Raw genomic sequence first — 58,866 nt, forward strand, 5'->3', positions numbered from 1 at the left:
GTCACTCCACCGTCGGCATTGCTATGGGTATGAACTGTGTTCTTCTTCCCGCCAACTGTTTCTATTTTCTTTTTTATATAAAGCATACTTAAAACAAGGGATTCAAATTTTGGTGATCACATCTATGTACCCAGTTATAGTACGTTTTACAAACAACACCTTCATGGTTAGATTTGCCGTTATGGGATATCTGTGGCACAGCTGATAAAAATACATGTAGTATGGAGTTCCTGTTTCACTAGACGCGCCTGTTGTGATTGTCATATCATGAAATTAGCCGGTGGAAAGTCATAATTACGTCATTAACGAGGAAATGAGGACAGGATAATTGTAATGAAAAATTGCACAATACCACGATCATCTGTGAGTGACCTAAGGATGATGGCTTTAATATGTCAAAGAGGTGATTTGATATGAATTGTTAGCAATCCTGTTGATATTTGAAATATCCGTAGACATTTCATTTTATCAAAACTCGGCATTTCATTTACGGATAACATATGATTATACAATATGCATATACACACTTGTTGACGAAGATAAAATATCGTATTGAACATTTTATTTTTGCCAAAATCGTTGCTCTTTATATTAACAAATGTCGTATCGACATGCTTAGTGACATTGCAACTGACAATTATACCTAAATTCAGCGTAATAATTATATTTAAGCCTATATCAAGTTAAAAACATTCGCTTTTTCAGCGTCAGAAACCCATACGTTTCTATCGTAAGACAAGGGAAATTAAGTATAACAATATGGTAAAAAGTTTTATAACTACGTGAACCTTGATTTAGAACATGACTTATATTTACATTATGTATCAAAATTGGTCATCGTACCTTTCACAACCTATATCAATCTTGATTATTTATTTCATATAGATTCTTGTCATTTTTTGTATCTGAATATTAAGTAGTTAATCATACAGTACTTAAACTATTTGAAAACAAAGACCCCTTCAAATAAGAACGGCGTTACTTCAGACTTTTTCATCCAGTTTCGCTCCTTTTAGACGTTGAAGCGATTCCCTTTGTGTTTTAAAACTGAAAACCCATCTTATTTTCGCAGATACTTTTACTGACCCATTTTGCGGCGATTCAATTTCGCGATTGTAAATTTTACTTGATGAAGATAAATAAGGAAAATTTCAAGTTTTACATATTCTGGACGATTTATATTCGCATTTGTTTTCTTCTCGCCAAAGTTGCGAAAAGAAGTTGGTATAGAGTATAATGAATGGGGTTATGAGTGTTAACAAAGTAAAACTACTGTTGTTTGTATGTATCCGTAACGTATTATATCCAGTGCTATTTGACTATATTTGATTCTGCTTTTGTCGTTTGATTGTTACCATCATGATTGATTATTATATCACTGTTGGTCAAAGATACAGAGACGATGCTGTATATCAATGAAATTAAATATCCACACCCGCGCTTTTTTTTATACTTCAGATCAACAGAAACAGGTCAAACAAAACCCTGTGAAAGCTAGAGATGTAAAAATACGTTAAAACATTAGAATCTATATAATATAAAGAGACCTAAATACAATAGTCAATTTATCCAATGCTTGCGGAAGATGGAACATTAGTTATTTCATAATTTATTGACGAAGCATGTAAGATAACTAAGTAAAAACACCGATTTCATATTAAATCTAGCATAAACAGAAGTTTGAAGTTTCTTAAAGTTGATTATACCTTGATTTCAATTTATTTTATATATACAATAAAATCATCATAGATACCAGGATTGAAAATTTGTATTTGCGCTAAATGCGCGTTTACTTTATATTTTTTAAATTAAATAAATTTCAATACACCCATTTATTTTAGAAGAGAGAATGTGTTAAGAAGCACTTCATGTGTGAATGTAATTTTGGAGTTATTAGTGGAATTATGGACCTTAAAATTGTGGGTGGTAGTTTATTCAAATCTTCAACCGTTTTTTGCATTGAAGATGATTGTACTTTTGTTAATGGGCAGATATTGTTCTAAACTAACTTTTAATGATTTCATTAGAATGGATTATTAATTTATCGTTTTGTAAGGTTGCCTGTTTAGATCATGTAGCATTTTAGGAACACTTTTAGTGGTGTGATATCTGTTGCAGGCATATAATGCAGATTTTCTTTGCATATGTTCACATCTGAATATATCATTTGTGTTGTCGTTTGTTTTTGTTGAATTTTAATGTTTCTGTTGTTTCGTTGATTTTCTCTTATAATAGTTGATGCGTTTCCCTCAGTTTTGGTTAGTGACCCGGATTAGTTTTCTCTCGATCGATTTATGACTTTGGAACTGCGGTATACTACTGTTGCTTCTTTATATAATCTGAAGGGTTTAATTCAAAACATGTCAAGCAACATGAAAATGTTTGGTACCAAAATTGTTTTGTTATCTCTTTCTTATATTAATTTTAATAAAATGAGCTTTCGTCTAAATGAGGGGGATCGATTTGCTTTTGGAGCTAGTTGTTTTATATGCGCGTTCTAATGTAGATATTCATATAGTGTAAAGCCGATTAGATCTGTTCTGAATGCGACCACGAATCTTGTAGTAGAAATCTAAGTGTTTTTCTAAGTTGAGAAACTGAATATTGTGGGTCTATCTCTTCTCGAAGCTTACTGCAATACGGTGCCGTAAGCAAAATTTCTTATTTGCTGTGTTTTAGATAGTAATGAAAGTAATTTATGTAAATGAAAAGGAGTTTCGATTCTAGTACTGTGTCCTGAGGATCCGAATATTGGTGTTAATAGAATTTGTGCAGAGTGTATTGCCTAGATAACAGCTCATTGGAATTGAATTTGATTACCAATGTTGTAGTAGAACTCTTAAGTGTTTTCTTAGTTGGAGTCTCGTGAGTCTGAGTCGAACTCTCCTCGAAACTTTATGTAATCATTTTTTGCAGGTTTAAGCCCGGTGTATCAAAATTCTTATTTGGTGGTGTTACAGATGGTCATGCAAGTGATTCATGTAAAACAAAAGAGTGTCGATTTTAGTACTGTGTTCTGCGGATCTAGACGCCTGATGTTACAAAAGCTTTGTTCTGATATTGTGTTTTATGGATTCTCTTGAAGTTTTATAGCTTAAATTTTTTCCAAAACCCAACCATTTTACATAAGTCTTATAAGGAAAATTTCATTTTTATTCCTGATGTATGTATAGCACTCTCAACTAATAATTATAAGTAATTTTAATTTTTGACCATTTTAATTCTTATTTGTAAATATATGCAGTTGTTTCTTAACATTTTCCTACACCCCAGCACATATGAATTATTATAATTTTTTTTAAAACTTTATGATGACAATCCTATGAATTAATTATGATATATATTATTTAGTGATCATTATAACTAAATTCAGTCATCTGTATATAATTAATTGTTTCCCTATGTTTTAAGGTGTACATAGTTGCTCAAACTATACCCTTTGGGTAGTGCTCCACAATTAATGGAGGAATATATTATATACAAGGAACTGAACTGAACTTGAAGAGAAATGATTCAATCATCAATCAAAACATAACTTCAAATATTTGTTATGACTACAATGTGTATGGATCAGATTTAGAAACTAAACAAAAAAATAAGACCTGTTTGATAACATGCAATCTACATCTCTTTCCTAATGCAATAAACATACCAACCCCAATGAAAGTTATAACGGAAAGTCAGTCAACAAACGAAAAAACAAACGCATAAACACATCAAACGAATAGATGACAACTGTTAAAGTCCAGACTTGTTACAGGACCTCCGTATTTAAAAAATTGTGTTTTACCTGGTCGTTCAGCCAGCTAAACCTATAGTGCAATAACCAATGTTTGATTTTATAATTGACATATTTTGACATTCAGTTGTCTCGTCTTTCATCGGTTGTAATTCCTATGGGTACCAACAATGTTCTGTTTGCTGGTTTTTTTTCTCAACTACATGTAGGATACACTTCTCGAGAAGAGTGATAGCATTGTATTTCAATAAAGATCATATACTCCCATAAAATCATTCAAATGTTTTAACTATGCTGATTGAATCAGCGTCTGTTCTCTTTTGGACTCACTGGGGCTATTTTTACATTTAAGCTGGAAAATTGAACTGATAAAGCATATTAAGCTATCTAAAAAGTGTTCTTATATATCCTTCCTGAAAATTTTGTCAGTTTGTCTAATCAAAAGGATTTTTTTTCTAATAGACACAGATATATGAAATGTAAAACATAAACACTATGGCTAAAGACAAGAACTCTTCCAACACATTCAATTTTAATAAAAAGAATTTGTAGTACAAGAGAAAAAAAGCTTGAAGGCAATATTCATATCAATAATGAAAAAAAAACAATATTTTATCACTCTTGTGCTAAAATAGTTTAATGATATTATACACAGACAATAAATTATAAATATCCAAAACCATTCTAAACAGCACTTATTTAGCAAAACTTTCATTAACACAGATTTTAACTCCTTCCTGAATTGTGATAAAAAAAAAGAAACCAGTAAATCGGCTAATAAATTTCTCTACATTAATGAATTAGACTAATTGAAAAGGAAAATATGAAATCCTAATGGACCAATAAGGAAATATATCATTCTATATAACTAATTTGATTCCCTGTTTTAATGCTTTATGTTTGGTTTGTTTTTATTCCTCCTATGTATTTTACAAAAAATCATGTTATTTTAGCAATAAAATGTTATTTGTATTTTTATGTTATTTTTTTTTTTTAAATAAAAAAAGTTTATAAAACAGATTTATTAATTATAGGCAACAGCATTTGTTCAAATGATGTTCAATTTAAATCTCATTAGTCATATAAGATACAAATCAGGGTTAGAAAAACAGAGGTAATCACAAGAACTACAAAAGAAGGGAGAATTGGTGAAATGACAGAATAGGTAGCTCTCTTTATGCATGAATCACAAACTGTGCAAAGGATTTGGTTCAATAACTCATAAGTTTAGCCATTAAAATATAGAAAAAAAATTACTGCAATAATTTTAAGGAATATTGAAGGTAAAATGCCCAAATCTCTCAGACAAATAAGAGATAAACCATTTTCAATAGTGATGTATTTGTGCTGTGTAGATTAATGAGTAAAAAACCCTGATTTTTTTGATAATTTGGCAAAATCTAAAACAGAATTCCCCAAAAATAAACAGTTGTGCAACCCTTTGACATCAAACCTCTATGCTTGAATATTCTTTGTGTCACATTTTCAAAATTTCAATGGATGAGGGATAGTATCATATATAAAATAATGATAAAAGGTTGAAAAGTTGCCTTTAAAGTAAATTCAGTACCTATTTCAGGCAAATAAATTCATAAATAGGTAGAAGATGTACAATTATTCTTATCAACCTTTTAACATAACACATTTAGCACTACATTTTTAAACAGTCTAATCAAACAATTATTTTTGAAAAATACACCTTTACAGCGCCATTTATTGCGGTTACGGGTTCCTTTTCGCTCCGTCAAAGTGTCATAATTATTAAGTCATAAATAAACATTAATAAATATTTGGTCACCAATAAATATTTTTTTTTCTTTTTCCTCAAAGACATTTCATCCATAAATTTCTTTTTTCTTTTTTCTCAGAGACAGTCACGATGAAAATATTCTGCAAATAAGGATATAAAACAAAGGTGGTTTAAAGGTCACATAGCTACCAAGATCAATCAATAAGCTTTTCTATATGTTTGTCATGGATAATCAAAGTACATGAGGAAGATGGATTAATTATATAATGCATTAAATGTTTAAAAATAAATAACAATGGTAGAAATAAACTTATGATTTACATTTTAGAATCTATTAGGCTATATATAGGGCTAATGCCATTTATAGTTGTTTCATCGACATTTTTCTTGTATGATTTTACCTCTTGTTGACATTCATGTCTGATCTCCTTTTGTTCAGCAGTGTTTCATTAGCCAAAGATATCTGGAGATGCCATTTGATAAACTCAGCATTGATACCAGGATTAAAATTTTGTACAAAAAATGTGTGTTACGTCTACATACAACTCATGAATCAAAAAGGTATAACTAAAAATTCAAGTATCAAACAAATAAGTTTTCTAAATGTCATAAGAATTACAAAATAATGTTAACTCTTTCACATTCATATCATAGAGATATAAGAAGATGTGGTAGGCGTACCAATGAGACAACTCTCTATCAAAGTCACAAAGTGTAAAAATGAAACATGGGTTGTACAATAATAAATTAAACAAAATTACAAAATCTTAAACACTTTTTAAATTGTCCAAAATCACTGGCAATTACAGGAAAATACAATACTAGGGTCATTTTTCATTCTCATTTACAAAATGTAAAAAAAACGTTATTATGAACAATTTGCCATCAGTATCAATACATGTATATATTAACAACAATCATCATATGTACACCTTTCCCTACCATAATGCTGTAAGAAATATTTGATATTAAAATTACCTTCTAATAAATCTATACAACAATCAGACTATATCAGCTGCTACACCCTTAATAGTTTAGGAACATCTCTGCCGAGTGGCACACACCTAAAGAAAGATTACAGTCCCTTCTACTACAGCAATAAGTTAATTTGTTTTGCATAGCATGTTTTGAATTTCTAAGGAGGACTGAATTCACACAGTCTTTTTTAAATGCAATAGCTTCTCATTATTAATACACATCAATGTTCTCCTCTTTTGAATACTATAAACTTGTTAAGTACTTTGTTCTTATATTATCTCCTTTGTGATATATATTTAATATATGTACTACTTGTCTCTTTGCTTACAATAAATTAGTATAATGTAACCCAAATTATTTTTCGAGGAAAACTTCATTTTGCATTTAGACTATTCCAGCTCAATTTGTGGCGATTTAATTTTGCAATTTTCAAATTTACTGTCAAAGAAGGGAAGATCCACGTTTTTTAAATTTCACAACGATTTATAATAGTGTTATTTATCTCTTGCGAAAGTTGCAATATAAATCACTCATTAAATTTAATTGGTTTACAGTATAAATTTCATAAGGCATTATACTAAGTTACCTTCCATTCTCAATATTCAGTTTCAGCAAGATCAATAAAATCAGCATACTTTTTCAAAATCCTGTTCAGGCTTGCAGAAACAAATACTGGAATTTTCTGTACAATATATTCTCTTTGTTTCCCATGTACTCAAAACAAAAACAAAAAAGCCCATAACTGGATATATATTTGTTTTACTTGATAGATATCTCACAATTTACAACCATCTATTTGAATGACAACTATCATGATTATTACAATTAGGAATACTATTAATCTAGTGTGTAAAAAGCATAACATCTATTTGAATTACAACTTTTATGATTGTTAAAATAAGGAATAACATTTATCTACAGTGTATATAATTATAGATTATAGCAGTATTTTTTCACATATTTGATTGTAGTAAAAAAAGAAGCATGTATATTGACACTCAGGTTTAACCCTAGACATCTGTCACACTTGATATAAACCAACATTTTCTTTTTGAAATCTAGAAATAATGAAACCTCACCTTGTCAAATATAATAGGTTTCTACTTAAACCAGAATTTGAACAAGAAAAAGGTAGAGTCAACAAAAACTAACTTCTCTATATTCTAATATGTATGGCACTTTAAGGTACACAAGTTTGAAAAACATTATACAAATTACTTAACATAAATTATCTATAATTATAATATTATAATAATTATCAATTATAGGTATTATTAATTGTCAAAGCAAGAAAAAGCCATTACTGATAGCATTATAAAGCACTATTTTGTGTATTGCACTGTGAGCCACAAAAAAATCATTTTCATTTCATATGAGCATGACATAATTTCCAGCAATTTCAAGTTTTAATTAAAATCTTACTCAATTATGAATGCTAACCAAAAATTCATTTATTGTCAAAAACCCTGTTTTGATTTCTATATTCTTTGTTCTAATCTTCCCACCTCCTCATATTTTAAACATTAACTTATCCATAAAATGTATATGAGCTGAGACAGTGGGTTGAGACCAAGGGTCTGGAAATGGTTATATTTGTCAGTCTTGTCCTAAGCTGAAAGCATAAAGTCCTAAACATGTAATTGGGATTTAGGTCAAATTTTATTTTTCAACAGAAATAATTTCGGTATTTCATTGAGATCCAGTTTCAAAATCGCCGTTTCGAACATATTTTTGCTTTGTTATTGATTTTATAGTTATTAATATACTGAAATGAAGTGAAAAATTTCCAGATCATTGGTTGAGACAGATGATTGAGCATTAAATTATTTGAGTTTTTTTTTGTCTGTAAATTTTTTGGAAGGTAACCTCCTTCACTTTAATAATCATAGGGCTTCACTGTCATGCATTAATTCTAAATTGTAATCGTAAAACCAAGTTTCTGCTTGGGAAAAAATAATTACCATCAAATCATGTTTTTGATTTTTCATAAACACTATTCATTGTCCTTGTTTTCCTTTGGTATTGGCAAGTTTTGCCTCAACAACAACTTATATATTTTCTAATCCTAAGAATGCTGCAATTTTATAACAGAAGAATATATTTATACAAATAAAGCATTTTCCGTCTGCAGGTGAAAATTTCAACAACAAAAAATACTGGTCACAAATTAAAACAGGGAAAATTATGTTTAATAATGTACTTGTCTTATTAAGAAAATCTTTTTAATTATGTACTTGTCACATTAAAAAAAATCTTTTAATGTATAATTGTTTACATCAATATAAAAAAAATCAAATATCTATAATATTTTTTCTGAAATGTATTGTATTTCTCCAAACATCATAGATACACTTTGATATCATGTAAATGGACCACTTTCCATCTCTTCACCTGATAAGCCAATTATGTGCACCTTTTTGACATCATTTACTAGATAGAGGGGAGTGCCTATAGCTATATCCCTGTACTATCAAAATTCATCAAGCAACTTTGTGATGGTCATTATGCAGGATAAACAAGAAATATAGTATTTTTCTGTAGGTACTTAATCACAATTCCCTAATGACTATCAGGGCTGATTATCAATTATAAAAAAAGTATTTGCCCAAAAATTTGTGCAGTATACCACCTTATTTTTTCATCCACTTGCTCTACATAATCTGCATTGGTGAATCCTTCTCAATTATATAATTTACTTCTGATTTTTTATAATATTTTTGCTTGTCTTATAACTAAGGAGTATCCAACTGAATTGACTTTAGATTTCAAGGTGTAAAATGAAATGGAATGTTTAAATGATCATGAAATAAAAAAAAGAGCTAAAAATCTATTACACTTCAAAAGGTGAAAATTAAACTACTTGAGTACTCTGGTGAATGGCCACACATCTGAAAAACACTCTAATGACTACAAGAGGTAAATAAAAAAAAAGTTTTAATGAACACAGCAGCTGTAAAATAAAAAAACCAACACAGTATTTAGTACGAAAGTAGCAAATTATTATGTAAAAAAAAATAAAAATACACCAATAACAGCCATTAAATAACTACAAATATATAAGAATGATACTAAATTACCTCTTATTTCATTAACTGGTAATTTCTCGTACTAACAGTTTTAACTATATCAGTAACAGTTAAGATGTCACCTAATTTTCACATACTAAACATTACAAAGCCATATTCTTTTTTTATCTTATAGTCAAGTTTATTATGCATAACAGTAGATATTATGTTAACCGGGTATTTGGTATTATGCATACTTATAGTTCATTATAAATAAAATGTGTGTCTAGTTTTCAGGAATTTTGTCTATTTCTATTGTCATTTTAATTTCAACGTAACTAGACATTTTACATTCTTAGTTTTACACCATAACTATTTCATTTTGATGAGGTTGTGCATCATATCAAAGCTGTTCCCATCATCATGTACTATGATCGTCTTTTTATTTTCATCAATCGTCTTGAGATATCCAAATTCGTCTAAACCAACAATTGTCACCTCTTTCCCTTTTTCCATCTGTAGTCTCACTTTAACATTGCTAAAAAAATAAAAAGCTAAATTTATATTCAATCACCACTAATCTAACAATTCATAAGCAACCCTTTAAGTGGGTGAAAATGAGAAAGGAGATGAAGCAAGACACACGAAACTACAAGCACAATTACTTTAAAGATAAGCTGAATATGGGATTGACCTTTTTTTTCACAGCCTTACCATCAAAAATTTATTTTTACCTTTTTGGCCAAATTCTACCATGGTAAATAAAGAGAGAGAAATTAAAATCCATATCCATATCCAGGATTGTGATCTTAAAAGCTCTAACAATCCTCCTCGTATCTGATGTAGAAAAACAAACACAAATGAAAAAAGTTTATGTATATTCACAACAAATAACATATACTGCAGTAAACGGGTATTGAGAATAGTGTAGGTTTCCCTACTGCAACAGAAACCAAGGGGCGGTACTCAAGGAGCTGTGGTACTTACACAGTCCTCCTCGTGTCTGAAGCAGACAAGAAGGCCACATAATTAACAATTTTTCGAAATAAATTTACATGCAGCAGTGAGAATAGACTTATCTTCTGTGTTCATAAGCCATATCAGTTTATCTCTTGCGTTAAGAGTTAAAAAGTTGGGGCAACTTTTAGTTATCTCTTGAAATAGATGATTGCGGTCATCATTAAATTTAACACATTGGAATAAAAAATGATATTCATCCTCCACATCGCAGGAGCTACAACGAGTACAAGTTCTGTCATTTAGGAGAGTACCCTGATACCTTCCAGACTCAATTCTTAAGTGGTGTGATGAAATTCTGAGCTTTGTTAAGCTTCGTCTCTGTTCAAAATTCCCAATAATGGAAAGATATTTTTCTCTTCCAAAAACTGATTTAAATGTAACATAAGTTCTAAGTTTACCACCTGAATGCTTTACCAATTCAGTGTTCCACAAGTCTATAAAATATGATTTTAATATTTTTTTCATATTAGCTTTGAAGCTATTAATTTTTGGTAATGGTGAAGATAGATGATTGATGTCTGGGATCATTTCAAGAATTGACTTCATAGAGCCATACCAAGATGTTTTTTTTGAGTGAGAAAGATTCTGATATGTTACATAAGCATCTTTAAGAAGAGAAAATTGGGAATCAAAATTTTCCAAGCGATACCAGTAATTTAACATGGATTTAATCACATCATAATATAGTGGGAATCGTCCTAGCTCGGATAAAATTCCAAAATTCATGGATTTTTTATGAACACCTAAAACCAGTTTACAAAATTTTATATGTAGTCGCTCACATTTTAAACTGGAATAGATTTTTTCAAATGGTAAAGTTCCATTTCTGAATCTTGCTGAGAATGGATTAAAAATTCCCCATATTTCAGACCCATATAGGAGTATTGGTTTTATGGTATGATCAAATACATGTAAGCTGGTACTTATGCTTGGATTAAGTGATAATAAATTCTTGTACAATTTATAATAAGCCTTCCAGGACTTTTTATACAGTTCATTTTGAGCATATGAAAATAAACCCTGATGCACTAAAGTGCAAACCAAGATATTTATAATTATTTACACTCTCAATCAACATATTTTCATAAGTAAATTTTTCACAAATGTGTCTGCCTGCTTTGTTGAATATCAGAACCTTTGTTTTGGTGTGATTTACACTTAAACACCAATCTTTACAATATTTTTCTAGGTTGTAAATATAAATCTAGTTTGAAGCACCTCCTAATTGATAATCTAGTACTATGAACAAGTTCAACTGCTCAAAACAAAAATGGAAACCACTGTTATTATTTTGAAAAGTTTCTCGATCAAATCTTTCCTGAAACACATGTTAAGGTCAAGTTACAGTAAATGGGCTATGTCTTAGATTTCAGTAAAATTTGGCATACAACTCTGGCTCGATGAACTTTAACTGAAAATCAAAATAATAATGTATTTATCTCAATCATCATTTGAAATATTACTGATTGAATTCTTACAAAATGGGTGAACATTTGTATAGAAAGCACATAAATCGGCGAAAACCCTTCTAAAATTTGTCTTAAAATCGCCAAATCTCTATTTCTACTCCATAAATTTTTCTTAAAAAACTATATGTTGTTGATACATAAATTTCTGTTATAATGATGCAAAATAAAGATAGGGTCACAGACTTCGTTTTTACGGTATTCATCATTCAAAGTTGCGATCTTTGTGAAAAAATCCAACAAAACCTTGAAATAATCGTAACGTTATCGCGTTGCAGGCCGTAAAGCGTTGATTTTTGCATTTTTCAATACTAAAAAGGTAACAAATTGATTATTAGACAAAAAACAAAGTCGGTGACCCTATGATTATTTTATATCATTAAAACAGAAATTTATGTGTCAACAATATATAGTTTTTTAAGAAAAATATATGGAGTAGAATTAGAGATTTGGCGATTTTTAGACAAATTTTAGAAGGGTTTTCGCCAATTTTATGTGCTTTCTATACAAATATTCACCCATATTAAAAGAAATCAATCTGCAACTTTTCTTCAAATAAAAGAGATAAATGTATTATTTTTTCGAATTTCAGTTGTAGTTCAACGAGCCAAGGTTGTATGCATTTTTTAAGCAAAATCTGCGATATAGCTCATTTACTGTTCCTTGACCTTAATCAAGAGGCTGTCACAAAGACAGCAAACGGGATTTATTAACATTTATTTGTGTCCTGGCAATATCACAAGAACCATTACTGATGAATGGTAAAAGTGAAAATCGTCAATATCAAATTTGACCTCCATTTTGTAGTCAGTATCAACATATTAAAATTTGAAAAGCTTAGATTGAATGGTTCATGAGTAAACGCAACAACATGAATGGAAACGCCATTTTTCAATCTTTCAAGAACCATAACTCCTGAATGGTAAAAGTCAAAATCGTCATTATTGAACTTGATCTTCATTTTGCATCAGTAACAATATATTAAAATTTAGGAAGCTTTGGTAGAACAGTTTATGCGAAAAAGCACGGACACAACTGGAAACTCAATTTTTCAATCTTTCAAGAACCATAACTCCTGAATGGTAAAAGTCAAAATCGTCATTATTGAACTTGACCTTCATTTAGTTGTCAGTAACAACATATTTAAGTTTTAAAAGCTTTGGTTGTACGGTTCATGAGTTAATGCACAGACACAACTGGAAACTCAATTTTTCAATCTTTCAAGAACCATAACACCTGAACGATAAAAGTCAAAATCGTCATTATTGAACTTGACCTTCATTTAGTTGTCAGTAACAACATATTAAAATTTTAAAAGCTTTGGTTGAACGGTTCATGAGTTAATGCACAGACACAACTGGAAACTCCATTTTTCAATCTTTCAAGAACCATAACTCCTGAACGGTAATAGTCAAATTCGCCACTATTGAACTTGACCTTCATTTAATTGTCAGTAACAACATATTAAAATTTTAAAATCTTTAATTGAACGGTTCATGAGTTAATGCACAGACATTTGATTGCCGCCCGCCCTGCCCTTGTACATCCCCAAATCAATAACCGACATTTTTGTCACAAAAATCCGGTTAAAAACACTCTTAAAAAATAATTACCATGATCTTAAAATTCTAGGTAAAGATTTAAACCCTCAGCAACACACCTTAACGGATAGCTCAAATGGATGCCAAACAGATCACTTTTTTTCAATCTGTTCATGTCTGCTAGACATCCGTTCTTATTTGTAAAACATCCATCCATATCTGCTTCATGTCGGTTTAACATCCATTTTATCTGTCAACGTCCGTTCTGTCCGGTGGAAAACTTTGAACAGTCATCCAACAGATGAATTGTCCATTGAACGTCCAGTAGAAGTCCATTTTGTGCGGTATTCATCTGTTTTGTTTTCGTTTTGTATCCGTTACTTTTCCCTTATACATCCATTACAGGTCTAGTAGACAAATTTACCAACGGACTTCTACTGGATTTATTACAGATAAAATGTATGACGAGCGGGTGGGAAAAGGCCATGAACAGAAGGATAATCAATACCTACTGAAAGTAAAACAGATAAATGCTAATTGAAAATTTCATGTCACTGAGAAATGACAATTGATTGATATGTCAGATTTCTTGAATGTCCTGAATGTCAAATACTCATGATGGATCTTGGAGTAAGACTTCACTATCAATCAGCTCTTATTCAGATCTTACTAAACTTCAATGTTGCAAATATAAAACTACTTGTTCCTCTAAAGGAGAAGAAGGAAAGAACAAAGCAGATGGTGGGCAAGATTATTGCTTAGTTGTGAAATATATGCATTATTATTATCACTCTTAATTTTCTGGTTAATTTTACATTGTTCGCTTGTTATATCCTGTATGCTTCCATTAGATGTCTGTTTTATGGTTTGTTGGATGTACGTTCAACGTCTGTTCTGTCCCGTACGCTTCCATTTCTCGTATGTTGCATATCCTGTGAGTGTCTGTTAGACATTTGTTACCTGACCCTTTTATTTGGTCAGTATAGGACATCCAGCGGATACAAATTTTGTCAACGGAACAAAAAAAAAATCATCCGTTCAGCGTCTGTTCGAGCTATATGGTAAGGTGTAACCACAGCTTTTGATGAACAATAAAAAAAAATCTGATGCTTTTTCAAAAGACATTTGTGGTTTTTACAACAAGTAAAACTTGGTTCTTTGTGTTAATTCCAGCCTCCACACAAAAAAATGAATTATCAGACATTGATTTAGATGAAGAGCAACCAAATTAGTCATATGTAAATAAAAGAAAATTCAATGAAACTGCATTATGTAAAGCACTGCACAATTTTTATTTAGTTATTTTAGAACAATTTTATTTTTACAAAATCAATTACTTAAAAATATTACTGTCTCTTCAAAATTCTGCAATGCTTAGTTCAAATAGGTAAATACATTTTAGCTATGTGTTTGAAATGTTATTGTGTGTTTTGAAATCATTTTAAATTTTTAGAACAAAATAAAATTCATTGGAATAATCTTTTTAATTTTAACTTAAAAAGTACATAACAGCGATTCTCAACATTCCAGAAAAAAATCTGCAATACGAGGGACATACCCAGTAGATAGTTCCCTTTGAAATATCATCCCCTTAACATATACATGAAATGAAGAATGAAATAATCTAACAAATGGCTTTAAAACTATCAATAAAAGATAAGTGCATCAATACCCATTATAGATTCTACAGTTAAAGACCTTAGAATGACCTTTCGATGATGGTGGGTGCAAGATACATATAGCTGGGGTAAATTTTCAACACCATTTATGTTAACACGGATGAAATGACAAAAATTACTAGACTAATAAGTGCATTGTTTCATGTGCGTAACTAAAATAAAATTACTGATCTTTGACATTTGAACCTATATATTGAAACCCCAAAAAATAGATAAAATGGTTGGCGTTCTCATCGCCATTACCCACTGCATATATGGATATGTGGGTAGTATAATTCCATAATCTCTACTTTTCCTATTGAATTTCTCTAGCCAAATGTCAAAATTAGTTAATGGAGCTCATGATCAGAAGTGTAAATTTTAAGATATCAGTTTACTTCAATTCTGAGTGAGATTAGAAGTAAAGTGTGGCAACATGAGAACCTGAGAACCAATCAACCCATTTATTTTTATATTATAATATTAAAACAATCAATTGGGGCCCTTTATAGCTTGTTGTTCGGTGTGAGCCAAGGCTCCGTGTTGAAGGCCGTACTTTAACCTATAATGGTTTAATTTTTAAATTGTTATTTGGATGGAGAGTTGTCTCATTGGCACTCACACCACATCTTCCTATATCTATGAAAAAATGTAGCTTAAGTGCAATAAAGACAATTTTGACCTATGCAGTTCAGAAGTTATAGTTCTCGATTGATCTAAAAGTTATGCTTCATATTGTTTCCCTGTTGTAAATTGAGGACTGTTCAACCAATCTTTTTTCAAAATTGATTATGTTGTTTTACATGGCATAATAGTAATAGAGGACCGTCAATTTTATTTGTTATTTTCATTTTTGCAATTCAGGATGTTTCATGTTGTTTCACAATGACTTGATAACTGTTGAACCAATGCATTCCAGCATTTAACACAATAATAGAAGAAGTGGTATTACCTAAAAGGCTCTCTTGTATCAAATCATCAGAAAACAGATTTTTTCTAGTTTACTCCATGGCCCTAGAGAAGCTGTATTGATATTTCCCTGAATCAATTAAACATAAGAACAGATTTAGTAAACATATTTCCTTCAGACTGAACAGACCTTTATAGCTTGCTGTTTGGTGTCAGACAAGGCTCTGTGTTGAAGACTGTACTTTGACCTAAAATGGTAAACTTTTACAAATTATTGCTTGGATGGAGAGTTGTCTCATTGGCACCCATACCACATTTCTTATATCTATATAATGAATGTTTTCCTCACCTATGCAACCATCTTTTGTAATAAGATTTACAGAAACTGTTATAACCTTCCCGTTGGAATTGGTCAATGAGTTCCTCCATGACTGTAACTGTCCTTGCTATAGACTGTTCTACTGATAGTTCTGGTAATTTTGTTTTCTTGTCATTGTTGTAACTATTTATCACATCATTCACACAGATTGTGGGATTTTTGTTGCTAACATTATATCCACAACCTAAAAAAAAATTTAAAAAAGATAATGATATAAATTTAATTATAGGGTCTATAATTTTTTTGATGGCGTTATACCTACTTTCAAACTAAACTCATTGGTTTGTAGCATGATAGAAGAAAATTCCATTTTCTTACAATCAATCTATAAAAATTGATATTCACAAAGTCAAAGACAAATTTAATTGAATCCACAGTAATAAATTCTGCCTTTCATGATGGGGTATCAAGTCCTGCTATAAAATATATTGTTGTGACCTAAAATCAGTATATACTGCCTGTGGCGTTTAGGGATGGAGGCAAAGAACGGTCAGGACAGTGTCTGGATTAGATTTCTCTAACCACTCAGTTCTCTTCCTTATTTTAACATGTTTAATCAGCCCTCAAACCTCTATTTTAACATTTTAATGGGTGCGGGTTGGATTATTTTAGCATAGACATACATCCATAATTTGAACAAGTTCATTGTCACCAAAAACAAAATAAAAACATTTATATAGTGTTTCTATATTAATACAAGATAAGATGAACTTAATGTATCCTTTCATCAAATAATTATTTTTTCAGTGAAAAAGAAATAATCTGCAAATGACAGAGATATTTACTTTTTTAAGTGAAAAACAACAAAAAACTAATGATGTGACAGGAACACACAGTCTTAACAATGTCTTAGGTCAAAAGGGTTTCACTATGCAGATATTCCCCTACTTATACGACCTTGTCAAGATTTAACCAATGATTCAATTTTTATAGAAAAACTCGTAAATGTGTAGAGTTTTGATGGTTATTATAAAATATTTTTATGACATGTCATTACTGAGAAATCATCATTTATATACCAGTATTGAAATGAAATCTTGTTTTGTCCTATAAAGCCATAACTTATTATTCATGTAGAAATTCATATATGTCTTTAAATAGTAATGATTTTAGAGGCATAAATTATACAAATATTTTATATCTATTGCAAGAATTTGTAGACATTCTGTATTTAATGGTAAAAATTTCATTCAGATCTGTCCAAAAAATAACTTAAAGAGAGTTTCAATTAAAATATTTGTTTTCTATATAGGAAATATATAGGAAATTTTTCAATAAATCATGAAATGGTGGAACACTTTTGACCTCTCAGTGTAGCTGGAGTTTAATTGTCCTTTGATTTTCCTTGTCCTCAAATGTAGTGTAGTGTGGACATTATATTACTTGGAAATTTTTTCAGTGTCCTTTTAAATTTATTTTTCCATGTTTGACGTCTAAAATAGCAGGTAAGGGGTTGAAATAACACTGTTAAAATTTGAGTCATACATTTATATATAAGACTAGTAATGTAAAGAATTGGGAAGTTAAAAAAAAAGGTTACACATAAGTATGACTGAAACCATCAAATAGAATTGCATTAAATATTTTTTTTCCGATGATCTTACCAATAAGGGCATGTAAATGTCCATTCATAGTTGTAGATCTAACAATAACTCCTCCTAATTTCATTTTATCGCTGTAGTAAATATCGTTAGGCCATTTCAATCTCAAATCTATGTCCTGTAAAATAAACAGAAAGTTTTTAAATTAGTTTTCAAGTTGCTCTTTCATGAAATTAGATACCCACATTTCTGTTTATTCTTAACATAAAAAATGCAAAATAAAACATTAAATTAACAATTATATCTTAAGAATTATGTTCACTTCTAAAAAAAATACTGGGCTGATCATCTGAGAAAATGGGAGATTGGAATATCAAATATTATAATATAAAGTCAAGATAAACTATTCTACATAATTCTTTACAATTTCCCTGACAAAATAGTTATATTTAAAAGAAGATGTGGTATGCTTGCCAATGAGACACCAATCCAATAATCCAGCCAAGACACAAGGACAAAGATGTGTACAACTATTAATCACCATACAGTCTTAAACAATGAGGAAAACCATTATGTAATTTAAGCTTTAAAAGGTACATGTACAGGCATGACAAAACTTGAAACAATTGAAGCAAAAAAAGCTTTATGCTGAAAACAACATCCACTAGAGTGCAGGCTCTTAACTTGGGACAAGTAAATATACAGAATAAGGCAGAATTAACAAATAATAAAAAGATGTGATATGATTGCCAATGAGACAACACTCCTTACCAGAGACCAAATGACATAAAAATTAACAACTAAAGTCATTGTACAACAATGAGTTTATCCAATAAAACTGCATAGTAAGCTATAAAAGGACCCCAAAATAACAAAAGTAAAACGATAAAGTTACAAACAAGCTTGTGAGCGTGCCCCCTACTCTTACATGAAATATTTGTGTAACAGTACAATATAAGGACAAGCTGGAATTCGCTTCACTAGGGCCTATATAATCAAATCAATACTAAAGGACAGAAACAGTTAACAGAAAAAGTAATGACAGAGTGCAGGATCTAGAAGAAGTACTCCCAAGATACAGAAGGTCAGTTTGCCCAATATCAAGAATGGACTAAAACTGGTTATCTGTTTGGAATTTGTTTCCCATTTTGTCATGGAGGGGCGTTTTATAGCTAACTATACAGTACACTAGACCTGCTTAATCTTGAAGTTTGTAATATATGTACAGTCAGTCACCTATAGAGCATCTGGATAGTTGCCTTTAATTGGCAATCATACATGTACCATATTTCCTTATTCTATATAAGAATAAGTAACATGAGATGAATAATGTTTGTTAACAGAACCAGATGCTTTATTGATAGTACTTTTACACCCTAACACTCTATATTGGCTAAATAACAGATCTATTTTAGAGCAGGGTATAAATCTTAGAGCAATATGCACAAAATAACTCAATATTGCCATTACACTTTGAAAAGATACTCCATCTTGAAACAAATGTTCGGTTTTACAGCTATTTGTGTTTTGTTTTACGTAAAATGAGAAAATATGCAAAATACAATATTTATAGTTGTCAATTTCTCTGCTTTGAAAAAGTACAATATGAAATTTAAAATAGATATCTATTTATATATTTCGTATTTATCAAAGAGTACATATTTTTGTTTTTGAAGATAATTGAATCCCACTCACAAGTTTTAAAATAAAAAATGTTCTTGTAACCACTTGAACATCAATATATCTGACAGAAAATGATCTAAAATAGAATTTAAATGGGAACCAAAGATTTCCTTGAAATACCATAGTACAATAATAGGACAGCTTTCCCAGCACTCCTGTTACTAGTAAACAAAGGCTACAAATTTGATAAAATTAGTATCATTATTGTAATTTATTATAACTATTATATTGTCTAAAATAAAATAATTGTATGGAGATTGTAAAGAGCTAATATGCACTTTTATTTATTGTCAAATATTCAATAGTTATTGTTAAATTTGGAATGATAAACAAAAGAAATTGTGTTCTGTGGGCTTGAAACAGAAATGTTGTTGCATGTATTAAAAACCATATTTCTACAACAACATAATAGCAACTCCGAATCTGATATTTTATATCTGTGATTAAAGACTAATTTTAGATTACTGTTTCCTTTAAAATTGTTTAGCTTCAATAAAAGAATGGAGTTATCTAATTGAAAATATGATGGGAAAAAATGAGAGAAATTGTCTCCCCTTGATTTCTTTAACTTGGTTTGTCCTGTTTGCTCTTGTTTTTTTGTTGTTCAATCTTTTTTAGGGTATGTGTGCTTTTAGTAGAATTTTGTCAGTTGGGTTTGTTTTAAGGGGGGGGGGGACAAAGTATTGTATGTCTTTATTCAACTAGTGGATTTTTATTGCCTTGGAAGCCTCCCCTTTATTTATCTTAATTATTTGTATAGTAAAAAATTGGTAAATTTGGATTAGGATTTTATTATTCTAATTTGTAGTTGTCCTGTTTTGTTAATGAAGAAACTGTAATATATAGAGAAACATCTCTGAAACTAACAGGTCAATACTACTTATTGTTTAATTCATTAATAATTCAACAAAAAGTAATCAAACCAAATGTGTGTTTCTACAAAACTTATAAGTATTTTTCTAAATAATAAAAATTTGCTTAACAATTGTTTTCAGAGAAATTCCACTTAATAAGGGAGATACAATACAATTTTGAAAGAAAACATCCTTAATGACATGCAATGCTTGTCACTTTCCTTTTCCTTAATGGGGGCCCCTCAGGTAAAAATAAACAGAGAAAATCAATACACACACCTGTACAGTAAAACCTATTTGTGCTGATATATTCCATTTAAGACAATTTTGCTGAAAACTTCCAGATTATTCATCTTCATAAAATATTTACATTTAGTCAGTAATTTTTATCGTTAAACAAGGATCCAACATGATAAATAAACTAATTTATCTTTCTACATTCTGAATCTTACAAGTAATTTATTTGGTATTGTCACATTTTGTGTAATTTGCGTCATATGTAAATATCTGATATATATTTTCAATAATAAATTTCCCTTCAAACTATTAAAATAACTATGAATTCTAAACTGACCGGTCAAATTTTGACTTCATATTTAAAAATACCAATTTTGAGAGATAACCCTGTTTGTTTTCACTGTAGCACCATGAATCAATTATTTGTAAACAATCATTTATCAGTGAGTAATGGAAAGAATTCTGAATCACAAAATTTTAATTTAAACAGGTATATATATAAATTTTCTCTCACACACTACTGAATACTTTAACATTTTCCTGGGGTGATACATTATAGAATAATAATAGGTGATAGAACAGATACTAAGGAGATATTTACCTGTTTGGTAGTACATGTACAGGTATTAATGTACCGTTAATTAGTAGATGACAAAAGTGGATTACGTTTTATTGGTAAATATCATTAACACTGAAAATTGTGTAGAAAAATGATAAAATTTTGATTTTTCACAAGAGAATAATAGTGACTGGACATTAATAGGATATACCAGTTGGTTTCAAGTGTCTACCTTAAATATTCTGAGTCTTTGACTATCAGGAAATCAATACAAAATGGTGGTTAAAGACAGGACTTTGGAAATGCACAAGAAACGTGAAGAACTTGGGAGAAACAGCAAGAGATTTTCATTCAAAAAGAAAAATACACCAATGGATATATTAATGAAGAAAGTGAAACGTATAGAAAACGATTTGATAGAGATACAGAGCCATGTGACTGAAGTCACTAAACTTCAGAATAATCTCTATTGTTCGCCATTTGTCACACAGACAGAATTAAAAAAAATGGAAAAATTATCTGATCATATTTTAACTGAATCTGTCAAAATACGTAAAGAAATTGAAGCTTTATCCAACAACAATAATGAAATTTCAGAAGCTGACGCATATCAGAAAGTATGTGTGAATCAGATTGAGAGATTGTCTCATCAGCTTCGTGAGATTATGAACACTTTCCGAGCAAATCAGGCAGATTATATTGACAAAACTAGGACAAGGTTTCAAAGAAAGGTGGTGATAGTATCCAAGGAGGATAACCCCGATATTGACATGAACCAAGTTGATTTCCAAACTCATTCAGTGTTTACCGATAATATTATAATTCAAATGCAAACGGCCAAATCTGACCTTCAAGAATTGGAAGATAGGGAGAAAGAACTCCATCAATTAGAAAATCAAATTCATGAAGTTAATCAATTATTTAAAGAAATGAATGTGTTAGTTGGTGAACAAGGTGACATGTTAAATAACATTGAGAAAAATGTAGAGGAGGCTGTCGTACATGTGACCAAAACAAATAAAGTATTAAGGCAGGCTAAAGAGTACAAGTCTAAAGCCAGAAAAAAGAAATTTATATGTGCGGCCATCTTAGGTGCTGTTGTTGTAATAACAGTTGTTATTCTTATCATCGTATTTGCTTAGTGAAGTTAAATCTACCTCAGTGGTGCCATCATTGTTATTTAATTGTCACTGTTAATTTATTTTTCATAAATATACATTATTTTGTAAATTGATTATTTTTTTAGTAAAATATCTATTTGATTACAGAATTATTTAATTTGCTTTATTTTGCAATCCTTACAGAATTTCACCTCTATGACACAATTAATGCAGACTTGGCCTAAAGTCCAATGACATATTTGATGCAGATTTGGCCTAAAGTCAATTTTTTTTATCAGCAGATCTCTTTATCAATAATCCCAACAGAACTATCAAATATATGAACAAAGCTGACAACGACCAGAAACAAAGGATTAGATCTATACTAGCCTAAAGTAAAATTTTACACTGAATTAATAAATATTTTAGAAAACCTAGACAAAAACTTTCAAAAGGGCAGTCACCATCTATAAGGGGTCAAGCATTTAGCACTATACATGACTTTAGCAAGAAGCAATTAAAACATGAATGACTCTGCATCAATAATAGAGTAATCCAACTAAATTATTTTTTGTTCAACAGCACCTTTTCCCTATCCCTGACTAATTGTGTTTCAAAAACCCTGGAGCATTTAAACATGTTATTTTAAACTGAAGATGTTTTATTTGTCTGGTTTTGGTGTCTATTAATAAGAGTAAACAAAAATCTTCAAGGAAAGCAAATTCTGGAGACTGAACTGCTTGTCTGAAGTTATCACAATAATATCAAGAACAAAATGAAAGAACATTTTGAAAGAAAGCTAACGTAATGAAGTCCCCACATAATCAGCACAACAATATTTTACAATTCCTACTCCTTAGAATAAGGTTCGACTAAGGTTCCACATTTCAGATATTTCTCATTATAGAACTTGTTATATAACTGTTTTGATAAATGAATATCTTCAATATTGAAGAGAACAGGACCAAATAAATTAAAAAGCATTATCCTGATATAACAAAGTGTTGATTGACAGACTGACAGACAGAATGACTGACTGGTAGACATGACAAGAACATAATTCCTCCTCCTCCCCCACAATTTCCTGCAGTTTGGTAACAACAATTATCAAGGTTGCTTTATCATAAATTGTGCTTATAGGTTTTTCATATTTCACAACCTTTAAATGTCAATTATTTAACCTATGTAAAAGCTACATGGATAAATAATTTATCTAAATATACATGCCTAGTTAAACTTTGACAGACCAAACCTGTTTGAACTTCATGTGTGCAGTTGACCATAAGTCCATAAACATATATAGAAATCAATAAAAACTATATATAAATATTTTTTTCTAAAAAAACAATCATATGTTCTACAAATAGTATGTTATAAAACTATGTATGAATATACATAACATTAGCACTTGTCTAAGAAATCTAAATATGAACACATAAAAGATTACGTTATATGACCAATGTCCTTAGAAGGCCCAATAAGGACCCTTGGAAATTTGGTTAGGAATCTCCATAATCCTTCTGTATTTCAAATCTACTCTTCTTTATTCTAAATGCTTCAGATATATTTGAGTAGAGCAGGATACAGTCACTTATCATCAAATGCATCTATTAATTCACATAAATTATAAGTTTTTAACAGATTGGTAACTTTATCTTTGTAATTAAAAGATATCAGCATTTCTGATTTTTTTTAAATTGCATCCTCTTCCTGGAGTGCTTTTATTCAATATACTATATAAACTGTGAAAAAAGATAGGAAGAAAGAATTTTTCAGATGTAACTGCAAGTTTGCAACACAATGCCAAAATTCAAACTTAGGATTCAATAATTCCCATATCGTAAAAAAATAGCCACAGCAGTGGACACAATTTAAACAGGGATTTTCCTTAACCTTGTCCAACAACCATTTCTGGGACCACAAGAGGTCAGACTAAAAGAGAGACAAAGAAAAGCCAATATGACCCTAAAATATTTGTTTTACAAGGAGCATAATAAATATGATAAAAGGACATTTTAGTTCAGGTGAATAAAACAGCAACTTTGGACATAGGTCAGACAAAAATAAATGTTGTTTACTCAGAAAAAAATGCAAGTGTCCACTTCGATCCTTTAAAATAAATATCCCAAATAAAAATATAAAAAGATGTGGGAAAAAGAAAAGTGCAATCAAATCCTATAATTTGTTTACATAATCATTTGACTTTGAAATGATAGTTCAAGGTCATCTTCCTTCAAATTTAAGTATGTCCATCCCTCATTGGTAAATAAAGTGTCACAATACAACTAATTTAGCCACTTAATTGGTAATAATTGTCAGATAAACAAAAATATGGATATTTCTAGTTATAAGAGATATATGACAAAAACCATGCAGACTTCCGTGTTTGAACATAATTTTTCATATTTTATGGTTAACAAATTTGCTATATAATAGAATAATATTGCTTACAATTAAGGGTTACCTAACGTGATGATAAAAACACTTCAAACGCTCTATCTAAAAGTATAATCAGGAAAAGGGTTTGGTCATATAAATTGATTTTATTTCTCTCTAAACAAATTTCTACATAAACACTTATACTAATATATAGGAAGATTCTGAGGATGAACATTCTGAGGATGAACACGTTACCATTTCCCATGATGCTTTATATTCACTCTCACAATATTTATTAGACAGATTGTAAACAACTGGATAATCATCATAATATAAGTATAAATCTGTTATTAAATAAGTACAAAACAAATACCCTACAGAAATTACGTCTCATGTCAATAGCGAAGCATTAAAATTGATAATCTGGTATCTAACCTGCCTTCATACAGTAATCCTAAAAGGATGCATTCAAGTCCACTTTCATAACCAAAAAGTATCTATATTAACTATTTCTGTTAATATTTTGTATATACTTTTTGTTTTTTCGGGGCCTTTTATAGCTGACTATGCGATATGGGTTTTGCTGATTGTTGAAGGCCGTATGGTGACCTATAGCTGTTAATGTCTGTGTCATTTTGGTCTTTTGTGGATAGTTGTCTCATTGGCAATCATACCACATCTTCTTTTTTATATTATCAGTTGAGTAGAGTCTGTATATCTTATTGATAATTCAAAGGAATGCTACAGGGATTCTGTCACCCAAGAGCTCAAACAAAACCAGTATGAATACTGTAACTAGATTTATGTTTTATATCTGCATACTATAACAGCAATAATTCAAATTAATAGAAGAAAGTGTGTTCAGAAATATTCTAAAATATGACTTACTATTTTATTCAGATGTCAGAAACAGTTCAATGTTGTGCTGAACTAGAATAATTGGCCAACATGCAGAGATAGTATAGCGTGTCTATGTCATGAAGCATGTTTAATACCAATCAAACTGCAGGTGACTTTCGATATTATATACTGCACTGCTGAGAGATTTCTTAAATCATTACCAAAAATTATTGTGAAAATTAAAAATGTCAATCTTTTGTCAACAGTAATTTTATACTGTCTAAAATTTCCTTATATAAAGAAAGTCATTTAATGGCAATTTTCTTGTTAAGCGCCATGCTGGGTGACGCTGGTCGTAATTGTTTTGTTTTTTTGCACAAACCACATATTGTCATGTCATAACCAGATCCTTGTCTCTTAATTAGGCTAAAAATATCTAGACTTGTTCTCGAAGCAGACATAGCCGATCCTAACTATTGACCAAATTCAGTAAAAGTAGCAGGTATTAGCTTTTAAAAAAGCTTCTTTGGTTGTATAAACTGGTAATATCAATCAAATATTTAAATAAGTATAGCCAAAAAAGTACTCTTATTATAATAAATTAGGAACACTAATAGAATTTGATAGGATATGTTGCAAACTTATCTTTTCAGGCTTGTTACAGCACATGGACTTGAGTGTGAAGGTAAAGGAAGTATCTCTCGTTAGCTTGCTTTTAAGCTTAAACATATCAGTATTAGCTAATTAGGTACAACCCTCCTTGGGGCATAGTCAATACTCAATAGTTAAGCAGAGCACCAATCAAAAACATCATGCCTCATATAAAGTAAGTCCCACACTCTCTCAAATTATAGAACCCTTGCAACAACTATTTCAGGGGTCTGTTATAATGGGACCTGTTGTAAGGCAAAATCTCTACCCCTATCCAAAATACCAGTGTTTTCAAATGGATGTCAAATCTTCCCACCTCATCCATTTGTCCCAACCTCCAGCACTTGCCTATTGCACTGATTGCAATTAGATAACTTTCAATTCGATGCATTTCCGTCAAAAACTTTGGTTTTCATGAACATCACTTCTGCGTAAAGAGGCCCTGCTACTTCCATTCCCATGTTGACCAAGTGGTTGGAAAACTGTGACGCTATATTGCACGAATAATTCAGCAAATTGAATTCTTATAATTGACAATCAGCACTTGTATCGTTAAGGAATTGTGATTAAGTACCTACAGAATAAACATATTTGCTAGTTTATCCTGCACAATGACAATCACTAAGGTGCTTGATGAACATTAATAGTGCAGCGATTCCAGGGATCCTCTCTACCTGGTAAATGACGTCATAAAGGTGGGCATAATTGATGAGTTTTTTCCAGTGATGGATGACTCTAAAGTGGTCTATAGTTTCTCATCCTAAATATGCATGAAATAGTTGCCACTGCACATTAAGCAATCAACAATCAATCCAGAACCATGGGACATTTGAATGTTTTTCGTAACATGGTAAAAAGGGAAGTAACTCCCTAATGTAAATGAATAACATTTATATGAATTGTATGTTCATATATTTTGTAACAGTTGAACTCTTAAATAATTTAACCTCAGGCAAGACAAATACCTTGTGAAATCCAACCGTTTTAAAGTGTTATAATTTAATATTGTCTGGTTCTCCCCAGGTGATAAATGATTATATTCTGTTCATATATAGGATAATATTGGTAAAAAGCAGTGAAAATTATTATATTCTCTTATATATCATAATATCGTGACAGACATTGGTCAGCATGAAAAATTAAACTGTCTTGAAGCTTAAACTTACAAAAAAATAAAAGTACAAAAAAATTGTTCTATATTTGAAGAAAACTGAAGTTTTCTGAATTTATTTTTTCATATAATTTTTTGGTTATTTGTCCGGTGCTATTCCTAGAAAAATATTTATATACTTGTACCGGTATACAAGTATCATTTGAAGGTCTGAAAAATATGCAATAATTTGTGAGACTGTCCATTTCCATTCAGTGCTATAACCTTTCTGATGGATGGTTGTCTCATTGGCAAAACTAGCACCTCTACTAGTTTTTGAAATGAAAAAAAACAATAAAGAACAAAAATTTCTTTTATATTTGAACAAATAAAATTTCTAAAAAAAAAGTTTTTGCAAACTATGTTTTATATAAGTCCTGGCTTGACATTTAAATATATACAAACATCATCAAAAGGTCGGAAATAAAATAAAATAATTTGTCAGATTATTCTGTGCCACAGTGCCATAAATTGTGATATACCATTATTTCTGTGAATTAAGCAATCAACTCTTGCTTCCTGCATGATAGTCCTTATATTAAATAATCAGCAAAGTTAAGTTGATATAACACCTATACAATATTCTAATGCATGCTATAATTTATACATCAATCAAACAATTATCCAGGGATTTCTTCAAAACGCTGCATAATTCCATCAAAATATGGTGTACATAATCGGTATTTACTTTTAAATAATTATATACACTACTGGGATTGTATTTGCTTAATGGAAAATTTACACTCTCTATATTGGATTTACATTTACAAAAACATGCTCTTATAGTATGGCTTTTGTGGGTGGACGATCAACTTCAAAGTCACATTCAAAATGAAACATTTACCATTAAAAGTACACCAGTACCAACAATGTTTCTAGTTAAGTCTTTTACTATTAGAGTTCAAAGTATGTTTCTTTTCTAATAAATTTTAAAATTTCTAATTTCAAAAGGTTCTTCATTATTTTGAGGTCACATATTTAGGATGTCAAACAATGTATGAAGCCTTATTTCTAAAATGAATCTGAAAATGTTTAGTTGAATGTGCCAGCAACTTTTTATAAAAGCACAATAAAATCTCTGAGACAGTCATTCAGACTTTATATATATAAGTTAAACAAATATCTATCGCAAGATTTCTTGACCAAAAGGACAAGGATTAATGAAAACTTGCATATTCGTGGATATTTAATTTTCGTGGTTTTGCTGAAGTCTGCACACAAACCTATAGAGTATTCATCATTCGTTGAACACTTAATTTCGTGGATTAACTGTATCCACGACATCCACGCAAATTGGTATCCAACAAATAATAATGAATCCACAGTATTCTATACTTTCTGATCAAACTGTATTGAAATCAAGGGTCTTTCATAAATGTCTCAATTTAGTCACGATTCTTCATATCAGTCATTTTAATTTAAATACCTTTATTTTTCATTATATCAACGTTTTCAGTCAATTGCCTATTCCTGTTAATTTTATATATTTCTGATATTAGTGTTTAACAATTAAAAAGGATCAACTGTGTCACGATTTCATTCATGTAAGAGCTCTCATCCTGGTCATCTTGGTTATTAAAGTGCTTTATCTAGTGTCATTAAGCATGGTTAGATTAAGGTTATAAAAGCAGACATTGTCTTCCTAAGCAAGTGTCAGACACATTACTGGACAGAATATTAAGATAAAATAAATGATTCTTAATTGAATTTGCCATGTTTTTATGACAAAAAAACTAATAACTAGCTGATTAGTATGACAGAGTCCAAAAGTAAGATCATTAAATAAAGTCAAGCCCTAAACATACGACAGTGCTCGCATAATTAGTAATCGTATTTTTCATATTCAATATTTGTTGTTATGGGAAATGATAGCTATTAACAGTTACACTTCTGGTTGTGGCAAAAAAGTGGTCAATAATTTACTTTTTAACTGTCATAGTCGGAATAAGCTTGAAAGATTTTTTCATTGTCTAGATGTTGTATGGTCTAATTCATGAGGTAGATGAAACCAAAAACAACTAGATTAGCATACTTAATCTAACCTTTGGTCTAGGTCAAAACAGGTGGGCAACTAAATTAGAATTTTACCACCATGATATTAAATTAACAAGTAAAACTAATTTTTGGTCTGATTTTAAAATTTAAAAAAAAATAAAATTGTTTTATAAAGTAAAGTACTGGATTTCATTTGACAAGTCAATTGTCAAGACGTTTGCAAATTACACATATATTTTTTTCACCTGTTACTGATGATAACTCTAAATATAAGAAATCATCACTGATGGATGAATAAACCACAGACAGACAGACTATTGTAAGGAGTTACATACATGTAAGTCTTGTGTGACACCATTTACAACAGACACAAGACCACAGCATCTGTATGACCTGTTACCAACAATGAAACACAAAAAAATGAAAACATTAAACTAGGAAAAAAGTCTGAAATGATTGAAAAATAGCACATAAACTTTGTAAAATGATTCAAAAGTTGGGAACCCCCCCTTTTTTTTAAATGGCTGGATCCGCCCCTGAATTGAAGATAACAGGTAGAACCAACATAAGGCTGTATGGTGACATATTGTTGCAATACACAAGTTGGACATAGGTGGACAGTTGTCCTAATTCCTATCATACCACACCTTAATTTTACAAAAGCAGTCAGCACCAAAAACATTTTCAACTTCTAGTCCAAAAACTAATATTCCAACATTTTTCTTATTGATCCAAACAAAGTGTTGATAAAATCTTATTAGTCTTAATAAAGTTTTACTAGTCTAGGGTTTCACCATAGTGGCTAACCCTGCATACTGCAAAAGGAAAGCCAAGCTATGAAAAATTTAATTCCTTCTTCAGTATTAGATACAAATTTCAAACCAGATTGACAAAGACAAACTGACAGATAATTGAAAATTGGAATAATATCTAGGTTAATTATGGCAAAGATTAGTGAGGGATGCTTCCAGACAGGTCAATATAGTACAAATATCATATTTGTCATAAATCCAATTTAAAATGGTGCCATCTAATAATCAAAACTATAAAATATGTACGGTCTACGTCAGTCAACCCATGACAAGTATTATCAGAGGAGCCACTTATCATTCTTCACTAAAATAAACTGCATAGGTTGCAAATATAGTAATGGATGACTTTAGCGTTATCAGTATTCCCTAAAGAAGAAATGCTATAGGATACTTTATAGAAAATATTCAGTTATGGGTTATGATATCAGAAATAGGTAACTAACTCTCATGATTATCTCTCAACGTAATAAGTTAACGTTATGAATGCCTTTTAATTGTGCATTAATATAATGATGATAGTATATCTATGGATATTTTATTGGGTAGATTAAATCAACATTATTTCTTTTGAAGAGCATTTAAAATTTTCGGTTTATAAATAATCCAATATATGTGTACCATAATAAAAACGTCTTGACCATTTAAGACAATTTAGTATTTATGTATTCTTAGTACAAAGTTAACAAAGTAGGATTTATAATTCAAACCAAACTGTTTATGTAAGCATATTTTAGGGAGATCAAATTACAGTGGGACTAAGGTCCAAAACCTGTTGTTTCTAGGAGAGGATTTTTTAATTTGAAATTACAAAGGTCAAGGACCTACCATTCTTCACACTGATGCTTTATATACAACCATTGTTTTCTTATGGAGGAACTTTCGCTTTGAATTTCAAATGTTCATGGGCTTTTCATTATTTAAAGTTTTGATTCCCTGATTTTCATTCTAGCTTGTAGAATTTTGTAATTGATCTAGAATATAAAAAAAACAAGGGGCTCTCAAGAGCCTGAATCGCTCACCTTAATTCTTTTGGTTAAATCTCTCATCAATGATTATTTTGGCTTTTCAATTTATTTAAATGTTCTTTGGATCGTCCTATTTTCTTCAAAAGCCAAACAAAATAATCATTTTCTCCTATGTTCTATTTTAGCCATAGGAGCTGTTTCTTGACATACAAGGAAATAAAATATAAAATGTATACTAGAAACTCTGAAACTCATTTAGCCTAAGTTTGGCTGAAATTGATACAGCAGTTTCAAAGGAGAAGATTTTTTAAAGTAAGTCAACATGATGAACAAATTGTGAAAAAAGTCTTTAAAGGGCAATAACTCCTTAAGGGGTCAATTGACAATTTTGGTCATGTTGACTTATTTGTAGATCTTACTTTGCTGAACATTATTGCTGTTACAGTTTATCTCTTATCTATAATAATATTCAAGATAATAAACAAAAACAGCAAAATTTCCTTAAAATTATAAATTCAGGGGCAGCAACCCAACAACAGGTTGTCTGATTCATCTGACAATTTCAGGGCAGATAGATCTTAACCTGATAAACATAATAACCCCATGTCAGATTTGCTCTAAATGCTTTGGTTTTTGAGTTATAAGCCAAAAACTGCATTTGACCCCTATGTTCTATTTTTAGCAATGGCGACCATGTTTGTTGATAGATCAAAACTTCGGATACAATTTACAAACAAGAAACCCTAAGGAACATTCAGTTAAAGTTTAGAAGTATTTGGCCCAGTAGTTTCAGAGGAAAAGATTTTTGTAAAAGATTACTAAGATAATTTACGAAAAAATGGTTAAAAATTGACTATAATGGGCAATAACTCCTAAAGGGGTCAACTGACCATTTCCGTCATGTTGACTTATTTGTAAATCTTACTTTGCTGAACATTATTGCTGTTTACAGTTTATCTCTTATCTATAATAATATTCAAGATAATAACCAAAAACAGCAAAATTTCCTTAAAATTACCAATTCAGGGGCAGCAACCCAACAACGGGTTGTCTGATTCATCTGAAAATTTCAGGGCAGATAGATCTTGACCTGATAAACAATATTACCCACAAGTCAGATTTGCTCTAAATGCTTTGGTTTTTGAGTTATAAGCCAAAAACTGCATTTGACCCCTATGTTCTATTTTTAGCAATGGCGACCATGTTTGTTGATAGATCAAAACTTCGGATACAATTTACAAACTAGATACCCTAAGGAACATTCAGTTAAAGTTTGGAAGTATTTGGCCCAGTAGTTTCAGAGGAGAAGATTTTTGTAAAAGATTACTAAGATTTACGAAAATGGTTAAAAATTGACTATAAAGGGCAATAACTCCTAAAGGGGTCAACTGACCATTTCCGTCATGTTGACTAATTTGTAAATCTTACTTTGCTGAACATTATTGCTGTTTACAGTTTATCTCTATCTATAATAATATTCAAGATAATAACCAAAAACAGCAAAATTTCCTTAAAATTACCAATTCAGGGGCAGCAACCCAACAACCGGTTGTCTGATTCATCTGAAAATTTCAGGGCAGATAGATCTTGACCTGATAAACAATATTACCCACATGTCAGATTTGCTTTGCTTTGGGCCAGGTGAGCTAAAAATGTGATGTGGTTGCCAATGAGATAACTCTCCACAAGAAACCATAATGACACAGAAATTAACAATTATAGGTCACCTTACAGCCTTCAACAAAGAGCAAAGGTATGTTTACTTCATGCAAATATGTTTACTCCTTAGAAAAAAAAAAAAAACTTGGAGAATATGTAAACAAATTTCAACACAACCCTGTTGCATTAAAAAGGAAAGAGTATACCACTGCAGAAGATTCATTATTATTTACAGCTTTGAACTGTAAATGCGGTACTTTTTGTGTTTGTTAATTATTGCCATTTTTAAGTAATGAAACAAATTGCCAGATTAATAATTCAATCTCCTTTATTATCCTGCTTACAAGAGATGCTATAAACATAAACCAGATGCTCCACAGGGCGCAGCTTTATACGACGGCAGAGGTTGAACCCTGAACGGTTGAGGAAAGTATGGACACAACATTCAAGCTGGATTCAGCTCTAAATTTGGATTGTGATTAAATAGTTGACACAGCATAGGTTTCTGACACAGAATGAATGTGGTCTAATGACCTTAAAATTTTTTTTGCCTTTGAGCAATTCACTATGCTGTTGAATAATAATCCTCTTAAAAAAATATTTGAAGAAATTTCATTTTTATTTATGAAATCTGAAATGAGAAAAACTTTCCCTTATTCCAAAACTGATCTCAATTCAAATTTCTAATGGAGTTTGCAACAATAACTAATTATTTAAATACATCATAAAATATTAAAATGTAAAAAAAAAGTGCTTGTTATCACTGAATGGTAAAGATTGTTTTAATTTATCAGTTGGTAGTAATGGTGAAAAAACATTGATTATTGTATAAAACAATGATTTAAGTTGATTCAACTACTATTCTGGACAAAGAAAGATAACTCAAAATTACAAAGAATATTGAATATATCTTGCTATTGCACAAATATCTATTCTGGACAAAAAAAGATAACTCCAATTGAAAATTGATTGCTATTGCACAATATGGTGAAATTAGATATTTCTTGCTATTGCGCTATACTGTCAATTGAAAATATCTTGCTATTGCACAAATATCTATTCTGGACAAAGAAAGATAACTCCAATTGAAAATTGATTGCTATTGCACAATATTGTGAAATCAGATATTTCTTGCTATTGCCCAATACTGTCAATTGAAGATTTCTTGCTATTGAACAATACTGTACAATTGAAGATTTCTTGCTATTGCTGAATACTGTGCAATTGAAAATTTCTTGCTATTGCACAATACTTAATATAATAATTTTGAATCCTGATTTGGACCAACTTGAAAACTTTGCCCATAATCAAAAATCTAAGTACATGTTTAGATTCAGCATATCAAAGAAGCCCAAGAATTTAATTTTTGTTAAAATCAAACTTAGTTTAATTTTGGACCCTTTGGACCTTAATGAAGACCAATTTGAAAACGGGACCAAAAATTAAGAATCTACTAATACAGTTAGATTTGACATATAGACCATAATTTGCTATTGGGCTCCATTTCCTACAACTATAGAAAAGTGATAAAATGTGAATTACTGTAAGAAAAGTTGCAACTACATCTAAAGATGCCATTATTTTTATCAACATACAAGTGTATGCTACTCTTCCCTAGAAAAAAAATTAAAATATACGAATTTCAAAGATTCTACAACCGTATTTTTGTGGCGTTTCTCGCGTTACTTTTTGCTTACGAAGAGCATAACGCTGACTGATTTATAGATAATCGTCACCGGCAAATTCGTAGCTTTTGCTTTCAAATAACAAAGAACATCGACCAATAAGAATAATGAGAAGAAAATGCAGAGAACTATAAGTATTTATGTAGCAGATGTAAGAACAGTGGCGTGATTTTTGTGTCCGATTTCGTAACACAATTTTTAGATGATGTAATCTGCTTTGTTGTAATAGAATTCTTAAAAACAATATGCAAATATGAACTCTCGCGAGATGTTCAAACAGGTAAATCCGAGATGATTTACATTCTTATTTTGATCTTCGTAATAATTAAGTAAGAATATTACGTTATCGTTATGCGTAACATTTCACACGAAACAGAAGTCCAGTTATTTATTAAAATTGTTTTTGTCCTTAAGTTCTAATCATTTCCGGTCATACGTGAAACATGTGACTAACAAGTGATAACGCCATTACGGCCGAATGTACGAAATACTAGGTCTAAACATTGTTTTTGTTTCCAACGGGATGTTAGCAAACATAATCTTTAGACTTGTTTCGTCTTGTTTAAAAGAGGAAAATACAATTGTGAAAGAGATTGCACCGGTGGTCTATTATTTTCCTATGTGCATAATGTTACATACGATCCTGTGTGAAAATAAATGCCCAATGACTTGACAAAATCGATTTCATATTTGACAGACGTTAGAACACACTTCGTTTCCTAATAATGACGTGAAGAGTCCTTGGAAAAATCAATCGAAATTACGTCTCTTATCATTGTACCAATGTTCGTTGGATTGATTTAACTTCAGCAGTAAATATTACTGGATATTTTAGGTGAATAAATATAATTTAATAAAAAATACATGTTAATATACCGTTACACTTAGAATGTACAAAGTTGGAATCTTTGTCACAATTTTTAATTAATATGTTTTATTCATGTTCTGCAAACACTTATCAGAAACGCAAAAAACTTGTCAAAGGAGAAGTAAACTTTTACCATGCATGACTTGAAAGGAAGTACTTTATTGATTTTAGCCCACTAAAGTAGGTTAAAATGTGGAAACCATGTAGATGGTGTACAGTTCACAAGTATCACATTGTTCCTATTTTAAAGATTTTAATTCCAAGTTAAAAGTTTTTTTCTTTACTGGATTTAAAGAATGTTACATTGCCAATGATTTGGAATAAATTGTATATAACTGGAATATCAAAACCAAATATAAATATATTTTTTTGGCTTAAACATCAAGATACAACGATTATGGTATTCTGTATCAATGAATAAAATATGGAAAATTCTGAATAAATTGTACTAATTGTTTTCAAAACAAGCACATATTTAGGAGTTTTATAATACTGTTACATTTAAGATGGATTTTAAGAAAAAGTTTACTGTTCAGATTATTTTAAGCAGATTTTGCAATAAAATAAAACTAAAAAAATGCTTTCGGTTTCTTATGGTTTCCTGTCAGGTTTAAAAAAAACTTTAATATAACATTGAAAATAGATTTTAAATATTAACATGAAGCAAGTTACACTAGTAATGGTGTTTATTTATGCCTTTTGAATTATATTGTGCAAAATAAAGAAAATAAAGATTGGTTTCCTGTTTGGTTTCATGTCACGTAAACAGTGAATCAAAATGTATTATTTTTTTCTCGAAAAACTCAATTGTTCCATTCATACTATTCTAACACCAACACACCCCACAAAATAAAAGTTAAAATTTTAGAACTTATAAAAAAGGATACAAAAAGAAACCAAAGGCCGAATACCAAATTATGGTCCATATCAAAGAACCCCAATTATTCAATTTTTGATGAAATCAAACAAAGTGTAATTTTGGACCCCTATTTGGACCAATTTGAAAACTAGGCCAATAATAAAAAATCTAAGTACATTTTTAGATTCAGCATATCAAAGAACCCCAGAGATTCAATTTTTGTTCAAATCAAACTAAGTTTAATTTTGGACCCTTTGGACCTTAATGTAGACCAATTTGAAAACGGGACCAAAAATTAAAAATCTACATACACAGTTAGATTCAGCATATCAAAGAACCCAAATTATTCAATTTTTGATGAAATCAAACAAAGTTTAGTTTTGGAACCCTTTATTCCCAAACTGTTGGGACCAAAACTCCCAAAATCAATCCCAACCTTTCATTTGTGTTCATAAACCTTGTGTTTAAATTTCATTGATTTCTATTCACTTATACTAAAGTTATTGTGCAAAAACCAAGAATAATGCTTATTTTGGTCCTTTTTTGGCCCCTTTTTCCTAAACAGTTAAAACAAAAAATCCCAAAATCAATCCCAACCTTCCTTTTGTGGTCAAAAACCTTGTGTCAAAATTTCATAGATTTCTATTTACTTAAACTAAAGTTATAGTGTGAAAACCAAAAAAAAGCTTATTTGGGCCCTTTTTGGCCCCTTATTCCCAAAATATTGGGACCAAAACTCCCAAAATCAATCCCAGCCTTCCTATTGTGCTCATAAACCTTGTGTTATAATTTCATAGATTTCTATTATTTTTTACTAAAGTTAGAGTTGGAAAACTAAAAGTATTCAGACGACGACGATTACGACGACGACGACGCCTACGTGATAGCAATATATGACGAAAATTTTTTCAAATTTTGCGGTCATATAAAAATTGTGAGTTCATCATTTTTGCATTACCTATTCCGTTGAAAAGTTAAATATTTAGAAATTTCGGAAGTAACAGTACTGGTATATTAAAATATGTGATGTAACTCTGACATGCATTCAACAATTATCCATTATGAATTAAGGTCAAAGTCATTACAACCATTTTGGTCTTTATCATTTAAAATTAATTTAGTGGTCCTTCTCAGACCTTAAAAGTCATTGCAGACAGTTAACATATCTCTACTGGATATGATTTTGACCTTCAACAAATGACCTTACTTAGGAAATGGGCAACTGTGTAAAGTATCGCTATGAATATTCAAATAGACAAATATCTCTGTTACCTTCATTCAAAACAAATGACCTTGACCTTTTTTGGATTGGGACAACCACTGACTCAAGGCAATTATAATTGAAATAATAACTTTAAAGATGGTTCTGAACCTGAAAAGAACACATGGAAGACACTAAAACAAGTTGATGATGTGATGCATCTATAAATAAACCCGTAACTTCTTACATGGGTGTGTATGAGCTTATTAATAATAAGCTATATTAGTAATAAGCTTATTACACAGTGGTACAAAAACTCTTTATATAACAAATCCATTGCCTAAGAATTCCACATGTAGCAAGCAGTGGCAGATCCAGAACTTTTCATAAGGGCCCCCTCCCCCCACGGATCCCCCTATGGCAAGGAATCTGTAAGAATTCTGAAAGTATGTTAGGATAATACATGTACAAATGTACTTGCAAAACTTGGAATCAACTAGTAACAATTGGATGTCCTCTTTTGAATTACTTTTGCCAAATTTAATTCTATAAAACATTTAACACAACATTTAAATATTATCATTTTACTGCTACTATCTTCAACCCTATGCTAGCTTGGCCTTGATGTACAAAATGATAAAATCAATGTAATAGGATAGAAACCAATAATGTTATGAGATATCTAAACCTTCAGTCACTCTTTTGAGAGGAATGGAACAAATTTAAGCCGATGTTTCTCAAAAGATTTGAAAAATGCAGGCTTGGTCTTTTATATACTGTTTATCAATAAATTTTAATCCAGCTGGTAGCATTCTTGATAGTTGTCTGGTTCCCCAATAGCAACAAGGATTTCAGATGCTCAAGGACATGTGCAGCTTCTTAGTAGTGTCCTTATTTCACCCTAAACAAAGGGGATACAAAATGCTGATTGACAGAATTTACCAAATCAAACAATTAATCTACAGGCCCAGTTACAGTAGCTTTCCAAGACGGTGATGTTATATGCTGACTGGGTCATATTGTTTCTTGTATCTAATGGGTAAGTAGTTTTCTGGTTCCCCTGTACACAGCCAGACATTATAGATGGTATGGGAAGGATGCAGTTTATTTTACCTCATGGCAAAGAACTAAATCCCTCCCACTTGACAGAAACTGGATGATTAAAGGAAAGATAATTATTCTTACCTGATAGCCTGGTAGAGTCCTGATTCCCTCCACCACAGCTAGGGATGTTAGATGCTGCAAGAAGGATGCTGCCTTTCCTAAATGGCTGCTTAATGGAAGGCACACATGTATGGTAAACATAGCACAACCAGCAGGACTCAACCATAAATTATCTCCCCTACCTACAAATAAAAAAGATACCAATTGACCTAATGATAACAAGCATTCTGAGAGTATTGCATGGCAAAACATAGTCCCCTACTTGTTGAAATTGCATTGTACTGGAACAAAATGCTAACTTGTTCTATCACTTGTCATAGTGTAACTATATAACAAATATCAGATTAATATCTTAAAGCATGATGAAGAAAAGTGTGGACAACTGATTATGCAAGTGAATTTTTCAAGGACCATAACTCTGCACAAAACGATCAGACAGAAACAAAATTCATACTTGTTCTGTAACTTGTCATGATTAAACAATATACCAATTATGAAATAAATATCTTCAAGATTGGAAAGAAAAAGTGTGAAAAACTGATTCATTGAGTCATTTTCATTAAGTCCAAGGACCATAACTCTGCTCATCATAATCTGACTGGAAGAAAACTTGATTTTAATCTGTAGCTTGTCATAATAAAATGCTCTCCTTAGCTCAGCCTGATATGACAGCAGAGGTTGAACCCTGAACCACTAGGGCAAGTTCGGACATAATATTCAAGCTTAATTCTGTCTGAATTTGGATTGTAAAAGTGTAAAGCAGGGGTTTTTCGCGGGTGTGTTTACTTTTGCTTATTTTGGCGGATAAGGGGAAATCGCAAATATAGTGCAAAACTGTGACATGGGATATTTCTTCTTGAAACTTTTCAAAAAATTTTAAATTTCAGAAATTTGAAGAATATAATCTTGTACAGTGTAGTACAAGTTTAGAGACATCTGTTCACTTAGACACAAGTTATTGACTGAAAACTAGAACAATATTTGCTTTTTGCCTTTTTTGGCCACTAATTCCTGCATGTTTGGTGCAATTACCCCCAAACTCAATCCCAGCCTTCCCTTTGTGATATGGAACCTTGTGGTACAATTTGAGAGAGATACATACACTTACACACTAGTTATAGTCCAGAAACTACAAAAATGCTTGTTTTGGCCCCTTTTGGAACCTTAATTCCTAAATTGTTGGTACCATAACCCCCATAATCAATCCCAACCTTTTTTTGTTTGTTGTATTGAACCTTTTTGGTAAGATTTCATAGAGATCCATACATTTTAACTAAAGTCATTGACTGGAAACCAAATATGTCTTCTGATAACGATATAGACGACTACAAAGCTGACATCATAGCCATATACGAACTCACAAAAATTTTGCAGTTAGACAACAACACAATATACCAAATAACAACTTAATATCTTCAAGCTTAGAGAAAAAACCATTTGCCGGGCTGACAGTTGGACAAACAGACAGAAGACAGACAAACAGACTTTTATGGCATAAAATCAGTAAGAATTTCATCTTCATTGGCCCTTCTTTAGTTTTAATACTACAGACAGTTATGCCACACCTTTCCTCAAATCCTGGATCGCCCCTTGCTAATTTTTTTCTAATCGATGTTTGAATCAAATATCATACATAAGAAAATATCATTTAACTAGAGGCTCTAAAGTGCCTGTGTGGCTCACCTAAGCTTGGTCTATATTAATATTCAAGATAAAAACCAAAAACAGCAAAATTTCCTTAAAATAACCTATTAAGGGGCAGCAACCCAACAACGGGTTGTCCGATTTATCTGAAAATTTCCCCCGTGTCAGATTTGCTCTAAATGCTTTGGTTTATGAGTTATAAGCAAAAAACTGCATTTTACCCCTATGTTCTATTTTTAGCCATGGCGGCCATCTTGGTTGGTTGGCCGAGTCACAGGACACATTTTTAAACTAGATACCCCAATGATGATTGTGGCCAAGTTTGGTTTAATTTGGCCCAGTAGTTTCAGTGGAGAAGATTTTTGTAAAAATTAACGACCCGGACAACGGACGCCAAGTGATGAGAAAAGCTCACTCTTGGCACTTTGGGCCAGGTGAGCTTAAAATGTGTGCAGTTTGTTGTCTCATACATTTAAATGACCTTGTGAAATTTTGAATGATGTTGTTCTCAAAAGATCTACTACAAAGAAAACGTTTATTACCTTGGCCTTTTGTCTGGACAGATGAAATGGTTATCAGACCGTTGTTGTCTGGACAGGAAAACTGTAAGCTGTAAACAACCAGTCATAATCATTAAATACTTAGTCTGAATAAATGCCATTTATATTTTATTGCAACTATTCCTGGACTAGCTGTGGAACCGTAGCTCTTAAGTCCTTACGCTATTTTTTTACTATTTGAGGACCATAGATAGTCCGCAAATAGTAAAAAAAATAGCGTAAGGACCTAAGAGCTACGGTTCCGCAGCTATTCTTTGACCTACTGGCTTTTAATTTTTCTGTTTGATTTGATTAGATAGATTCATTTATATCATTTAAATAAAATAAATCAGTTACAATTTATAACAAGAATAAATGTATCTGTTTACCATTACAGTTGTCTATTCTAAATTGTTTGGTTGCAGTCCTATTCAAGTTTACCTAACACCTTTCATTCATTGCAACATCAAAGCAATTCTACCCAATGTTCTATTACTATTTCAATTTATACAATATAAACATGCAATTTTATTTTTGTAATTACCTTTAGTGTCAGGATATATGCATGATGATTTATATTTTAATTTTTTAGATGTATTTCAAAGACAGTTTGGTATGAAAGCTCATTCAAAGTTCATTTGCTGAAATTTATAAACTACTGTTCCATTCCGCTATTTTCATTATTTAACTGATGCATACACAATTGCAATCCTATCCAAAGAAAGATAACTGTTGCCACTTAACTAAATAACTCCACTATGTGAATAAAATAATATTATTGTACTGTGAAAAAAGATATGAAATCGTTATAGAAATGACTTGAGAAATAGCACGTGAAAACACAGTGATCAGATGTTAAAGCATCTATATATTAAAAATAGTGATCACCTAGTTCAAAGAATGAACAATATGAAGGACATATATAATCATATTTATATAAATAATGTGATGTTGAATGATTGCCAATGAGGTACTTATCCACAAGATTGCTTGAAATGACATACACAAATGTCCATACAATTTCACAGGTACTCCTATTTGAAAGAAACTCATCATTATTTGTAGTTTAATAAATGAACATTGAATAACAAAAAAAAATATGGCCACACATTTTATTTAATGAATGGCACTTTTTAAAAAGCTGAAGTTATCAGTAATTTGTGGGCTTCTAAATTTTACTTCCAATGTTCTGTTGGATAATAAAAATTCATAGTATCTTTAAACAGGAAGTGGAACCGGAGAGGACAAACTTTGGAATCCAAACCGATACCGCTAAATGCCCAGTTGTATTCCTGGTAGAGGAAAGCCGAAAATCCTACGATAAAGGATCTCGGAAAGAAACTACCGATCCATTAGGGGAACAGCTAAAACACTCAGACATAAAATAGATTGGTCTGATAGTTTCCCACATGGAAACTACTAATGGATCCCATCTGACTACATGTCTCAATCAAACCTGAAAATATCTGCAGAAACCTTTCTCAACAAATAAATATAATCCAAATCATAAAATATACGATGTAAGGATAATAATATTTATCCATGAAATCAATTTGACAAAACAATTTCATTATAATCAATGATGTTGAAGGATTGTCTCTGCAAACATTTTCACGTCCGCTCTCATCGGCATGCTCGATTCATCATATTCACAAACCAATTAAATAAACTATGTTACTTTCCAATGACTCTTTCATCATGTTAATTGTGTAATGTTGTTCAGTTCATTAAAAAATTTTGGAAGTTATTTTTTTAAGTCGAAATATTGCCATTCACTCGTAATAACAAATCGATATTGACCATCGGTAATGACCATAAGTATAAAATGTGTTTATTATAGTTTTGACAATTAAGTAAAATTAACTAGGTGAAACTTCTAATTTTTATTTAGCTTATCTTTTTATTATAATATAATAATAAAATTACCTATATGATAGCGTCCTTTTGATTAACGGTCATTCCATATGAAGAGTTTAGAAGTATTAAAAGTAAACTGTAACAGAGTGTTAATTACCCCGACCATATGAGTATATACCCATATGGTCATGACCATACGCGTATGGTCCAAATACTCATATGGTCCGGAACATAACCAGTATAAAAACATATTGTTGCAGTGAAAATTGACTTCTGAAGTAAGCACAAAGTGAAGGTAGGGGGTAGTACAGAATTTGAGTACATACATGTTTAAACTCTTATTAATTCAGGAAATATGAATGTTGAAACCATGCCATATTCCATTCTAGGATATAATTCTTTTATGAAACTTCATGTTAAAGTGGCAGTTTTAGCCAGAAAGGGAGTTCCCATGGAAAATTGCATTGTCTATATTTACAGAAATGCAACCTATAGTTAATAACAGTAATGCACCAAACAGCTTGCAAACAACACAAAAATCTATTAAAGAAAAAAAATACCTTTCTAAAACAGGCATTGTAGAATGTATAACATCTGTATAAAACACAGTGTTTCCCAATCTTTTTGTTGACAAATTCTTCCAGTACAAAGCCTCGTTGAATGGAATTTTCCCTGGGTCACTGGAAACAACAGGAAGTAAATCCTTTGTTGCCAAAACAACCTCTCCAGGTGAGATGAATTTCAAGGTCAAACTTGTAGATTTAAGTTTTCCTTCAGTCAGACGCTTCTCAATACTGGACATGATGGAAGACTTAAGATCCTACAGAAAGGGAAGAGATTTTTTCTTTATTTTCCAAACTTATTTTTCATTTTCCAAGCTTTAGTCGTAGATGAATTTACAAATTTCATGCTAGTTTTTGGCTATTCTATTAGGTTCTTTGGTATTTGTTCTCATTAAGAAGGTATGAATATTGCTATTTCTTATTATGGAGCATTCTAGTGTATAAATTTTACACTACATGTACATGTATTTTTAGCTTCAAGATAGATTGATATGAGATTGAGTATATTTCAATGAAAAGATATGAATGAAAATTTAACAAATTTGAAAGAAAGAATAGTAAAATAAATAAAGATGAAAATTAAACAAAATATCAAATACAAAATTTAGTGTATGGAGTAAATAAAAACATCAGAAGATCATAATGAGTATAAGTTCACATCATAAAAAGTGAAGCTATAAGAAAACAGGTAACTTTATCTTAAGCTGGAATTAAAAAGAATCAAATACCAAGATGACACTCTCAGACACAATCTGATTTACTTCCATTTAACCTTGAACGTTATGAGTGTTGTCAATCTTTATCCTTTATATTAGGTGTTTGAGATTACCAGGTATTCTTTTTTTTCAAAATCTTAATAGTTCATAGTGAAAGCTACATAATGTTTAAGGGATGATGGTATGAGATCTCTTCAGTTTTGACTATTTTGAAGGCTGATGATGTCTGATCAACTGATTAATTTTATTACAGCCAAATGACTTGAGTGTGTAGATAAAGGTTAAAGTTTTAGTGAGCTTGCTTGCTAGCTGACCCATGAAATCATCATAAGGTTAGGTATACTACCCTCATTTAAGAGTAGACTAATTGGACAGATAACCAATCTATCTACCTGTAGGACTTAAGAACTGCGAAAGGAGGGTAGTTTACTTAAATGTAATAATGATTTCACGGTTCAGATAGCAAACAAGCTAACCAAAGATATAACCTTTACCTAAACACTAGCTCTCAAGTCATTTTGCTGTAAAAACTAGGGTAGTATTACATTTGTTTAAACTAAAAGGTAGGCTGGCATGTGTTATAACGCAAAATTAACTAGGAAATATTTGTTGAATAATGTTTTTCAATAGATGTACAAGTAGGTATATACTTTTGTGAGGTTTACCTTGGTTATACCTAAGAATAAAGCTGGTAAAGGGTTTGTTTCAGTGTTAGCAAGAAATAGAAAAGAGGACTTTAATCTAAATATTATCAAGGAAATAGGATGGTCCAAACTTACAGGGATTTTAGGCCAAGAGGCAGGTTGCTGAGGGATTTATCTAGGATTAGTATAGCCTAGTGTGAGGTGTGCCTTATATTTTGCAGGATGAAGGCTTATGTGAGAATAACTTCAGTTTTAGAAATAAGGTAGAAGGTAGGCAGAGATTAACAATATTTCTAGTTAGAAAGTATGCTAGCATGAGATACAAATTTTTTACCTTATAATTTAGTTAGATAGTACAGTATCGGCAGGTGATAACATATTCTACGTTGTAGTATGAGATACAAATGAGGCTATCAGAGGTAGATTGATGAAAGACTTTTGGCTGGTTAGAATATACATCAACTATAGTGATTAAGTATGCAGCAATTTGCTGGTATATGATTTCTCTTTATTATTTTTAACCAAAAGGCAATACTATTTAAATTTTGGTTCTTATAATATTGGTCAGATATGATGGTATTAGGTTAACCTTAATCAAAGCAAAAAGATACAGTGTAACCTGCCTAATCCAACACACTGGGGTCCAGAAAAAAATGTCGAATTAAGCAGGACGTCAGAATAATCAGTTTTTTTCTGAAAGAATAGGTATAATTTTGGACCATAAAATGTTGGAATACTCAGGTGTCAGATTAGGCAAGTTACATTGTAGTACTTTAATCAGTTCTAGCTAGAAGATAGTATGGTTAGTGAGTTTATGAAATGACAGCTAGCTGTTAGGATTGTATAGTTCTAAATTGGTTTGACAGGAGGATGGTATGAGATTTACCATATTTTTGTAACAGAAGTAGGCCACTTAGAGATCTGCCATAGTTTTTGCTTTTTAATTGAGAGGTAGAGTGTTGAAAGATTTAACTTTGGTTAAGCTAGGAGGTAGGCAAATATTTGATGTACCTTATTTTAGCTAGGGGGTTGGATAGCAAATAAGTTAACATAGTTTATTACCAGATAGGCTGATGTGAAAGTTACCTTAGTTTAAGCTAGGAGGTAGAGCAAGTTTTACCTTTGGTTAAGCTAGGAGGTAGGTTTCTGTATTAAAGATGTACTGTGAACCAACTTATTTTCGCGACTTTTAGGAGTAGAAAAATAAGTGAAAATAGATTGTCGCTTGTATTCAAAACTCAGATCTTTTGTTATTAAACCACACCAGCAAAATATAGTATCTGCAAAAATAAGTTGGTTTACAGTACCTGAATTAAAGCTTGGAGGAAGGATAGCGAATGAGTTACCATAGTTAACTAGCAGAAAGGCTGATTTGAAATTTACCTTATTTTTAGCTAAGAGGTAGGCTGGAGTATATATAGGTGTCTGATCTCTATCACAGTTATATCCCATTCTCTTCAGTAAAGACGACAGCATCTCTAATCTGACTGAATTAGATTCCTTCAGTATGTTAAACATCTCTACAGTCGCAGCTATATCAGTGGGATCTTGATCTAGTAAAACCTATAAAAAACAGTAATGTAGGTTTTACTGTAATAGTAGAGAAATTGCTTAGTGACTTAAAAAGATTTTATTTATCAAAGTATTTTTGTATTGATGTTCACTTTTTATTTGTGTTTAAATGATTACCACAACAAATCTTAAAAGTCTTAGCAGTTAATTAAAGATAATAATAAATCATTAAAATATATTGTAACTAGAACAAACCTGTGACAGAATAGCTCTTCCTTGACCTTCAGCCTTTGGTTTGATGTCAACAATCATAGCTTGTCCATCTTTATCTTGGCAAAGGGACTGAATGCACATCAAATCTTTAACAGACTCCTGAGGCAGATAACAGTAACGACCACATAATAGTGTAACCTTCTTCCATTTTTCATAATCAACAACAGAAATATCGGGATGAGTACGAAGTTCTCTTCTAGGTACAAAATCAGAATCTAATGAACTTCCAAAGCTTATAACTTTACCACCCTGCTCAATAAACTGGAGAAAAGCAGCATCTACTCTGTCATACAAATTGTCACATGATACAACTAGTAATGCACAGTTATCTGCCCATGGAATGGAGGCCACCTGGTCATGTTTCAAATGATACAGGATGTAGCAGTCTGTATTTATACATTGTTCAAATACTGATTTAATATTTTGAAATTTTCTTGCTGAGTCTTTCTTTCCAGCATACACTAATACATTTGGGGGTTTGGATGTATGACTTTGGTCGGGAGGAATAAAAACAGCTGGCATGGGGATCATTTCACTTAACGCTTCGCCATAACCACTCTCTCCCATCATCTTTTGCAAATCATCTTCATTTGTTGCTATGGAGTCGATTTCGTCATTGTCATCACCATCTAAAACCTCTTCCATGTTACCAACACTTCTTGAGGATGCCATTGATTCGTTTGAACATCTTCCAACCTCTGTAGCTTCATCAAAATTATTCATCATACTACACTCCTCATCAGTTTTCTGTACTAAGTTGCTAGCATGGCCTTCTACGTCTATACCTGAAATATTTATGATTTCAAATGACATTTCTTTTTTAATTTGAAAATACAATATCAATACTTAAAGAATTAAGCCTTTACTCTTTATTTTTTTTTACTCTATTTCAGTAAGCTCTGTTAAAGTCACTATATGTGTTATTGGTAAATTCCTTATAATAAAATATCTAAAGATTTTTTTGGGGATTTAAATATGAGGTCACTGTGCAACAATCTTACTTTAAATCTATCTACATGTAATTTCTAATCCATTTCATACAAATAATACATACTGAGTACTTTCTGTACAATGAGATCTTCATCTGTTGACAAGGCTAAGTCTGAGAAAGCCACACACATGGCTACAAAATTCTCCTGAGAACATTTCATTATTATACCAAAAGGAGGTCCGGTCTTCCATGCTATTGGTCTGCCTAGGTCCAACATCTAAAATCATATGACTGAAAGCTTTACATTTAGAAAAGTTTTCTCTAATTACATGTATACTTTCCCTTATATAACGGTAATAAGCATTGTGTATTAGATCCATAAAATTTAGTTGATGCAAACTAAAATTAAAGAGTTCAGAAATGGCAAATTCAATTATCTTTTCATTTATAAAGAAACATATATATATAAATATGAAATGTATATAGTTCAAGAAGGGGTAAAATTCTTAAATTTGTCCTAAAGTCCTTGTTTTTTCTTACATTAGTTTTCATGTTCTTGGCTTCTTCCTCCTTCATATATTCTTGAGCATCTTCAGGTCTGATAGATTCCACCAATACCCAAACATCTTCTGATGATTTATCATATTGATTGGGTTCTAAGGCAAAGTATGTAGTCCATTCAGTCAAGTTTATTTTTACCTGTAGGTATAGAATAAATTTCATACGTTTCTTCTTAGAATATTTTTTAAATACACTCACCAGTGGAGGATCCTGGGGACATATGATTAGAACACACACACACACACACCCTTTTATCATGGGTTGGGAACCCCACCTTTTCAAAAAGGTTCCACCCCTGGTCAATAAGATGCCATTGAAATTCCACTGTGTAGTAGCATAACACTAGTGTAGTACATGTATCTCATACTGTGAAAAAGAAGTGTGCAGTTGTCATGTAATTCTGGATCATAAATGGTAATTTTGCATAATGTCTATAATCTACATATGTAAGTAGAGATCAATTGCACCAATCATACCAGGTTCTTAACTTTTGTTTAATTTTGGACCTACATATAAAAAAGAAGATGTGGTATGGTTGCCAATGCGACAAGAAAGAAAATAATGACACACATTAACAATTACAGGTCACCGTACGGCCTTCAACAATGAGCAAATCCCATACCGCATATAGTCAGCTATAAAAACCCTGATAAGACACTGTAAAACAATTCAAGCGAGAAAACTAACGGCCTTATTTATGTAAAAAAATGAACGAAAAACAAAGACGTAACACATAAACAAACGACAACCACTGAATTACAGGCTCCTGACTTGGGACAGGCACATACATAAATAATGTGGCGGGGTTAAACATGTTAGCGGGATCCCAACCCTCCCCCTAACCTGGGACAGTGGTATAACAGTACAACATAAGAACGAACTATAAAAATCAGTTGAAAAAGGCTTAACTCATCAGATAGACAAAAAATAAAAGTGGACGTGGCCGGGTACTTATACATCCCGACACAAAAAGACACAATGAACAGATTTGAGAGTACTCGCAGTTATCTGACAGCTAGTTCAAAGCCATTAACAACTAATAAAAAAATCATGCCTCTAAGACTAAGCAATCAATCCATACACATCCAACATACAATGGATTTAGTGTAAAGACGTCATAAACAGCCAGAGAAAAACATGACCTTGTGCAATGCCAATTTACAGGTATCGACAGATTGTAGATCCATGAAAATGTATATGTATATAACATACTAGTAATATTTAGTTAGCTTTTAATCTACTGATAACGAAATCAATATTTATACCAATAAAAACAATATTCAATGATCTTATTACAGTGTTGAATAGGTAACCTTTTAGAATAAGTTTATTTAAAGGAGCACGGTTAACAACATTTCCGTAAAAATGAGGATGTGCTATCCCGTTTGAAATAAGTTTTCTACGTTTATATACATGAATATAGTGGTGAAATATCATTGAAATTCAAACAAATGTTGATAACCTCACACAGGTTCAAGCATTTACAGCACTAAATTTAGCCAAAAATGTTAAGCATTTACCATGTTTACTGGAAATTAATCAAAATTTAATAGAGAAAAACACATTTTTTTTAAACTGATAATATAATTTTAGCCACTGGTACTAGCTATAAAATTGAGAATGGAAATGGGGAATGTGTCAAAGAGACAACAACCCGACCAAATAAAAAAACAACAGCAGAAGGTCCCCAACAGGTCTTCAATGTAGCAAGATATTCCCGCACCTGGAGGCGTCCTTCAGCTGGCCCCTAAACAAATATATACCAGTTCGGTGATATTGAACACCATACTAATTTCCAAATTGTACACAAGAAACTAAAATTAAAATAATACAAGACTAACAAAGGCCAGAGGCTCCTGACTTGGGACATGCCAAAAATGGGGCGGGGTTAAACATGTTTGTGAGTTCTCAACCCTCCCATTTATACCTCTACCCAATGTAGAAAAGTAAACGCATAACAATACACACATTAAAATTCAGTTCAGGAGAAGTCCGAGTCTGATGTAAGAAGAAGTAACCAAAGAAAATAAACAAAATGACAATAATACATAAATACAACAGACTACTAGCAGTTAACTGACATGCCAACTTCAGACTTCTATTAAACTGACTAAAAGATTATGATTTCATCATATGAGCATCAGGCACAATCCTTCCCGTTAGGGGTTTAGTATCATACCATCATAAGATATATGAGAATAACATAACCCGTGTCATACCAACAACTGTTTTTTTTAATAAATGTGTTTAGTTCGGACGCAAAGACCCTATAAGTGAATCAATATTAACGTCAAAATATGCAATCTTTAATGACCTGACAACAGTATCGTAACTATATCCCTTCTTAATAAGTCTATTCAAAGGTTTTGTTATTTTCTGAGGTGAATACTGACACCTTTGTGCTTTATAAAGAATATTTCCATAAAAAATTGGATGTGAAATACCTGCACGTATAAGAAGTCTGCATGTTGAGCTATATTTACGAATGATGTCCTTATACCGATGATAAAATTTAGTACATGTTTTGACTAGTTTGTGATATCGAAAACTCTGGTGTAATAATTTTTCAGTAATACATAAATTTCTCTCGTTAAAATCTAAAACATTGTTACATACACGAGCCAATCGTACAAGTTGGGATATATAAACACCGTAAGATGGTGACAATGGAACGTCACCATCTAAAAATGGATAGAATATTTCACCTCACTGATTCATAAACTGGTTACTGAAGATGTTCACCAGACAAAGATGTTTCAAGGATTTGATAACACTTAGCTTTTAGGTAAGAGATTTATCATAAGTGTAAGCAACATCATGGTTTTAAAATTTTACCAATGTCAACCTTACCTTCGGAGTTATTTCTGATAAAATAATCCTGGAATCGCGGATGTGATTGACCCTCTGAATGTAAGACACATCTTTCAGCAGTTGGTCAGTGAGAGTGTCAAAAGTGCCGTATTTATGGGCTAATACTGAACCTCGTTGGAAAATGTCAGTGATTGTCTTTCTATACAGTGTATGTTTACGTGTCCGACGTAACCAGTGGACAGCGTATAAATACAGATATCCGGCTGTTATGAACATCTTTTTATCTTGTCATGTAGAATTCAACATCCATTTCATCCTGCAAAGATACAACATAATGAAGAATTAGTTTGACAGCCGCTGTGGCTCTGTTATTTTTTTATCGTTTGGCGTTGTTAACGTAATCAAGACTGTTATCTTTGTTTGCTTATTATTATAAGCAGATCATGATGTGAGGTATAAATGAAGTCAATGAGTCAGTAATTGGAGGACAAAGTAACATTTAAGCGTGTGTGCTTGAGACTAGCACCCATACATATATTACATTGTAAAACAATCTTGACACATTGTAGTTATGTGTTTTAATCAATCATAAATTAACCACATCTTTTGGACTCTTAAAGATTTGTCTCATTGGCAAACATACATTTGTACCACATCTCCTTATTTTATAATGATCAAATCTCAAAATTACTTTATATCACACATCTAAATAATATGTTGAGTCCAAAAATTGTTCATTGTGTGAAAAACAGATGTTATCACTATTACTTCAAGATTGGCAGTAAAACCTCCCATTAAACATGTTGAAGTAATCACAGGGGCTTGTGTAGTGGTTCAGACGAGGCTTTACTGTCAATGGTGGTCGCTTTCCTATAGACTATTTTTGAGGTATAATAGGGAATAATTCTACTGAAATATAATTGATTGAACACAGCCTTTTATAAAAAAAAATTGACTATGTTTACCTAGTCCAAATAATAATGACGTCTGGCAAGGCTATTTTAATTTTTTTCTGGGACGCCCTCCCAGAAAAAAATTAAAATAGTCTTGCCAGATGTCATAATTATTAGGACTAATGTTTACCATGTTTACTCCCACAGATACAAACTTCATGGTGTATATCAATAGTTTTCAATGCATGTAGTATCTAAGTATATAAAGAGTCGGTGGCAAGTAAGAAGCATTTGCTTAAACTAGTGATGTTTAAGTAATAAGTTAAATGTAAGCCATAATAGGGTCTTCAATTTGAATTTCTTTCAATATGTGTTAAGCACTTGATAGGTTCTAAATGGTAATTTTTATGAATTTAAAAGCAATTTTATCTTTGAAATCGGAACAGTAAGCACACAATTTTTTTCTCATATAATATTTTTGCATTGTCATTTAGCAATATAAGTAGATTATGTTATGATAATGATTTGATAATGTTATGATAATGATTATGTTATGATAATGATTATGATAATGTTTTGATAATGGGTGATTTAAACTTCAATATGCTTGATGACAATAAAAGCTCAACTTTAAATGATTCTTGTGATATTTTCTGTATTAAAAACATTATTAATAAAGCAACATGTTATAATAGAAATTCGAAACCAACTCTTCTTGATGTAATTTTAACTAATCAAGAAAATAAATGTGGTAAAAGATGTAATTTTGGATGTGGCTTAAGTGATGTTCACAACCTGATTGGGGTTCAAATAAAATGTGAACGACCTAATATCAAACCAAAATACAGAAAATGTAGAAGTTTTAAAAATTTTGATGTAAATGATTTTTTATCTGATTTGAATGAGTTAAATTGGGATGTTGACCCTCATAATAACATAAATACTGAGTATGAAAACTTCAACAAGAAGTTTATTGAAACAGCAAATAAACATGCACCCTTTAAAGAAAGAAAATACTATCTAAACAGATACCATACATGAACAAACAGTTAAAATCTGCAATTTATAAAAAGAAAATGCTTTACAACAAATTTCAAAACAGCAAGACATGGGATGCATACAAAACACAAAGAAATTTTGTCACTAAACTTAAAAAACAATCCATAAATAGATACTTCATAGAACGCTGCACAGGTGGTCCTAAGTCGAAAGATTTCTGGCCAACAGTTAAGCCATTCCTTACCAACAAAGGATGCACCAGCCAAAAAGAAACCATACTGCAGGAAAACAACAAAATCATCACGAACCAACAAGAAATATCTGAAATTTTTAATGACTTTTTTGTTAATGTTGCAAAAAACATTGGTGACAACAACATACAGGTGAATGACAAACACCCAAGTATAGAAGCTATAAGTAATAAATACTCAAACGGGTCAAAATCAAATAAACTTATTTTTCAGCCTATAAATGAGGAATTTGTTTCTAAAAGAATTGGTAAAATAAATGTTAAAAAGGCTACTGGTATAGATGGTATATCACCAAAAATTTTACACGCTGCTAAACCTGTAGTGATTAAACCTATCACACAGCTTGTAAATTTATCATTATCCACTTCCATTTTTCCAGACTCATTAAAAATTGCCCAAGTGGCACCTGTTCACAAAAAAAATAGTGTTCTTGAAAAGGGTAATTATAGACCAGTTAGTGTTTTACCTGCTATATCTAAAATTTTTGAAACAGCCATAGAAAATCAACTCACTAAATACTTTGATGATATTTTCGACCATTTTCTTGCGGCATTTCGAGCTGGTTATGGCTGCCGGTCAACATTACTCAAAATTTTGGAAGATTGGAAAAAGGCACTGGATAATAATAAATATTTAGCGGCTATATTAATGGACCTAAGTAAAGCCTTTGACTGTCTTCCACATGATTTACTTCTTTTGAAATTGGAAAATATGGCCTTAGTCCATCTGCTCTGGAATTACTCAAAAGCTATCTGACTGCAAGAAAACAGTGTGTAAAAATAGGCCAGAGTATCAGTCAAATGCAAGATATATATAAAGGTGTTCCTCAGGGATCTATACTAGGCCCTGTATTATTTAATGTTTTTATAAATGATATTTTTCTTTTTGTCAAACACTGTGATTTATACAACTATGCTGATGATAACACCCTCTCAAAAACAGGTACTACTTTGGAATCAGTTATTAAACCCTTAGAGGAAGACAGTAATTCCCTAATCTCATGGTTCTCTTTCAACAAAATGCAGGCAAACCCAGAAAAATTCCAGGCAATTTCCATAGGTAAAAAAACACACACTCAAAATATTACTTTCAACCTAAATGGATTCAACATAAAATGTGACGACGAAGTGAAACTTCTCGGTGTAACAATAGACTTTAAACTGGATTTTAACACTCACATCTCAAATATTTGCAAAAAAGCTGCACGACAACTAAACGTTCTAAAAAGAATTGGCACTCATCTCACCAGACTTTCAAAACTTACAATATACCACTCATTTATCATGTCAAACCTCAGCTACTGTCCTCTTACATGGCACTTCTGCAGTGAACAAAACACAAAGAAAATAGAAAAAATACAAGAAAGAGCACTCAGATTTATTTATGACGACTACACAAATTCTTACAATACACTTCTTGAACAATCTAAGCTACCAGCACTAAAAATCAGAAGATTGAGAACCATGGCATTAGAGACATATAAAATAATAAATAAATCAAGTCCAGAATTCCTACATAATTTAGTAAATATTAAAGAAAATTCATATAACTTCAGGTACAAAGGCATAGCAGATATACCACGGCCAAAAACAACAAGGTATGGTAATAAAAACTTTAGTTATGAGGCAGCAAAACTCTGGAACTCCTTGCCAAATGAGGCAAGGAGCTTATCAACTTTTGGCCAGTTCAAAAATTTTATCTCCACCTGGTGTTTTTCAGAAAAATGTACATGCAGTTCTTGTAAATAATGTACTTACTTGCTGCCCCATAACTTGATCTCGAAGCCTGCTGTTTATTTGGTTTTTTTAATGTTTTATTTTTTTGCAGTTATTTTTATTTTTTATTTAGCCATTTATTTCTTTTGCTTATGCATTACCTTTGCTATAGCTGCATGCAGTCTTTTGTTTGTGCTTAAAGTGTTTAAAAGTTTGCATGTGCTACTGTTATATAAATACTATGTGCTACTGTATATGTGCTGATATTAGACATTTGTTTTAATCTATCTTGCAATGCTTAGCTTTTATTCTGCATGTGCTATCTATGTATTAATATATATATGTGCTATCTATGTATTAATATATATATATGTGCTGTCTATTTGCATATTTGTGTTGTATGTGTGTCTGATGTTATTACATGTATGTTTTGTTTATTAATATCAGTCGGTTAAAGAGCTCTTAAGAGCTCATGTTCATTGTTATTATGTATATATATGCAACCCGACTTTAAATAAAGATTACTTTACTTTACTTTACTTTAGATTATAAGATATATGTAAAATACTTTTGTAGGGGCTGAAAACTGGTCTGTACGGGATTGTCGTTCCTGAATTTTCTTAAAACGTTTTCCTGACTATGAATTTTAGCTTTAAAAATATGTATATATGTACCGTAATCAGTCTTTTTATTCCGTTAAATATTAGATTTTGTATTGAAATCATCAATATGTCAGTCAAAAATATTAGCTTGGATTTACAAAAGCAACAATCAAAAGCAACAGTTAAATCTTACAATCAGTTTTAGTAATGATTTGTATTCACATCCTTGGTTTTAGTTATTCTCGATCGATTTACGGATTTCTCCAGTCCGTATAGAAGGATTAGAATACATAGACTGTCATAGATTAGAATAAGCTAGTTCGTTTCCCTCTGTAAAATGATTCAGTATATCTCCGAAATATACAAATTCTATCAAGATCATTTATAGTTAGATCATTTACATATACTGATGCCTTTTAGAGATATTTCAGTGATTAATCCTTCATTGTAAGATCCATAATCCGTAGTTGATATGCCTTATTCTGTATCTAACCAGAGCAGCACGACAATGTTGTAACAGGAACTGGCTGCCACTCACTCTACTTACCATTCAGGGGCACAGGAATTACCTTCCATCTATTGCGTTTCATAATATTTAGGTTTTCTTTTTTTGTTTAGTTGAGTATTGCTTGTATTTAACTTGTTTTATTTTTGTCATTGACAAGTTGAGGGTTTTTTTTTCGAAATATGGTTTTCAATAGCTCCTTGTAGGATTTTCAAACTCCTTATATAAACCCATCGTTTATTTTTACCATTTACACTACTTTCCTCTACGCTCAATGGAAAAATCGAATACCTCGTTTCATAAAGCAGGGGTTGAAATCATAAAACTTTGCTCAGTGCTCGGAGCACAAAAATCATGCTCGAAACATGAAATCCAGTATTTTGATTGGTTGATTTTCGAGTACGAGTACAAAAAAACTGACTCTAAAGTTTTATGACCGCAAGACCTGGCCTTGCGGTCATAAAACTTTCGAGCACGATTTTTGTACTCGGACTCGAGAATCAACCAATCAAAATGATGGATTTCATGTTTCGAGCATGATTTTTGTGCTCCGAGCACTGAGCAAAGTTTTATGACTTCAAGGCCAGAACTCTTTTACTTGAAAAAAATAGAAGCTCCTTAACGTTTCTTTGTATTTCAATAATATGAACAATGATATCGTATACCAAAGTATTCAATCTGCCGACATGAAAACTTGCTGATTAATGTCTGCCGCTATTTGCACTAATTTCCCTGCCATAGTTTGTTTTAATGAGACAATAAACATTGAGTTTTCATTCGAATTGTGCAATTCTGCATTTTGAAATAAGGAACTGTTTAATTCAAACAACTATAATTTTCATATGAAAAGAATTCTTGCAAACAAAAGAATGGACTTGTCATATTGGTCTTTAGTGGATAGTTCAGTGTCTCATTGATAATCATACCACATCCAAGTTCTCAGTTTTTATATTATTAAACTTGAAAACACGAACCAAACGCAAAATAAGATACAATGAATTTTAAATGTCATTAAAACGACAGAAACGAGCAACATTATGCCCTATAGATATTAAAAAGAAATCGGAAATCATTATAAAACGTAATGCCGACGATTTCTATACATGTTTATAAAGACTTATTACATATAAACTAAAAGACTCATTGTTGGCACTCAAATTAAACCAGCTGGGAAGTCAATCAAAAAACGTGGTTGAAGAGCCTTGGTCATGTTGATATAGAAACAATATAGAAAACGTTGGTACAAACAGAGACATATATACACACATATATGTATATATGTCTCTGGTACAAAAGATGAAATAATAATACACAGTATACAAAATAAATTGTGCACATGACAAGATAAGAATGGTACAATTACTATACAGTCAAGATGACTTAGTTATTATAATAGAAAAACAAAAAGACAAAGGCTAACCAGGAAGACCTGCTAGTGAATTTATAACTTTTATATTTACATACATTTTTTTTTATGCGCAACCAGGTAGTCACAACAGTATAGAGTTTGTTGATGCAGTCTCCCAACGTCTTCGTGTGAAATAGATTCATAAACTTTAATAGACTTGTATACAGTGATTGCCTAATGTATGTGCTACAAATGTATAATGTGTGATTTCATTTAGTGCTGTTGTATAATTTGTGTTATATTATGTTTGCTTGAATCTAAAGTTGAATTTGTGTTATAAAAGTAATAAAATAATTTACTTACATTTGTTTTAATTTCTTTCATATTTATTTTGTTTAAAAAACAGAATTCATATATACAGATGCAAAAATAACTGTTTACCTGTTCTAATAAAAAAAACACAGGTCAATTAACAGTTGATTAAAAAATGATTTTACAGTGTTATCCTTTGTTTGCACAAGTTTTCCTCCTATTCCCACGTGAATTTTAACCTTTTCTTACCAGATTTATAAAAAGTGGGACTAGAGGGAATGGACCAATTAATCAACTTTATGATATGATCTTTCTGATTTTATAATGCCAAATTAGAGATTTAGAAGTTTTCACCCATTTTCACGGTCCACTGAACATTGAAAATGACTAATGCGGATGGGGCATCTGTGTCCTCGATATAGAGTGTTTTACACCACTGTCATAGTTTAAATTATACTGAGGACTGTTGGGGACATAATATGCTCTATCAAAAGCTATACAATTATACATTACAAGTGGTGGAATAAAGGAATGTGTTAATAGTAATATTGTCTCTAGATCTGAATTAGGAAGATTCCCCCTTTATTGATTCATTGTCACACAGTCACCTTATATGAATACTTACTTTTGAGTGAAAACTCGTTTGATTTACTTAAAGAGAGTTACTCTATTTTAGTAATTACGGTCACTTCATGATCAAGGTTCATACTCATGGTACTCTTATGTAAAAGAGGAACGAAAGATACCAAAGGGACAGTCAAACTCATAAATCGAAAATAAACTGACAACGCCATGGCTAAAAATGAAAAAGACAAACAGACAAACCGAATGGAACACATGACACACCATAGAAAACTAAGGAATGAACAACACGAACCCCACCAAAAACTAGGGTTTGCCAAATTTTTTTTATGAAACAAAGCAATACCAAATTTGTGTTTTAGTTTGGAATTTGAAATACTTATGTAAAGTGTAGAAAAGTCAAAAGTTTTAATACTATTACAAGATGAAAGAGAGTTAGATTCTATAGATGTACTCTAAAAGATCTTTGGATTTTTTAAGGATCCACATCTGATTCACGCCACCTCAAGAATAGGCAGTTTCACAATAACTTTAAAGCCCGTCTTTGACAGATGTAAATAATTTAGAATGATGTTTCGTAGAGCACTTGGAAGACCCAGCAATATACCTTGTTTGTAAGGCCGACACTTATGTAGTTTAGGTGTCCAATACAGCTTGTGATGGAAGATCCAGATCTTCGTCTTAGGTTGAAATTTCAAAGGAACAGACCTATGATTATCCAGGATTTCCTCTTTGGTGAGTGTCGTGAGGGTATATGTTGCGTTTCCAAGTGAAGTGTCAGTATCTAATTCGTTTATCAAGCAGTTAATTGGTAATGTAAAAATCAAGTCAATCTTGTATGCCATATGTCTATCTTTTAAAAGGCGTGGATTCTAAATATATAAAACATTTAAGAGTTTGTATAAGCTAAGTAAAGATATATTTTGTCTCAGGTTAAACTTTTTTTTGTGACAGAAAAAAC

The 58,866-nt window shown here is 31.3% G+C and overlaps 2 protein-coding genes across 2 annotated transcripts; one reads left to right on the forward strand and one right to left on the reverse strand.

The window, feature by feature from the left end:
• Nucleotides 1-9,773: 9,773 nt before the first annotated feature.
• LOC134715240 (biotin--protein ligase-like) lies at nt 9,774-55,168 on the reverse strand. The gene is made up of 12 exons (XM_063577289.1): nt 55,125-55,168; nt 50,738-51,014; nt 47,867-48,025; nt 47,450-47,603; nt 46,378-47,180; nt 45,994-46,173; nt 43,248-43,507; nt 40,834-40,901; nt 38,669-38,829; nt 18,050-18,164; nt 16,416-16,629; nt 9,774-10,010 (listed from the first exon to the last, which is right to left on the reverse strand). The coding sequence occupies exons 2-12, from the start codon at nt 50,972-50,974 to the stop codon at nt 9,845-9,847; spliced, it is 2,517 nt and encodes an 838-aa protein (XP_063433359.1). The 5' UTR covers nt 50,975-51,014; nt 55,125-55,168; the 3' UTR covers nt 9,774-9,844.
• On the forward strand, nt 21,061-22,581 carry LOC134715239 (syntaxin-1A-like). The gene has a single exon (XM_063577288.1). The coding sequence runs from the start codon at nt 21,595-21,597 to the stop codon at nt 22,459-22,461; it is 867 nt and encodes a 288-aa protein (XP_063433358.1). The 5' UTR covers nt 21,061-21,594; the 3' UTR covers nt 22,462-22,581.
• Nucleotides 55,169-58,866: the final 3,698 nt, after the last annotated feature.

The sequence above is a fragment of the Mytilus trossulus genome, chromosome 4 (genome assembly GCF_036588685.1).
Source record: "Mytilus trossulus isolate FHL-02 chromosome 4, PNRI_Mtr1.1.1.hap1, whole genome shotgun sequence".
NCBI classification, from domain to species: Eukaryota; Metazoa; Mollusca; class Bivalvia; order Mytilida; family Mytilidae; genus Mytilus; species Mytilus trossulus.

Excerpts from the sequence above, each read along its gene's own strand:
- LOC134715239 (XM_063577288.1), top strand. The coding sequence starts at position 21,595 with ATGGTGGTTAAAGACAGGACTTTGGAAATGCACAAGAAACGTGAAGAA.
- LOC134715240 (XM_063577289.1), bottom strand. The coding sequence starts at position 50,974 with ATGTTCATAACAGCCGGATATCTGTATTTATACGCTGTCCACTGGTTA. Across the intron at positions 48,026-50,737 it reads TATCAGAAATAACTCCGAAG|GTAAAAATAAACTTGACTGA; the intron begins GTAAGGTTGACA and ends CTATACCTACAG. Across the intron at positions 18,165-38,668 it reads GGACTCTACCAGGCTATCAG|GACATAGATTTGAGATTGAA; the intron begins GTAAGAATAATT and ends TTTATTTTACAG.